General features: G+C 36.0%; 1 protein-coding gene across 1 annotated transcript; it reads right to left on the bottom strand.

The window, feature by feature from the left end:
* Nucleotides 1-19,383: 19,383 nt before the first annotated feature.
* LOC131166782 (subtilisin-like protease SBT1.8) lies at nt 19,384-51,993 on the bottom strand. Its single transcript, XM_058125353.1, has 2 exons — nt 50,380-51,993; nt 19,384-20,042 (listed from the first exon to the last, which is right to left on the bottom strand). The coding sequence occupies exons 1-2, from the start codon at nt 51,977-51,979 to the stop codon at nt 19,384-19,386; spliced, it is 2,259 nt and encodes a 752-aa protein (XP_057981336.1). The 5' UTR covers nt 51,980-51,993.
* Between the last annotated feature and the right edge of the window lie 18,954 nt (nt 51,994-70,947).

Genomic DNA, 70,947 nt, shown 5'->3' with positions numbered 1-70,947 from the left:
TTTAAAAAACTAAACCCCTATCCCCTCCTTATAAAGTTGCTTGGGTTAAAGGCAAACAACAATGCCTATAAGCTATAGATGCTTCGTCCCCATCAAGATTGATGACTATTGAAAATGAATTTGGTTGTTGTGAATGTGTTGTGATGTACTTGCCATGGATGTTGCCCATATACTTTAGGAATACACTTAGCTTTAGTGACCTGATGTTCATATAATGGTGTTGAAAATCTATACCTTTAGGTGTAAAGGAAGGAAATAAGATTGTCTTGAATCCCCCTTGAAGCTTTACAAACTGATAAAGAGGACAGAAAGACAAGAAGAAGAAGAAGGAAGGAAAAGACAAAACTAGTGAAGAATCATTGAATATTCCATAAGTATAAAATCCCAAATTGAGCAGAAGAGTCAAGATTACACAGGTAGTAAAATGTGGTGATACTAGGGAGATTAAGCACCACTTTCATGAGCAATGCCACACCACTAAGGAGTATCCCCTATACTTCCCAAGTTTGAGAATGTCATCTCTGAAACTACCTAGTGAGTTATTCCCATGGAGGACAGTCACATGACATTGAATCTTCTTACTAGGCATGTAACTAATTTACCACATCATAAAGTGGAATTCGATAGAACATGAGGCGTTGATGAACAAGTGAATGAAAAATAAGGGAACATGGACTTGATTTATGAGGCATAAGTTAGTGTCAGCCTTGTTCTCTTTACTATAAGAAAGTGACAACTTGGAGCATGTGCATCAATAATTTGAGCAAATCAACAAGTGACCTTCAAGTATAGATTTCCCAACCTAAACTAGATGATTTATGCTTTTGATCCCAGATGGAGAATCCAAGAATCTTTCAAAGATAGTACCTTAAAGGAGATACCTCATAGTGGATCCGCGAGAGATAGTTGGAGGCTAGAACATCACAGCTTGGGATCTAGCCTTCCTATGGTGAATTTGATTCATAGTTAGTGATTAGGATCACAGCCTTAGCCAATGTCAGGTTGTATAGGTAAGTCCTAGGAGGCCATAGATCTTATTCACTACCACCTAAGTCTAGAGTGAGTTGATCCGAGTAATGCTTTTCCAAAGCATATAACAATTTACACTCTAAAATACGAATGAAGATTAAGTTGAATCATCAATATTATAAATCTAGTGTTGATATACAATTGACAGGTTGTAGAATGTTCAGGCGATGATATGGTTATGGTCCGTTATTGTCACCAAGTGATTTTTGTAGGAAAGGTAAGAAATTTGCATGCTAATAAAAAGAGGGGTCTTTCAGTTTTAAAGAAAACTTAGTTCTAATGCTTACACGCTTGATATACTGGTGGATTTTGGCTTAAGAAATGTGTTAATGTGAAGATATAACCCCATTTCTTGAAGATCGCATTTTGTGGAGCCTTCAAATTCGAACCTTGCCAGGTGATGATACTCTATTTCCCTATTCCTCTCCAACCGTGAAAGCTCAAAATTCTTTGCCCTCACCTTTACCCGTACACAAGGAACCCACTTTGCGAGAAAAGCTAGTTTTAAGACGCACCTCCTTCGTCTCAACCCAAAATGTACTTCAGTACAGCACTTCTCATCTTCGAGAAAATTCTTTTCGCCCAGGAGAGATGATAGGTCAAGGTGGATATACCCATTTCTTTATGTAGGAATGGTGACACGTGGACGACCTCCAGATGTGCCATTCGGTTCTTAATTGTTTGTAGATACACATGGATTATCTTTGAAGACTTTCGGTGTGAGGAAAGCCCCAGTTGATATGCTGAAGCAAATCAAGTCCAAAACCCCATGTGGACCCCACATGGCTCAATTGGCCCCACACTAATTGACATTATTTAGCATATGTTGTATTTAATTTGTAATCTGCTGCCTCTTAAGCTTAGATTGCATGTGAGAGAGTTTAATGTGTGAGTTAGTAAGTGTGTTCGCATTTAATTGTTAGTAAGTTGGTGCAGTAGTAAATAGCTATGCTCCTATCCTGGTGGGAATTATAGTTAAGTTTTAAAGTTTGTTCTCCACCCCCCCCCCCACCCACCAAGGTAGCTTATAATCTTCATTGTAAAACTTGAAAATTACACACTAAGTGTTTGAATTATTGACTATTGAAGTTTTCTTGTTAAGCTTGAAAAGCTTTGTCCCAATCATTCTGATGGTTGTAGTGTGAGGCTATGCGTTCTCTCCAGCGATCAAGTGGTGAGAGACCACTATTATATCCAGTGACTCCATCATTCATCGTCCCCATACACCACATGACCACCTTCTATCCAACACCCCACCAACCACACCTCCAACCCCATGCAAGCCATCATCATCCACTGCATTGCTACATTTGTCTCGGCTGATTCAAAGTTTGCACCGAAGGACCTTCGGTTGTGGCTAGCTTTATGGACAACTCAAGTCATTCCAAACAATTCTCTTGGTAATTTCAGTACTTGTGTTTGAACCCTACTATATATTGTGCAAACCTTTTGCTGATACCTAAAATCCCTTATTGTTAGCCATTTGGAATCCTTCGAATTCAATATTGATAAGCCATTTGGAATACTTTTCGAATTCAATATTGATACTTGCTAGCTTAAATTTATTGTGATAGAATATTAGTTTGCTACCATAAAACTATAATTTTGAATTATGAAAAGCATCTTTTCATATTAATTGATTCATTTGTGAAAGACCAATTGGGACTTATTTTTAGAAAACAACCATCATGCACCTCTAAATTCAAAAACATGTGAAATATAGCATGGTATGGTGTTTACTGTTCTGATATTAAATTCTTAATTTGAAGTGTTTTGAGTGTATGTGCTAGTTGAGGTTGAAACGTGGATTAGGGGATCAATCGTTCCTACATCATCAATGACCACAAGCTTCGAGGTAGTCAAAAGCAAATTGGATTGCAATTACTCGGATTACTGAGATACACAAACAACTTGGGATCTCGTACTTGGATTTCTAAGGTAGCCAAAATAACTGATTGTGCAACTCGGATTAGCGGATGTCAAACAACTTGAATGTGACCACTCAAATGAACGAGAGGCCAAGAAATTGATTGGGGGGGGGGGTTGGTGGGACCACTCGAAAATGAACGAGATCGTCAAGAAAATTTGGAGAGGACCACTCAAAATGATTGAGGAAAAGTCAAGACATTTGGAAGACGAGAGACCTCTCAAAATGAATGAGATAGTAAGAACAACATGGAAGTGATTTTTTAAATTTTTGGAGGTGTAAGCCCTAATATCAAAATTTTTTTTTTTTGCAAAAGCCACTTGGATCTGACAACCGATTGCCCTAGTTTTTTGAAAAATATTTTGCAAGAAACTACTTGGTATGAGGACCGATGCACCACTATTGAAAATATTTTTTGAATAACAACTTGAATATGAGGATGATGCCCCAAATTTGAAAAAAAATTTTGCAATGCCAACTTGGGATCTAAGGGTCGATTGCCTTAGTGTTTAAAAAACATTTTTGCAAAATAACCATTTGGATCTGAGAAGCAATGTCCATGTCACAAAGTAGAAACTCCGACCATTTGAATTCATTATAAAATTAAGGATTTTATTGAGCAGAATGAAAGTGATAGCAAAGCCTATGCTAAGGAACCATATATGCCCATGAATACTGGGGGTGCATGATATGATGATATGCATGCCTGTGTTCCTAACATTGCGATGCCATGCCATTCAATGTTGACAACCTTTTTCTGTCTTGGAGATCTGACATCTATTTGATGGAGAGAACAAAAACTCTGTAAACTCTAGTCTTGTGTATCTCAACAACCTAAATTTTTGCTTTCGATGTCCGGGATGGGAAAATGCTAATATTAGTAGAAACATAAAACTATATTTCTTGATGTGATGCCTCGGGCCTTTTGCTATCTCACAACTGGTGCATCCTTGTCCATTAGCCTATTTCGCTTGAGAATTTGGAATGAGTCACCCTTGACTATCTCTAAACCATGGTATTTTTTACGAACTATGATCTTAGTGTTTAACCCCGTTGAATTTAAATGGATATAAATATGCAATCAGATTAATACAACTTCATATAAGTAATGGAAAGTGAACATGCACAAATCTATCAATTTTTTCTGGTTTCTATTGCCGTTTAATAAGAAGTGACTTACCAGTATTTCTGACATCCATGAGCTTCCATGTAAACTTAGAAAGAAAACATCCAATGGAAAAACACTAATAAGTCCCTTCATCTTGATGACTCGAACTGATTTTTGTTGAGCATAACTTCTTTCTGCTCATATATTGTGCCCATTTTGGTATTATTTCTACTATAAATCTATGATGTCAACCTCCAATGATGTTTTCTTGATCGAGTATTACAACCACCTTTCAGCCCTTTATCCTGTGAATTATAGTAAGTGTTTATGGATATTTAGTAATTTGGTTCTATCTCAGGGTGGACTCAAAAAGACACAAGATGAACGAGGCTAAGGATATTAGATTTCCAGAAGATAAGGGAAACTTAAACCTCAAAAAAAACTAGCCAGAATGAAATTTTATGCCCAAATGTGCAAAATATTGATTTCAACTTTGTTTTTTTTTGCTTTAACATAGATTGACTTACCTACCGTATTACGACGGTCAAACATTAGTTCAACTCAATATAATGAGTGTCTAATAAGTCATTTGGAGCAACAATATGTGTCAGTTTAGTAGGACTTTCATTTGATCATAAGTAGGATATAGGTTAAAGAGAAAAGGATGTAATTAAGGTCCAAGATCATCAAGTTTGTTCAAGGTAATATTTGGTAAGGATACCAATAAAACATGCCCATTATATATTCATTTCTCTTGTGTGCGTCCCTTTTTCTACATCTTACGATTTCTTGCCGGGAGGGGGACTAGTTCATTAATCCTTTTGGATTTCTCAGAGCTTCGTATTAATTTTCTTCATTGGCCCCAGTGTGGGGGATGATCCTTAGATAGTGTAAGAAAGAAAATTTTTCTCAGCTCTAAAGGGTTGGTCAAGGGGATTTTTCTTGATTTTTTTTGGCTAGCATAAAAAATGGCCCCTGCCCCCTTACCATCCTTTTGGTCAATAATGGTGCCTCAAATGAATTATTCAAACACTAAAGGATCCAAAAACTTTCGTGTGGGTGTGATGTGCGTGCAGAGAGAGATCAAAGAGAGAACTGAGAGAGAGAAGAGAGCGATGAGGGAGGCGAGCAGGAGGGAGAGGTAGGAGAGGGAAGAGAGAGACGGAGGGAGAGCGGGGGACGAGAGAGAGAGAGATGAGCGGAGGAGAGGAGAGAGAGATCAGAGAGAAACTAGAGAACATAAAGAAGGAAAAAAAAAAGAGAGAGAAGATAGAGAGGAGAAGTGAGAGAGAGAGGGAGAGAGTTCGTGAGAGGAGGAGAGGAGAGAAAGGTAATGAGAGAAATAGGGAAGAATAAGGGGAAAATAAAAAGGATTTTTAATTTTACACCTAGGGTTTAGTGGGACACGTGTCACCACTTGAGTGGTGACACGTGGCACAACCCTATTTGAGCATTTTTGGGGGTGACGTGATGCAATCCTGGCAATCTGATTTGTGTTTTCTCTAGATGACTAGATTGTTACCATGTCAGCAACCCTGGCCAAACTTTCAGAATTAATCATAGGCCGACATGTGGCAAGTGACATCATCACTTTACGACAATATATTTAAAGAAAAGGAAAAAAAATGAGAAGTCACCACGTGTCCCACTATGGGTGGACACATACGTGGCCCACCAAGTCCAACCAAGCCAAATCGGACCCTGTTTCTTAGCAATTGTTATATTATTTATACTATTATTATTTTTAATTTTAATTTATTTTAATGGATTTTACATTTTTAAAATGGGGAGAAAAATAGAGAAAAAATTAGAAAAAAAATCAAGAAAAAGTTCGAGAAAATCAGAAAAAATAAGAAAATATTTTGAGTTGTTTTGAGTAAGAAATTTTAAAATGGGGAAAAGTCTTTTAAAATATTGAATATTTAGAGAACTTTTTGAAAAATATCACAAAAAATGTATATAAATTTCAAAAAAATATGGGGGGTATATTTAAAACTCTTTTGTCAAAAATTGACAAATTTGTTTTTTCTCATTTTTACTTAGTGCATCCCCTATGATTTAACAAGCAAAAAGAGGTATTTAGACGTCACCTATATTCGATCTTGAGGGGGTTATCTAACAAGACCCTTCATTGGCGCGTCTTATTAGACATTCTTAAATCGCCATCTTACTTCGCATTCCCTTTTAAACGTTTACTTATTTCATTTGTTTATTTTTAAAGGAGATAGTTAATTAAAGACCCATTGAATCAAGTTAGGGAAAATCATAGTTAAGTATGTACCATTTGGAGAAACGGGGGCGTAGGGGCGGGTGCTGATACCTTTTTTTTTTTTCCCCCTCAAGAAACTAAATTCTCAATCTCAACTCTAGTAAAAATAGACCAAGACTATTGGTTCTTTGGCCTAGGATTATTCTAGTGGCCAATAAAAATGAGTAGTAATTAAGTGTTCTAACTGCACCTAGGTAAATAATAGGTTAGTGGCGATTCCATTTCAATTTCTAACATTTATAACCTCTCGCCCATCCTAGGGCACTACCCGCCCGTCGAGGGCATGTCGCGATAAAGTTCCCAGATTTTCTAAAGCTTGATTGGACTTCAAATTTAAGCTACATTCTTTGGGAGTAATTCGAATATAGTTGACTTTCAAAGATCCTAAACTTAGTGAGAATTTTTTTCACTATGGAAATGGAATCTCAATCAAAATTTCTCTCGGCCAAAACAATATCTTTAGCTATAGATGACCTTAAGGCCACACAAAAATTCAAATTTGAGTTCAATATTTATTGTGTAATATCTTGTTAAATTGAATTGCTTTTGCTTTCTATAGTAGCCGAGATGGTCCTTCCTTTCTCTTTGTATATATAAAAAATCTCCCTCGAGACAGTCTACCCATAAAGATACATGAAAGAGAAACATCTCAATGCATCTAAAAGACATAAGAAAAAAGAATTTGTTGACTTTGGTGTATTCCCAAGAGAGGGGAGGGGGTGAATTGGAATTTTAAACTTATTTCTAGATAAACCAGATGTTAGCAGTATTTCACAACCTAGAGTCTATGTAATCCCAATCAATTATCTAGATAATTAAACGCAAACATTCAAGCACTGAAATTTAAAGTGCGAAAATTAAAAGTAGGCACAAGAAATGTTATCGGGGTTCAGCCAATACTGCCTACGTCCCCGCCTTGTCTCACAAGCACAAGGATTCCACTAAGGGCTCACTTCATGAGTGGAGCGGCACCGATTACAACCAAGCCAATTAATGGGGCTGACCTCAACCTTTACACACTCTCCTTGCGGGGCAGAGAAGACCCTAGGTCAAATTCACAGTGCTGATCCCAACCTAATCCTTATAGGCTAGATCAAACCCCCTTAGGCCATGCCTGAAATACAATTAGATAAATATTTTCATACAATGAAAAGAACTTCTAACACAAGCAGATTTGAACAACAATTCAGCACAGTATAATCAATGCACACCAATAATGTAAGAACTATAAGCCCAATGTTGTATATGTGCAATCAACACTCAAAGTAATGGCTATCTCAATTCAAGCACAAAAGTGTCAACAAGCTAATCTTTGAAACTATGTAAAGATGAAAATCTCAATCACAATTTAGGGTTTTAAAGATTTGTACCAAGAATAATCAGAATATCTCAAAAATAATTTCTCAATATCAAAGCACAAAGAAATATTCAAATATGAGCTTGTAAAAAGATTTTTGCACACACAAAAATACAAGCCCAATGAGTCTTGCAATAATAATGCAAAGACTCACTTAACTATAAGATTTTTCCCACATAAAGATTTATCAAATAAAATTGGGGAAAATGTAATGCCCCCCCCCCCTTTCGGAAGTTGTCACTTTCCTTTAGGGGCCTTGCGCCCGTGGCAACAACGGGTACCTATCAGAGCACTCACTAAGATTGAGGCGTTACGTATCGCCGTCCCTCAATTCAGCAAGCCTCCGGGCAGAGAGTCTTGCTTCGCCACAATCATTCATAAGCGAGAGTTCCTAAAGATCAGGGGTAACTCCCCCTTTGCTCTGATACCATCTGTAACGCCCTAAACCCTTAATCCTGGGTCCAGCGTATTATACCTGATAAAATTCTTGATAATCCATAATCCATAATATATGCAGCGGAAAACATAACTATAATCTCCATATAACATAATACCAGAGTTTACTAATTCTAACTACCAACCATAATAAATTAATTATCCACCAGTATTCAAATATATGCATGTCTCCAAACCATTATTCACTAATACCAGTAGGTTTCACAACCATCTATATCTTATAAAACTTAAAACATAAATCATAAAACATAAAATATACATATCGAAATTAACATAAAAATATACCATTTTTCTCATATCTTCCAAAAAATGTTATAAAATCTCAAGCTCTCAAAGCTCGATCCTGAGAAATCCTGAAAAAGATGAATTCATATTCAGGTGAGATACATCTCAGTAAGGGAAGAAACAATATATTAAACTCAGCGTGTGGCCATTATGAGATTATACATATCATTTTATAATATTTGTAAATCATTAACATAATTTCCCGAAACCATTTTCTAATCCTAATCAAACACATACAAATGTTTAACCCACAAGATTACCCAAGGATAGGGGTGATTACCCGCCCATACAAGTAGCACCCCTCTGCTCTAATATATTTAGCAACCCGAAGGTCACGATTTAAGCATACCAGGGCACTCACCTTACTCAGTAAGCCCTCAAATGATAAATTAATCTCGTACTCACACATTCAACAATAGTTTACCGAAAAAGGCCCTAAGGATAGGGAATTATACCCGCCCATACAAGTAGTTTCCCTCTGCCCCTAGTGCGCTATGCAGCTACTGCCACATCTGAAGCTACTAGTGCACTCGCCTTACTCAGCAAGCCCTCAGGCAAAGAGTATGCCTTGCCCAATCGTAACATGTTCTACGTACATAAATACTTCTAATATCATAATATATTGTTCTTTTTATCATTATTCAATCATACACATTTGTTCATATTCATGGCTTAACATTGCATTGCATTTCACTTTAAGTGACTCTTTCCCATTTGTATCATTCACATTTCACATTTCATTTCATTGCATTGTCATTCCTTGTCATTTCATTTCATTCCTTTGTACAAGAGCCGCTTTTTAGCCGTCATCAGTTAGTCCACATAAAAATGCGCTAGAATCTAATATAGCTCCTTTTAGCTATCATCAGTTAGTCACATAGAAATGAGCTAGATCTGCTAACTCGGCTTTCAGTTGTCATACCTTTATATGGTTGCATTTAACATACACAGGCAACATTGTTCATATCATATTTTATTCTCATTGCTTTACTTACTTAGCCTGCATCTCATACATTTAACATATAATTTGCACAGATTCTCATGCCACACAATTTAGTAGTAAAATTCATACATATTTCTCATAAAATAAGTCAACCCACATTTAACATTTATGTGCTCAAAATACATTTCATTTCTTATTTAATTCATCAGAAAATTCTTTTCACTTTCATTCGTTCACTTTCACATATACATCACTATGTCGACAATCCTAGGCTCAGAAAACATAAATTTCATGGCTGGCATTTTAAACCCACATAAAAAAAATATATATACATAAATAACACATAGTCATTTTTTATTCATGAAAAACTTGATTTAATATATAAATTTCTCCCTCACCTGAATTCTTGAACTACGCCAACAGGGATCCTGAAAAATACCTGCAGCGCTCACCCGAACCCTGAATCAAAAATTCCCAATTCCAATAAATTATTCCTAAATAAAATATTATTTAACTATTTCCTAGGGCCATAATTCCTAAATAAATAAATATACCCTTAAATTTAGTCAAATTGCCAAATTTCCCAAATCCCACTCTCGCTTTGAAGTAGGGCCTAGAAAATCCCAATTGAAAAATTAACCACGTCAAAATGATGATATCAATGACTAGGACCCGGTGGTGGTGCCTGATTGTCGAATTAACAGCAGATTTAAAGCAAAATTGAGAAAATGAGAAAAAATTATCTTTCCCTAGGAGCAATACCTAAGCCATTCCCACGACAAATCCGTTCTAGTAGAAATGTCGGTGGTGGGGAGTTAGGAACCCAACGACACCTTCCGTTTCCCAATCGGTTGAGTATTCGTCGAGAAATGAGGGGAGAGAGAGAGGCGGAGATGAAGAGGCGACGGGTGAAACTGAGAAAGAAGGAGAAAGTTCAGAGAGAGATTGAGAGAGAGAGACGTCTAAGTTTCATCTTCTTCTTCTTCTTTTTTAAACTTACTTACTTACATAACTTAACACACACACACACACACACACACACACACACACAGAGTATGATATATTATCTCTTATACTTTAACTTTTATATATATATATATATATATATCTTTATTCCCTTTTTTTTACTATTTATTTATTTATTTAATTTAATAACATTTATTTAATTAATTAATTAATAATTAATTGGTTTATTTAATACATTAATTTTATAGTGTTTAACCACTTAATTAATTAATAATTTTAATTAATTTTTTTTTATTTTTTATTTTTGGGTTATTACATAAAAGCCTAGCTAAACCCTCAATCTAAAAATCAAATATGCAATTGACAAATGAGGGCTTTTAGCACACTAAAACAATGAATAAACACTCACATGGCTTGATTTCTCAAAATAATGGTAGTAAATGAGTGTGTAGGGTTTGTTTGAAGAAATAGGGATATGAAATTTCAGAGGATTTTTTGGTTCATCAATATGCTAATTGCTTGCTAATGTGAGCAAATGAACGCCTATATACAGAGAAGGTTAAAATTATAACCATTGGGGATACACTAGGTATTACTAAATTTGTTTTAGAAAAGTTAGGAAAAATGACCATGTTTAACCCCTCTTAATGACGATAAAAAATTGTGCAACTCGAGAGTTTCAGACGCCTGACATGTGGTTCGGTTGCCCGAACAGACACATTACAAAAAGTACATTTTTGAAGTTTGGGTGCCCATGAAAAAGGACGTTTTGCTGAACCTGGGCGATTAGGTCGCCCGGTATCAAGTTAGGTTTACCAAACTTAAGCATTCGGTAGCCCGAGGCAATTTCGACCGTAAAAGTTCAGGCTGCCAAGTTGGTGGAAAAAGTAAAAATGGACATTCAGTTGACCGAGGATGGTGGTGCCCTTTTTGGTTCGGTTGCTTGAAGTCAGGTCAACTATTAGACCTTTCAATGGTTTGGTCGACCAAGGTGTTTTGAACACCAAGGTTCGGTCGCCTGAAACCCTATTCTTTTAGCCTTTTAAGTTCTATTTTAATTCAATTGATTCCCCTGATATTATATGTGATTTTGAGGACAATCTTACATGTAAGTGCAAGAACCTAGGGTCTTTTCTAAGGTTTTAGGCATTTTAACTTAGCCTAAAAATCCTGGCGTCGGTCGACCAAAGTCTTGTCTAAGGTCTCTCATTTTCCAAGTGATGTGTAAGGACCTAGGATCGTTCTAAGGCCTTTGAGCTTGTAGTTCCTACATGTATGATATGCAGATTATTACAAACCTTTGCAATTATAATTACAGATCTAAAAGAATGAAATATAAATTACAACAATTTAAATACTTTGTCTTCATCATTTTCTTCGAGTCGCCATACACACCATATGATCTTGCCCATTTAAGTAAGACTGATCCTACACACAAACTCAGGGAAAACATTAAATACCTCATATTTGTCATTATCACAAACGAGATAGGACTCAAAAAATCAACAATCTCCCCATTTTTGATGACGACAAATTCAAATGCAAAAATGGGTCTAATAAAGCTCCGTCTAAGAATATGCATACCAATTTTTGCAAGTGTATTTCTCGCCCTTTTGATATCGGCAAAAAGGGTTAAGGTAAGTAAAACATTTTAAGCATTTTTAAAAAATATTAGCTTAAGAGAACATCCCCTACTTAAAAGAGTGGTGGGCATATAAAAAATATAACTATTTTTGAAAAGAGTGGCAAATGAGCACACAAACAATATACCTGGTCATTCAAACTTAAGATGACATAACAAACATGATTAGAACAGAATTATCCACAAACCATAACAATCTAAATCATATCATAAGACCCATAAAAGATTTGATTTTAAAACATACAACATATGATAACAGGTAGAAGATTTGAGCATAAAACAGTCTAACTAGTTCGTATGCATTTTCATGTGAAGTTGCCGAACCAATTATGCAATTTAAAAACATATAAATATATATATATATATATATATATATGTATGTATTTATGTATGTATGTATGTATGTATGTGTATACTAATAATAATAAGGCAAGAGATAAAGAGTTTAGTTTTGAAAATAGTTCTTGCCATAAAGCATAAAAAAATATTCCCCCTTTGTTGTTTTTCAAAAAGTACTAGGGGTTGCTTGCTGAAAAAGAAATTTTAATTTAAAGCACATGCAAGCAGAATTTTTCTAGTGAATATTTAAGCACATACTAAAATATAAGCAAAAAACCACAACCATAATAATCCTAAAAATTTAATAAGCATATACAAGATCATATGGCAAATTAAAGACTGTGGCAAATCAACATGTTTCATATTATGATTTTAAATAAAACATTTCATTCAATCACATGCTACACTTGATTCAACAACAGATCTAAGCTAAAAAGTTTGTGAACATAATATGATAGACATTTAATTTTAAATGCTCCCTATATCATTTGGAATCCTAACTTAGATGTAATAAACTGCTTATACTAGATAGAGAAATATTTCATTATGCCTAGTAGTGCCATCATTTTGAAACTTTTAAACCAACCATATTGATTATTAATCAACTATATTTATCCTTATTGGTATAATTGTCCTTATAGGCAACAAGTGCATCAGAAATAGATATTAAGGCATTCTATAATGCTCATTACCAAGAACAATCCATATCACAATCATAAAACCATGAAAGTTGGATATTATGCTCAAGGTTTCCAGAAGAGCATCAATATTTCAAAAAGCGAAGTGATGCATTTGATCCTTTTAAGTTCTTTCTATAGGGATGGAGCTGAGCTCCCCTAAATGTTCGATGATTATACAAGGATGAAATTTAATATTCAATTAGTTTTTACTCATCATTTCAGAAATGTTTTATCATTTATCTTAACATAATCATCTTTGTACAAGGTCTTACTCTGAGAAAAATCTACCAAAATTTCGGCAGCATGTCGTCTGTAAATTGGACGTTTTCCCATAAAACCTGTACCTGATAGGTTCAAATAAGCAATTTATAATTTAGTTCAAGACACATGAGAACCTATATCCACTACCAGCATGCAATACACATCACTACATCCTCCATGCAGGAGGCTTTCAATACAAGCATGCTATCCAGCAGTAATCAATAGTTCAAGAAAAATAAACTATCCATCAAAGGAATTTTAGCCATTTATAGAAAAATGGATAGTGCTGCAATACTATACACATATAGGCATAAAGACATAAATGATATAAGAATATGATAACATTTTAATTTATATAGATATGAAGGATAAATGCTCCCCCTGAGTTATGTACTTATTCATTCTATGCCTTTTTCATCTCTAAATATCTTAGCCAAGGATCTTAAAATTTTTAATGGTTTAAACTTGGCAATGGATGCATTAGGCTTATCAGACCAAAAAGTCACAATGAGTATTCATTTAGGTAATAAGCCTCTGTCTGCCTCTTTTCTTATGAATTTAATACATGTGAGAGGCACAAGATGGAATGACTTTCAATTTAACCTGCATGTGCATAGGTCTACTTGAATTTTATGCACTCATCTAGATTGAGACCTGCTGCAACCAACTTAGCCATTCAACTTATCATAAGGGATATGAAGTTCTAATGGATTTGATTTAATGTTTGAGAGCTTATGAATCAAAGAAGAATAAATAATCTTAAAGATTAAATTTTTATTATGTTTAGGAGAGTATTTTTGAAAAGAAGGACATTATTTAAGATAGGCAAGCTAAAGATTATGTCCTGATCATTTTGGAAAAGAGCATTATAAAGTATATGAATTTTGACTATAGCCCTTTGGATAGTGGTATGTATCCTTTAGATATAATTATAATTATGAAGCAAGGATACAGCTGATGAGTAGAAGGGATGTCTTATGATGAGCACTTAATATATATTAGTCATTTATGATCAATAATGCTTCAAGCCTAGAGTGAAGGCTAAACATTTTATTAGGCATTTTAGGCTTTTAAGATGAGTATAGGACAAGATGTTTAACTAGAAGGATTCATTTCCTAAAACTCAAACTTGTGCAATGGACAACAATGACTTAACTTACGATGTTTTATTTAAGCATGAGTTAAGCATTTGAAATCAATTACTTGGCAAAGACGTCATGTCCAATTGGAAGGGGATGCAGATACTAGGTTTATATATTTTAACCCTGAACCACTCCCTAAGCCTACAGTCATCACAACCCCTAAGCCTAGGAACCAAGGGAAGATTAAAATATTTATATAACTTCTATTGGAATCTAATCTTCCTTAGATCCTACAAGGTTTGCTTTCATAACTACCCACGCTTTCTCCTTATCTAAGCCTCTAGCACTTCTACATGGACAACTAGATTAAAAGAGCCATTTCATTTTTCGACATAAGCAAATTTTATATGCTCATGAAAGATTATGCTTATTTATTCGACTTTTACTCATTGAGACATTTTTATGACCGTGGGGCTTAAAATGTGAACCCTTTTTCGAAGATTTAATTCTTTTAATTCCCAAGGGTTTAATATGATTATTCTTATTTTCATTTCCTTCTAAGCAGTTAATATTCAATATTTTCTCAATCTTTTTCTTCTCTATAATAGCATGATGTTCGTTCAATTTTTCCAACTGCATTGTCAGCTTCTTATTTTTGTTCTTAAAAAGACTTTCCTGCTTAGACACCCGAACTAGAAACTTATGCATTTAAAAAAAACTCTTTTCTAGTTCTTCGGAGGAAGGCATGCTCTTAACAGTAAATTTATTACATGATTCATTAAAAGATATATCACAATTATTATATGAATCGTTGCATGCTTGTTCAACAGGACTATCACAAAGAGTATCAGATGATTCATCATAAGATATATAGCAATATTTTTCACCAGAATCATTGCATACATCATTAACAGTATTATCAACATATGATTCAGCATAAGACACACTACAACATTCAGCACAAGAATCATCAATAGAGGATGAGATAGAATCATATACCTCTACGTCTGTTAAAGCAATTACCCTATCATTTACCACATCCGGAACATCAGAACTTGATACTTCAGCGGTGGTGGTCTCTTCCTTCTTCTTGGTCTCTCCATATTTCTTTTCGAGCTGTTCCCAGATTTCCTTAGCGCTAGCACAAGCCATGATCTCAAGAAACAAATTAGAACTTAAAGCATGATATAACGGATCCATGGCATATGAATTCGCATGCATTAAGTTAGTATCATTTTCATTCAAAGGAATATGAATTCCCTTAACAATCACATGCCAGGCCCTCCAGTCCATAGATTTTATAAATATGCTAATTCTCATTTTCCAATGGGTGTAGTTCACACACAAAACAATGGAGGGCAAGAAGGTGACTGTCCCTCGCTGAATGGGGATACACCAATTTGAGCCATTACGATCTTTTACAAAAATGTTTAAGTCAATGCCACAAGGCTTTAATACCAAATGTTGACTTTGGTGTATTCTCAAGAGGGGGGGGGGTGAATTGGAATTTTAAACTTATTCCTAGGTTAAACCATATGCTAACAGTATTTCACAACCTAGGGTCTTTCTATGCAATCCTAATCAATTATTTAAAAAATTAAACGAAAACATTTAAGTGCTGAAACTTAAAGTGCAGAAATTAAAAGTAGGCATAAGAAATGTTATTGGGGTTCCACCAATACTGCTTACATCCTAGATTTGGCTCACAAGCACAAGGATTTCATTAAGGGCTCAGTTCACGGGTGGAGTAGCATCAATTACAACTAGGTCAATTAACGGGGCTGACCTCAACCTTTACACACTCTCCTTGTGCGGCGAAGAAGGCCCTAGGTCAAATTCACAGGGCTGACCCCAACCTGATCCTTACGAGCTAGATCAAACCCCCTCAAGCCACACTTGGAATACAATCAGATAAACATTTTCGTACAATGAAAAGTGTTTCTAACACAAGCAGATTTGTACAAGAACTCAGCACATAGTAATCAATGCACACCAATAATATAAGAACTATAAGCTCAATGGTGTATATATGTAATCAACACTCAAAGTAATGGCTATCTTAATTCAAACACAAAAGTGTCAACAAGCTAATCTTTGAAACTATGTAAAGATGAAAATCTCAATCACAATTTAGGGTTTCAAAGATTTGTACCAAGAATAATCAGAATATCTCAAAAATAATTTCTCAATATCAAAGCACAAAGAAATATTTAAAAATGAGCTTGTAAAAATATTTTTGCACACACAAAAATAAAAGTCTAATGAGTCTTGTAATAATAATGCAAAGACTCACTTAGCTATAAGATTTTTCCACACAAAGATTTATCAAATAAAATCGAGGAAAAACTTGGCTAAACCCTCAATCCGAAAATCAAATATGCAATAGACAAATGAGGGTTTTTAGCACACTAGAACAATGAATAAACATTCACAAGGCTTGATTTCTCAAAATAATGGTAGTATATGAGTGTATAGGGTTTGTATGAAGAAATAGGGCTTTGAAAATTTGAGAGGATTTTTTACGAAATCAATATGCTAATTCCTTGCCAATCTGAGCAAATGAACCCCTATATATAGAGAAGGTTAAAATTATAATCGTTGAGGATGCACGGGGTATTATTAAATTTATTTTAAAAATGTTTAGGAAAAATAACCCTGTTTAACCCCTCTTAATCACGGTAAAAAATTATGCAACCCAAGAGTTTTAGGCGCCTTACCTGTGGTTCGGTCGCCCAAACAGACATGTTTAAAAAATTACATTTTTGAAGTTTGGGTGCTTGTGAAAGAGGACGGTTTGCTGAACCTAGGTGATTTTCCAAAAGACCGCGATTCAGTCACCCGGTATCAAGTTTGGTTTACCGAACTTGAGCATTTAGTAGCCCGAGGCAATTTCGAATGTGAAAGTTCAGGCTACCAAGTTGGTGGAAAAAGTAAAAATGGATGTTCGGTTGACCGAGAATAGTGGTGCCCTTCTTGGTTTGATCGCCAGAAGTTAGGTCAACTATTTGACCTTTCAACAATTCGGTCGACTGAGGTTCGGTCGCCCGAAACCCTATTCTTTTAGCCCTTTAAGTCTTATTTTAATTCAATTGATTCTCCTGATATTATATGTGATTTTGGGAACAATAAAATGTGTAAGTGGAAGGAACTAGGGTATTTTCTAAGGTTTTAGGCATTTTAACTTAGCCTAAAACACTTGGCGTCGGTCGACCAGCTTGTCTAAGGCCTCTAGATTTCCAAGTGATCTGTAGGGACCTAGGGTCCTTCTAAGGCCTTTGAGCTTGTAGTTCCTACATGCATGATATGCAAATTATTATAGACCTTTGGAATTATAATTACAGACTTGAAAGAATGAAATATAAATTACAACAATTTAAACACTTTGTCTTCATTATTTTCTTCGAGTCACCATACACACCATATGATCTTGCCCATTTAAGTAAGAATGATGTTGCACACAAACTCAGGGTAAACGTTTAATACCTTGTATTTGTCATTATCGAAAACGAGATAGGATACAAAAAGTCAATAGAATTCGAGAGTTTATTGGCTGTGCTGATAATAGGATTCTTGCTTGGACATTGCAAGCTTCTAATTGGCATTGGTTGAAAATAACTAGTGCTTCACTGTGTTAATTTTCCATTCCTCTCAATAAACTAAAAAAAATATATTGACTTTCGCTAAATCGACTAAATGCTGTTAAGATCTCATTTTTGGATTGATTAAGCAAAGCAATTGAAATATATGTTTAGGTTATTATATTATCATTATTTTATATATTTCTTGAGAAAATTGGATCTATTGATCAAGATACCATTTAGATGAAGTGATGTTTGTCTTGGTTAAGCCATTTGTGGCTTGTTGGCCCAATTGGGCTTTCACATGCTAGTTATTTGGACAAGGTAGCCTAAGTGCAACATGCACGGGTGATTGTAATATCAATTAATAGAGTAGAAATCTTAATTTTTACTTGGGGAATGAATGTACCTCAAGTTGACTAAACCATTATAATTTTTTTTTGTTTGTGGTTGCTTACTTAGGTGAATTTTCATTTGATTCCATGCACTTATTTTTCTTGGTAATTGTATTTAATTAATAGTTGACAAAAATATTTAATCACTTAATTAATCCTCGCTCTTGGATTCGAATAATTGAACTAACAAGTTCACAATTAGTGGAGAGAAATTAAGTGAAAGTAGTAAGCAACCTTAAATGTAAACATAAGCCAAGTAGTGAACCATAAAGTAAGGCAATTCATTTATTACACATCTATAAGCAACATATGTTAATTGATGGAAGCAACTAGGTTAAGCATCCTTACAAAAGTTAGTGGGTTTTACAAGATTGATGAATAGTCACCTTCCCCTAAAGAAAATTCTAGGCTAATCTCATTTTGGCATGATGAAACATCAATATGACAAAAGCAATACTCCCCATTTTCCCCAAGGCATTACTCTAGCTACCTGCTAAATAAACCCTATACTAGTATTTACATGATGATAACCCATCTAATGTATATAAGACAAATGGTTATAGGTAAGTGTAATACCCTAAGCAAGCTTAATATGATAACAATTAAGTGACTAATCATGCTTACGATAAAATATAGACTGGGGAGACTTCGAAGCATTAAAATAAAAGACCCATTTGGCAAATCTTTCCATCATTAGTTAGTGGAGCATAAGACATTTTGCCCTCCTTTTCTCGATGATGTTGTTCAAATGAATTTTTAAATTATATTGAAATTTATTAAATAAATTGTATAAATAAGTATAAATAAAATTCTGAAATAATATTGTGGGAACCTTATGAACTAATAGTTGTTAAAGCTCTCTAATAATTCTAATTAATTAAACTACTACAAAATATCACAATATTAGTATACTAGCAAATGTAAATAACAAAGTCTTGCAATTAAACTACTAACTCATCATTAAAAGACGTTATTATATTAGTACATTAGTAAAGCGGATACAAATTTTGTGGGAATAGTCAATATTAAATACTAACTTAATTCCACCATCACAACATCTAACGAACTATGCCCACGAATAAGCAACTTGGCTTGTGGCTTTGTACTCTTCATTGCTCCATGTAATCGACCCAAATGCAAATCTCTCCTCCCTATTTCCATCCTTCATTGACTCAAATGTTACTGTGTACATACTCTCGTCCCCTTCATTTTTAAAAGTAATTACGCTAGGGGTCACAGTTACTCTCACAGTGGGTGGTCCATACACAGAAACATTGTATACAGAATTTGCAGGCCCAACATTTGTTACGACTCGAGAGTACTGAATGGTCCTATTTTTATTAAACATAACCGAGAATGATGGGTAATTTAGTTGACCTGGATCAATGTATTTCTCCGAACAATTAACAAAGGGATTCATGACGATGTCTTTTACAACACTAATGTTGTAGTTTAAGGAGCATAGGAATGTAATGTAATCATTTGTAGAAATATTATATATAAGGCCTGGTGAGATGGCCTTCATTATGTTAACATGCCCGGCACCATAGTCAAATGGAGTAGCAGTTAAATTGTTTGCGAGATCAAGGAGAGGAGAATTGGTGTTATCGAGTGTATATGCAGTTGTCATTAAAGCCGACTTTATAGCACTTGGGCTCCACTCTGGATGGGCTGCTTTGACCACGGCCGCTAATCCACTAATGTGTGGACAAGACATAGAGGTACCTATATATACATGTTAGAACATGGAAGTGACAAAGAAATTTATAATTGCTAATCTTATGGGATTTAAGAATTTAGGTGCGTCCAAAACTACCATATCATAAAAGGAGTCTTTGAAACTCATGGTCTTTTTTAAACTAATATTTTTCAACAACAATGGAGTTTGGAGTTTAAGATGATCAAATTACTAAACTTGATTTTCCGACTGCGGAATTTTGGAAAGTTCTTTTCAAATTGCATATTCTAGATGCAAATTATTTAATTAAAATAATAATATTTTGAGAAAAACTCTTTGTTGGTGGGTCCAGAGAATAAATTGTTCGGATTGTAAGGCTCAAAGAAGGAAAAAAGAAAAGCACATTATGTGTCCTAGAATGTGCTTAAGAGGCTACATGTTAAAATCAATGGGAAGAAATTCTCTAGAGATCTAGTAATACCCCCTACAATCCCATGAAAATGGTTAGTTGTTGACCATTCGTAAAATCCATCCATGTAGGAATCAAAATAAGAACCGCATATTTTTCGAATCCACACAAATTAAACATTAAGATTTGAATTCTAAGCTCTCAAATATGGGGTTAGGATAAATAATGTGCCCCCTAAATCAAAAATATATTTATTCCTATATGTTCCTAGTAAAATTATTTAAAAAATAAAATCAAATTCTTTAGTTAAATTTACATTTTGTTTTTTCATAAGTAAATTTAATTGCAAACTAATGCCAAAGATTGAATTTTTCGATTCACTGTCCCATGTTTTTCTTCCAAACTTATTGTTTGTTTCTTCATAAATTTTTTGATGTTGTATGAAAAGCGGCGGAAAAAAAAATTTTGTTTTTAGACAACGGCACAATATAAATAGGGAAATGCTAAAACTCATGAGCCAATGATAGCAGTAGGAGAAGAGGGTAAGACGATGTGAACCCCACTTGAAATCGTCCTTCTCTGCCTGCTAAGCACACCTTTGATGATCTGGCAACGTGAACAATAGCATTGCAGGTATAAACAAGTAGTCGTAAAACTATCTTAAAACGTAAGAAATATGATGTTGAACTCTATTCTTCTCTCATCATTGTATAAACCAACCAAAATTGTTGTGGTCTCTTTTAATCTAATTTTTATTTCAATGTCAATGGAAATTGAGTTTTGAGAAAATCAAGTTAAACTCAAATTTCCAATTGCGCAATTCTAAGAAATTCTTTTTTAACTCCATCATCTTGATGAGAATTATTAATACAAATAGTATTATTTAAAAAAAAAAAAAACTCATTTTTGGTGGTGAACTATTCACATCACATGACTCATAGAAGGAAACAAAAAAGTACATTATGGATCCTAAAATATTATCCCAAAACGTGATTATTAGGCCTCACATTTAAGTCTAAGGATACACATTCTCCAAGGATCTAGAGATACCCCCATAATCCCATCAAAATTATGAGTAATTATTGGACACCTACTATTGACACCGGGGTATGAGGACCTACCTGGGTTGCCAACTATTGGTGACTGTTTTGAAAACCAACAAGTATAGACTATCCGAACCAATAGTTAATCTAACTTGACTTAATATTTTTTATAAAAAAAATGGAGTTTCCACTATATTTTATTCTTGAAAAGGAAAATAAGGAACTCTTCAAAGAGTTTAGCTTCGGGAGTACAATTGTGCATAGGAAAGGTAACACATTAAATTCCTATTTTAGAGAATTCAAAGGGTTAGCACCCTAAAGCACTCATTCCCTTGAATGGTTGTTGTGCTTACCTCTTGTGTGTGTGCATCCCTTTTGAAGTGATTTTTCAAAAGAAAGAAAACTCTTAAAAGACTTCCATATAATTTATAATCAAAACACTAAACAAATAATACAAAAAAACACACATGTAACATACATAAGAATGTTGCAAATGATAAAACAATTCAAAGGGGGTTTGAGTTTTTGTTTGGTATAGCTGAATTTACAAAATAGATTACCTACGTATTCTCAAAAGAGGAATCAAGTCATCTATAGTTCGAAAACCATTTTCAAAAACAATTTTGAAAAGATATCATTCATTTAAAATCATTATTGAAAAATACCTAAAACCCTTGATTTATCTTGTAACCTTCATTGAAAAACGTTATGTTATTGATTTAGAAATAAGTTTTTATGATGGATTCTCTATAAAAATAGAGATTAAAACTAGTTCATACATTTTGAGAAATCATTTCTTAACCCTCAAGTTGCTTCCTAGGTGATTGCCTTGAAATGATTTTCCTTTTTGTAAAAACTTGTAAATGTTATGGACTTTTGGAAGGGAAATCACAAACCCTACTTGAAACTAGTAAAGACATACAAAACACCCAAAAGTCGCATCATGGGTGTGTGACTCCAAAGTTTTGTAAAATGAAAACTTGAAAACTTTGAATTGATTTGAGAGAAACATGAGTGATCATGCTTCATCTCTTGAAAAAGTTGATTTTTTTGCATGAAAATCTAAATACCCCTTGCAATATCATTATTAGACACACTGGTCTACACTTATGAAAGTGTAGAAAGTTAAATGGAGGCAAAATCCTGGATTAAAATGGGAAATAGGTGTCAACTTTGCACCTCTTGGGATTTGGTGGTCAACCACCTATTGAAATTTTAGAGGGCTAATTGACAACGTGTTTCCCTAACGACTACTTTTTCAAATTAGCACGGGCTAGTTGACCACTTGCACTAAAATTCCCTATTTACATGCCATTTTTGGCACTTTTCCCATGCATGCCCATGTGCACATTGAAGAAGAAGAAAAGCACTACAAAATTACATATAGAACACTATAGAATTCTAAGAGAAATGGAAGAGAATGCATGTGAATCCTAGTACATGCATCAAGACATGCCATTCATGGCAACTTTTAAAAATTGACATAAGAAGAAAAGAAGAGTAACAAACTCTCAATGCTAATCCTTTTCACTAGACAGATGAAGACTTCTTCTTGAAGAAAACCTTCCCCAAGTGCTTTTGAATGATTTGATAAGATGTGGTCTCCCTCTTTCTTTTTTCAATCAAAACTCTCCTTCTAGTACATACATCAAGAAATGCCACTCATGGCAACTTTTAAAAAATGACATAAGAAGAAAAGAAGAGTAACAAACTCTCAATGCTAATCCTTTTCACTAGACAGATGAAGACTTCTCCTTGAAGAAAACCTTCCCCAAGTGCTTTTGAATGATTTGATAGGATGTAGTCTCCCTCTTTCTTCTTTCAATCAAAACTCTTCTTCTTGAACACTCTCTTCTCATAGAATGTCCTCTCTTTACCCTATTATTTTATTCCTAAATTCTACCCAAGGGTTATTTTTATAGACCTTTCAGAATTAGATGGAAATCCATGTTTAACTTTGAATTTCAAAATTCAAATTTGAGAAGAGCTACCACCTCTTGACTGCCAATATTGGAGGTTGACAAGTAGCATCAAGGGGATACATGGTTGGCCCAATATCTTTAGTCAATTGTGTGAAGACATGTCAAAATAATAAAATTTCGGGGTAGACTGGTTGACCGCCTAAGGGTTTTACCAATGACTAGTTTTAGAGAGGGCTAGTTAGCTGCCTAAAAGGGCTGGTCAACCGTCTCTAACTTATTTTCTCCTCTTATATTCATTTTTCTTACCACTTTTCCCATATCAAAAAGACATTATTTCTAAGAGGTTAAAAATGTCTATTAATAGCTTCCCCTCTTTTATTAACAGTTTAGGTATAAAATGTCAGGAAAAGATAGAGATGTCATTTTTTACTCTTTCTCCATGTAGAAATTTTATTGTCTTGAGCTAACCTTAGTGATTCTTATCATTATTTAAGCTAGCCTTTGATCATATACACTAGTTTCTTTTTCTAAGACCTTGATTATTTACATTCTTCCCTTAAAACTTGCATCATTTTATGGTGCATATTGCTAAACAAAAGACAATTTTTTTTCTTGAAAGAGAATGAAAGAGCCTTTAGGTTGAAAAGCCTTTTAGAATAGGCAAGGGTTGGTTAGGGTAGCATGAGACCTTTATTGATTGCTCAGATAACACTTTAGCTCTTCCTTCACAATAAGGAAAAAAAATTACCTTTGAAAGCACATTTAAGAAATCTCCAAAACTTCCAAAAACTACCCTAATGTTGATTTCTGAATCTTAGTTGAGTACGAATTGATTAAATTTCCTTAGATAAGCCCTTTCTTAAGTATTATTTATTCCAAAACTTTCTTTTCATGCAAGTTACTCATTTGAAAACCCAAACTTGTAACTATTTGGACTGAACCAACCATTTCATTCGATAAGTTGTCTACATACCTCATTTTTTAAGATCAAGTTCATCTGTAGTTCAGATGTAATTGGAAATATTTTTTTTTTTTCTTTCAAGTCACAAAATACTTAAATATTTGAGGCAAATATAAATAAAATTTGCACTTTATTGATCAAAATGAAAGGTATTCCATCTTGGATACTAGTGTAGACATCAAGGATTGAACTTCTTGATTACATCCAAATTACAAGGTTGATATATAACTCCATTATCCATATCATCTAAAATGAAAACACCTTCGAAGAAAACCTTCTTCACTACAAATGGTCCTTTGTGGTTTGGAGTAAACTTTCTTCTAAGGTCATTTCCATTTTCTAGGATCTTTTTCAATACCAAGCTTCCTTCTTTGAAGCTTCAAGATTGAACTTCTTATTGTAGGCCTTTCATATCCTCTCCTAGTATAGTTTTCTATGGCTTATAGATTTCAAATTTTTTTCATCAATGAAGTTCAATTGATCAAGTATGTTCTGAACCCATTATGCTTCATTCAATTCAAATTCCATAATTACTTCGAGGGAGGGTATTTCTAGCTCTATTGGGATGGCCACGTCCATTCCATGTACCAATGAATATGGAGTTGCCCCTATTGAAGTTCTAACAACTGTGCGATAGACATATAATGCAAATGATAACATTTTATGCCAACCTTGGTGGACAATTGTCATCTTTTCCAAAATCTTCTTTACATTCTTGTTTGTAGCTTCAACAACTCTATTCATCTTGGGACGATAAGTAGATAAGTTGTAAAGCTAGATTTTAAACTAATTATACACCTCCTTCACCATCTTGTTGTTTAAATTCTTAGCATTATTTAAGATAATCTATCCTAGTATATCTTCATTTTATTTCTTTCTTGGTGAATTTGACTACGACCTTCTTATTATGCTTGTATAAGATGCAACCTCAACCTATTCTATGAAGTAATCAATGGTCATATATTGGTTGCTACTATTGTGGACGTACGCAAATTGCATTGCTAGGTTCATATAGTTCATCGTCGAATGCTTGCATTAGTTGTTTGTTTGATTCATGAGTGTGTAAAAGTGTGCTTCTGTTGTGCATTTGCGAACATCAACAGTGGTGCCAGGTTCTAGTTGCTTGTCACAACAATTGGTACCTGAACATGGTGCTTGTTGGTGCACAACAAATCACAACAAGTGGTATAAGAGTACCAGTTCTGCACAACAAGTGGTATCAAAGCCATTAGTTCTCAATGGCTGGGATTTCTTTTATGAGGTTCAATGTTAGTAAGTTCGATGGAATGGGGAACTTCGAGTTGTGGTAGAGGTTGGTAAAGGACTTGCTGGTGTAGCAAGAAATGGTGAAGGGTCTATACAGACAGAAGTCGGAAAGCATGGACGACGCAAGTTGGAAGGAGCAGGAATCAAAAGTTGTATCCACTATCAAGTTATGTTTGGTTGATGACGTGTTGTATCACATCATGGATGAGGACTCATCAGTGGCAATTTTGCTAAACTGCAACACAAGTACATGTCCAAGTCACTTACGAACAAGCTGCATCTTAAGCAAAAGTTATATTTGCTTAAGATGGTGGAGGGTTTGGACTTGGCTCAGCAGATCAATACATTTAATCATATTATTAGTGATCTAGGGCGAGTTTATGTGAAGTTTGACGAGGAGGAAAAAACGGTGATGCTGCTAAACTCCCTATCTATGTTGCCTATATACTAGAATCTGGCTACGACGACTTAAGGGAAAAAAACCCTAGATTTGAAGAACATAATGAGTGCATTGCTAGAGTTTCATGAAAGGAAGAAGGCTAGCTATGAGAGCTCACATGGTGAAGGGCTCGTGGCGAAAGGTAATCAGGATCATGGGAGAGGCTAGCCCTAGAGTGGATCGAGTGGTAATTAACTCAATCCAGGAGGAGGAAGGATGTTCACTATTTTAAGTGTGACAAACTAGAGCGCATAAAATCGTAATGTCCAGAGTGGGAGAAGGGGAATGCAAAAGCTCAATAGGGTTCATCAAAATCTACGAATGTAGTGAAAGAAGGGGACTTAGGGAGTAGTGATTATGAGATGCTTTCTGTTTCATCAGGTTCAAAATGCCTCATAGGTTCTTGGATCCTAAACTCAAGATGTTGTTGTCACATGACGTTCAACAGAACCTGGTTGTCCACTTACAGATTATTGAGTCCTAATTTCGTTCTAATGGAAAATGATGCGGTCTGTAAAGTTGTCGAAATGAGGGATATTAGGATTAAGATGTATGATGGTGTGGTAAAGATGCTGTGTGGGGTAAGACATGTACTCGATCTATAGAAGAACGTCATATCATTGGGTGCTTTGGATTGTAATGGGTATAAATACAAGCCTGAAGGTGGGACAACAATGGCGTGTGATGGTATATTGATGGCGATGAAAGGATAGAAGATAGAAGAGAATCTTTATGAACTGCAGGGTAATACAATTGTAGATGTAGTTGCATCTAAAAGTTCTGAGTCAGTCATTTTTTGTAATGCAACCACACACAAAATGGAGAGTATTCTTAACTACATTATTGTGGATGGTTGGGGATCAGTGAAGGCTGCATCATGGGTTGGACATAGGTATTTCGTGAGGTTATCACGAAAGGTCTAGGGGCATCTCATGCGGCATAAGTTGGAGATGGTTACTAGGTGTAACTTGTGGCTGAGGTGGAGTACCAAACAAGGAGAGAGTTCCTCATGTCAGATATTGGTTTTGAGTACGATGGTGTTCAAGGAGTTTTGTGAGTAGGGCATGATATATACAGGGCTTGCAAGGGACTTCTTGGTGAAGTTAGCGAGTATGGTGTGTTTCTCGGTTAATCAATTGCCAAAGGTATCACTAGATAGGAGAGTTACAATAGAGGCTTAGACTGGTTATACGGTAGACTTTGGAAGTCTAGCCATGCACATTTCTAATGAGGTGGGATCTAAGCTTGGTGTTATGTTCGGATAGTGCATCTTTTTGGTATATAAGGAATATGGGTTCAAACCAGGTGATCCAATGGAAAATATGGTGGCGATTGGTGGAGACATGGTTTTAGGTGTTAAAATCATGGCACATCGTACTTAGGTAGATGAAGAGAAACAAGTGCCAGAAAGCTGCAGTAGCAGCAATGAGCATATTGTGCAGGTGGAGTTGGAGACTCAGGGTAGAATTGCAGAGAGTTCTAACTCATGAGATTTGCGATATCATAGGATAAATTTGAGCAAAAAAGAGATTGTGATGCAGGTAGAGTTTCAAACTCAGAGCAGAAACGACATTGGTTATAATGCTGGGAGTTCAAGTACGAGAAACTAGCAAGATCACAATGGGGTCAAAGGCATTATCAGGCCACCGTCCAAGTGTGATCTTATTTTCTTATACAACCACTACTATCAGAAAGGATCCTACAACCTTTAAAGAGGCAGTGCATGTCAAGGAGAAGGGTATGTGGACAAGTTCCATGGTGGAGAAGATGGAGGTATTGTATAAGAATTAGAAGTGGGGGCTGGTGGAGCTCCTGGAGGGGTAAAGGGAGATAGGCTGCAAGTGGGCATGTATTCTATGGTTTTATGTAAGTGACATGTCGATTGCTGGAAAGGTTTTGACTAAGGTAAATTAGTTAGGAACTCTGTTGATAAAGGAAGTTGACATGAAGGAGTTGGGTGCTGCCAAAAGTATTCTTGGGTTGGAGATTCGTAAGGTTAAAGTTACAAGGAGATTGTGCTTATCATAGGGTGACTTTGTAGTTATAAGCTGTGGGGATATTGGTGTTATCTCAAGGCAACTTTATGGACAAAACTACATGGAGATTGTGGTTATCTCAGGCGGTTTTGGGGATCAAGTGTTGGCGAGGTTTATCATGGTTAGTATTAAACCGGTCATTGGTACACCATTGGCGAATCTAAGTAAACAGTCTACCGCTGAGTACTCGAGGGCAAACGGTGATGTTCGGGTCGTGTCAAAGCTGTTCTATGCCAGTGTAGTTGGGTACTTCGGTGGGCAACGGAGGGTTTCGTCAGTTATGAGGTTCACATATGGAGACCACACAGGGGGCTTGGATGATAGGAGGCTTACAATGGGGTACGTTGTAGGAAGGCCTAATTGTTGGAAATTCAGGGTACAATCTCAGGGTGCTCTGGTTACAAATGGATTAGAGTTCTTGGCATAGGTTGAGGCTGGAAAGGTGGCTTTGTAGTTCAGAGGATCATTCAAGGAGTTGGGTATTCAGGTAGGTGGAGTTCATGTTACCACGGTCAAGTTCAAGTGTGGCTTGGACTTGGTTTACATCTCCAGGCATTATAAGTGAGGCAGGTTCCAATCTATTAGCTTGGGTGGAGCAATGGTGGATTATGCTTTCGAATTTATCCTAGGTGGTGAATATTTGCTAAGGTGGAGATTGTAGGAGAGGTGGTTCATATTTTGAGTGGAACACATGTACCGAGAGAAAACACCATAACGCGAGGAATGAAAAGAGAGAAGCAAGGTGCAGCCATAGAGGGAAAACCAACAATAGTTTGGGGCATAACCATCGACGGTTTCAAGCAGTAGCTGCAGGGTATTTTTTTCTGCTCCAAACCATCGATAGTTTGGTCAAACTATAGATGGTTTCAGTCAGCAAAAGTTATGAATTCTTCAATAAAGATCAGTGGATTGGGATAATCAGAGGGATTTCCTCCAAGGGATTGCTACAAAAAGTATTTAGATCAACTATAGGTCTTCTTTACACATTAGATAGTTATATAATGATTATTATGTAACCCTAAAAGAGATTAAGCTTCAAGCAAGCTTCAAAGCTTATAAGCTTCATCATTGATAGTGAAAATTGGTTGCTACTCCCATGGACGTAGGCAAATTGCCAAACCACATTAAATCTTGTGCTTTGATTGTTGCTTTCATTGATTCTCATCATTGAGTGATTGATAGGTTCGTATAGTTCATCGCTGAGTGCTTGCATTAGTTGTTTGTTTGATTCGTGTGCATGTGAGAGTATGCTTCCATTACGCATCCGCGAATATCAACAAGTGGTTTCGAGTTCTAGTTGCTTGTCACAGTAATTGGTATCTGAACCAGGTGCTTGTTGATGGGCATCGAATCACAACATGATGTGTTCAACTTATCTATATATACTTGACCTCTATAACACCTTCTAATGAAGTCTATGCAATTTATTTCCATCATTTTCCAATAATAACCATCTCTTAGGATTATTTTTGCCAATATGTTCCCATATGAGTGTGTTAAACATAACCCTCCATGCATTTCTTCCATAATATGAGCTCCTTCTTTTGCATCCATGCATCTCGAAAATGTCATATCAAACCCTCTCTTATATAAAGTGTCTCCACTGAGGTAGTATCCCATTGATAACATTTGAATTGTTTGGTGGTAATTTTAAGACGCATGTGTTGTATATTGTTGATTTGTAAATATTGTTTAATATCATAGTACCATGGCTTCCTATCTATCTTTTAAATAACCATGCAATGTGTAGGATCACTTTGTACATCTATACTCAATGATAGAATTATTTCTTCATCTCTAATCTTTATTATATAAGCCAAATTTGCCAAAGTATCAGCAAATTTGTTTTCTGATCTTGGTAGGCGTTCAGAGGGCATGAATTTGAAATGTTTTACAAGCTTCTCCATATATTGCTAATAAGGGATCCATTTTTAGTCTTTAATTTTTCCATTCCCCTGCATCTTGACATATTATAAGAGCGGAATCTTTGTATATCTCCAAATCTTAGATTCCTAACTTGTGCAGCATTGAGTCCTATAATGCAAGCTTCCTATTCAGCAACAGTATTGGTAGAGGGAATACATAGATTCATTATAACATGAAATTGTTCCCCTTTAGGTGATACCAACAATGCTCCTTCTCCATATCCCTGTGTATTTGTCGCTCTATCAAAGTACATCTTCTATTATCTTCATCCTCTTCCTCTACTAAGAATTTTTATCTAGAAAGTTCAAACTTAATGTTCCATCTTATTACATTGCATGATTAGCCAAGTGATTAGCTATGACTTGCCCATTGATTGCTTTAGCAAACTTGTAGGCGACATCATACTCTGATAATAGCATGCTCCACTAAGTTTTCCTTCCTGATAGTGCCGATTTTTTGAAGATGTACTTCAATGGATTCATAAGAGAAATAAAGTGATTCATTTGATATAAAATGTATTGTATTAACCTATGTTTAGCCCAGGAAAAAGCATAACATATTTTCTCCACCGTTGAATATTTTGACTTACATTGATTGAATTTCTTGCTAAGATAGTATATAGATCTTTCTTTCATCTCTATTTCATCATTTAGACATAACATGCAAGCCATAAATTCCTCTAGTACTTTCAGATAGAGAATCAATGACTTTCTAGGTATTAGTGGCATCAACATTGGCAAATTCTTCAAGTATTCTTTGATTTTGTCAAAGACTTGTTTGCATTTCTCATTTCAAATGCAAAGATTGTCTTTCTTCAAAAGTATAATAATTAATTCACATGTAATAGTTAGTTCGGCTATGAATTGAGCTATATAGTTCAATCTTCAATTCCCAAGAATCCTTTTACCTATTTTTTAGTATAAGGAGGTTCTAACTTCTTTGTGGTAGAGATTTTAGCTAGGTCAACCTAGATTCCTTTTTAACTTACTATGAATCCCAATAACTTGCAGAAATTGTTCCAAAAGTGCATTAAGATAAATTTTATCTAAACTTGTATTTCCTCAGTCATTTAGACAATCTCTTCAACATTTGTGGATGTTCTTAATCTATTTTGGATTTTGTAATCACATGCACACTTCAACTTCCTTATGCACTATGTCATGGAATATTGTGACCATGACTTTTTGATATGTAGTACTAGTATTCTTTAATCCAAACGGCATCACTTTATAGCAAAGTATGTCCGATTGAGTGATGAATGTGGTTTGCTTTACCATCTTCTACCATCTTGATTTGGTTATATCTAGAGAAACCATCCATAAATAAGAATGACTTGTGTCCAACCATGTTATCTACCACCATGTCAATGTGACGTAATGGAAAATCATCCTTTGAGCTATTTTTTCATCTTTTTTGGGATCTAGAACGATATTTGCTACCCATTCCAAATAATTGCATACCTCTAGGAAACCTACATCAAACTGCTTCTTGACTTCTCCTTTTATTTCCCTTGCCATTATGGACGAATTCTTCTAAGTTTCTACTTCACTGGCTTACAATTCGACCATACTAGTATTTGATGAGTCACCATATCAGTATCCAATCTTGGAGTGTCTTTATAATACCATGCACATATATCCTTATACTCATAAAGCCCATCACTTTTTTTCTGATTTGAGGGCTCATTATAGTTCCAAAGTTACTTCTTGTAGAGTCATTTTTATTCCTAAGTTTTCTACTTCTATTCCATTTAAATGTGGCTTGATTTATTTCTTCTCCTACTCGAACATTCTTAAAAGTTCTTCAGAAGGTTCTAACTCCTTACCTCATTCACTAAGGTTTGATAATTCCTCATCTCCTCCAAACATAGGAGATGCTATCTCCACTAGATTAGAAGGAATAGCCCTTTTAATTCCAATATTTGACACACTTCCTGACTTAATAGTTTTAACACTTCCCTTTTATTTGATGGTGATCAAGTGATATTTTGATACAAATTTTAATTTTTGATGAAGAGATAATGCATGACACTACCCTAGCTATATAAGTTTACGGTCTTCCTAGCAACATATTGAATTAGGGTGTGATCTCTAAAGATATGGTACCTCAAATGTGCATGGTCTGATTTCAATATTGGGATCAACTTTTCTCTCTATCTCCCTCATAGTCTAATAAAAGGTTTAAACTATCATATTGCTATTTTTTTTCTTTATTAACATGTCAATTCCCAACTTTGTTAGTGTAGAATATAGGCAAACATTTAGTGCCGACCTATTGTCAACCAGTACATTTGGTATAATTTTTTACCATGCTTTACAACTATATGGAGAGGACTCACATAGTCTCTTCCTTCTTCCGGTATCTCATCATCTATGTAGGTAATCCTATTAGTTGTAATGTTGGCATTTACCAATTCCTTGAATTGTTTCAACGGTACATTTTGTGTCACATACGCATCTCTTAACACCTTTATTAGAGAATTTTTGTGACTTTCAAAATATGTGAGCAAGCTAATAATAGATATGTTTGTTGGTGTCTCTTTCAAATGTTCAACAATGTCATAGTCACTGATTTTGAGTTATTGGAAAAAAATTAGCACTTTGTCATCACGGACTTCTTATGTTTTCTCCTTCTCTAGCTTTTTCCATTTTTATTTTTTTTCAACAGTCTCATCATTTTGTTTCCTTCTCCATTCCACTTCTTCTCGAGTATAAAATTTTCCTTTCCTTTCCTTGTCATGCCTTTAGCTTTAGATAAGTTAGATACATTAGCTTTCTCCTTTAAGCTTGTTGTTATCTCAAGCTTATATTTCCATGGCATGACTGGGTTTGAACCAAATGGGAATGGTGAGGGTGGTTTAATGGTGTAAGAACCCAAACCGTGATAGGTGGGTTTAATTAATTAAGAGAGGGGAAAATTGGGAATTGAGTAGGTTTCATCGACAAAGCCAGAGTTCGTCGACGAAGTCCATGCGCTACTCGTCGATGAAATTCAGAGGCTCCTCGATGAGGAGAAACCAAGGGGTTTTGGAAAATCGGTAATATTAGATTCTTTGACGAGGTCTTGTCTCGTCAACGAGCCATCTATAAGACCTCGTCAACAAGGACGGCTGAGTCAAGTGTACTATAAATGTCAGTTTCATTACTTCTCAGCTAAGAAATCTCATTTTCTCTCTCTATCTCTCTAGAAACTCAACCCAATCTCTTTCTTTCTAGATTTCTTTGTCATACGTCGCGAGAATCGTTAATCTAAAGTTACCACAAGGATCGTGGAAGGATTCTTTACAAGTTCTGCGAATCGAATTTTTGCTTCGAACATTTTCATGTTTTGGCATAAAATATAGGTAAGGCTCGGTTTTCATTTCTATTCCAGTAGTTTTGTAGAGAATGGAGTCGTGAGTATATTCTATACTGCACGTTATAGGTTTTGGAACTCAGTTTGCCATTTAAGGACCTCGGAGTTCAGGATTTGCCATTTGGGGAGAAGGTAAGGGGATTTAGTTTATGTCAGTTATTTTTGAAATCAGACTCAATGGAACTATTGTCCACGGTCCTGTGTGCATTTTGGTTACTCATTTGGGGGGATCTAACAGGTAAAACTATAGGTTTTTCATAATTACAATTTTGGGAAAAGGGGTAATTGGGTTGCATCCCTGGTTTTGTTGGAAAAATCGTATGTATATGATCATTTATACTGTGTAATGGGGATGGTTGTGCCTTGACTTTATTTAAACTGTATATGTTTGGAAAACCATGATTTTAGATTACCAAATGGGTGTGGTATGTTTGGTTATATGAGCATGCATGGTTGTGTTTTTGTGGAATGCAATTGGAACTGGGTTCTAAGGTCTTCCAGGTTTTGAGAGTTTTCGGCTCTATATCCGTGGGTGTATGAAATCTCTAGGCCATGTTTGGCAAGAGTGTCTGACTCTATATTTGAGGGCGTGAGCCTTATGAGCAAATCACCGAAGGGTGTATACCACTAGTTTGTGCCGGTACGATGCCATGGGAGTCTGGGACTAGACATGTACTGGGGACGCCGTGTACTATGGGTCGACTACGAGCTGGCGCTGAGTATCAGGACCGACTTTGGGTCGAACAGTGTGACGACGCCAGGTTGCTTGATTATGTGTGTGTGTGTGTGTGTGTGTGTGTGTGTGTGTGTGTGCGTGCTATATGCACTATTGTGAAACTAGTACTGGAACTGCATTTAACTATGTATGTATTGTGTATCATGATAACACTCGAATGCCACACACCGATATAACCTGTATTCTTCCTTACGGAGAGTGTCTCACCCCTACTGTATGTACATATTTTCATGTCCTTCGGGTAACCGGAGCTAGCTTCTTGGTGTAGGAGCGTAGTAGTCGGTGTATTGCGGATAGAGCTTGGGTAAGTGCTAGGACTTTTGTTCTCGGGTTGTCATTTTGGGGTTTGGTTGATAACCGGGTTTAAGTTTTGTGCTATGAAGCTTGGACTCCTGTTGTATAGAGTTTGGTATGGTACTGTTCGTATATGTATAGAATGACCTTTTTCCACTGCGTATATTCTATTTTTTATGGATGTGTATTGGGTGCCAGAGAACCCCACGGGGTTAGACCCTCATTCATTGTACTGTATCAATGGTATTTTGTATGATATAGGGACTAATTAGGTTACTAATTCATCCCTGGGTCCAATCATCAGGTTCGGGGCATGACAGCTTGGTATCAGAGCTAACCAGGTTGTTAGGTCTTGTACACTTGGTTAGGCTTAGCTGTGAGTACATACCAGAGTATAGGATGTTGGATGTGGGCAGAGTTGGTTGAGGATTGTTTTGTTTCTAGACCGGGACTTGTCAACAGTATTTCTTGTTTTTTCTGGAATGATGATTTCAGTAAAAGCAGGGCAAACCGTTGATGACTTTCGTGTCGGTGTGATAGGACAGACCTGGACCAAGCAGGGAGTAGTTAACATGATTATTTGTAGATAATTGTGTTAATTGTGCGTGTTGTAGGAGTATTAATAAGATTCCTATTGTGCTTTCAGAATGGATCCCAAGGTTAACGACTTGGGAAGTGGCTCCAAGGAGACTACGAGTGATGAGTCTTCGTCTATGCCTCGAGGTTTGATGAAGCAGGTTTTGTAGGAGATTGAGCAAAGTGTAAGGAGACGTGAATGCTCTCCTACATCTGTGGGGTGCACCATAATGAGGTTCACACGCATGCATCCTCTCACGTTCTCTGGGGGACATGACCCAACGATAGCGAAGGACTGGGTGGAGAATACTGAAATGATCTTGGAGGTCTTGCACTACATAGATAGGCAACAAGTCCTTTACACTACCTTCCAGCTATCTGGGGAGGTGAGTCGATGATGGATTATGGTGAATCTTCTGGAGAAGCATAGAGTCGGTCCGGTGGAGATAACGTGGGGCCATTTCAATGAGGTGATCTTTGACAGATACTTCCCGGCTTCCACACATAACGCTAAGGCGGATGAGTTTTCTGCTCTGACTCAAGGAAATATTACAGTGCAGGGGTATGTGGCTTGGTATATAGAGCTGTACCGGTTTGCGCCGTGCTTGATCTCTAGCGAGTATGAGAAAACTCAGTGGTTCGAGAAGGGCCTAAGGAAGGACATCCGCATATTAGTGGGTATGCTTCAAATCTGCGAGTTCTCGATTTTGGTGGATAAAGCCACTATGATTGAGACAGGCATCCGAAAGGATGAGGTGGATGAGGAGCTGAAGAAGAGGCCAGCACCTTCTGGTTCTCTATTTAGATCTTGTCAGGGATCGTGGAGGAGGAGGAATAGGGGCCCGAGTTACCGTCAGAATACTGAGCGTCAGAGTTCTCATGCGAGCTAGTTAGGTGATCGTTGTACCAAGTGTCGCAGATGGTATAATGGTGAATGCTAGTCGTTTGGGGGTAACTACTACAATTGTGGCCAATCAATTCACATGGTATAATGGTGAATGCTACAATTGTCACACGCCAAAGAGGGGTACGCATTCTTCAACTCATAATCGGGGAAGTAATCAGGTATCCTAGAGGACATATTAGGCGAACACAACTCCGACACAAGTGTATTCTCTTACTCCAGCGGATGTCGAGCATGCGGGGAATGTGGTGACAAGTACTTTGATGTTGCTTTTAAATAGAGTTGTAGTTTTATTTGATTCGGGTGTGACCCACTCTTTTATCTCTATTAATTTTGTGAAACTGTGTGGGGTGGAGACCCAAGTCATGGATGAAGAGTTGTGAGTAGCTACACCATCTGGGAGTGTATCATTCTATAGGAGGATGTTGGAAGACTGCGTAGTGGAAATTCAGGAAAGAATACTACCGGCGAATCTTGTGGTCTACGACATGTTGGAATTTGATGTCATACTGGGGATGGATTGGTTGTTCTCCAGTTATGTTGTGATTGACTTTCGTAGGAAAATGGTGGTGTTTATACCTCCTGGGGAGTAAGAGTACGAGTTTGTAGGATCATGTGTGCGTTCGACGCCGCAGATTCTATCGACACTACAGATTCTATCGACACTACAGGTGAGAAGGCTACTCTTGGATGGATGTCATGGGTACCTAGCTTGTGTTAAGGAACCTCCGCGGGATGAGTTGAGACTCAAGGATATTCAGGTAGTCAGCAAGTCCCCAGACGTGTTTCTAGAAGATCTACTCGGTTTACCTCTAGATTGTGAGGTGGAGTTTGCTATAAAGTTACTTCCTGATAAGGCACTGATCTCTAAAACTCCGTACTGGATGGCTCTAGAAGAACTTTGGTAGTTGAAGGAACAGTTGTAGTAATTTCTGGACAGGGGTTTCATTCGACCTAGTGTTTCGCCCTAGGGAGCTCCAGTACTGTTTGTGAAGAAGAATTGATTACCGTGAGATTAATAAGGTAACTATGAAGAATCGCTACCCATTGCCTCGTATAGATTATCTCTTTGACTAGTTGCAGAGTATGCAGGTCTTTTGAAAGATTGACCTACGGTTAGGGTATCATCAGGTGAGGGTTTGATTTGAAGATATTGCAGAGACTGCTTTCTGTACTAGATATGGCCACTACGAGTTCCTAGTCATTCCATTTGGATTGATGAATGCTCCAGCAATATTTATGGATCTTATGAACAAGGTTTTCCATGAGTACCTAGACCGGTTCGTAGTGGTGTTCATTGATGACATTTTAGTTTACTCAAGGAGTTCGGAAGCACATGAAAATCATTTGAGGTTAGTATTACAGATTGTGTGGAAGAAGAAGTTGTATGCTAAATTGAAGAAGTATGAATTTTGGTTAAGTCAGATTGCATTCTTAGGCCATGTGGTGACTGGTGACAGTATATCAGTTGATCTTAGCAAGATCAAAGCGGTGATCGACTGGGTAAGGCCGTATGTGCAGGGGGTTCGGAGTTTTCTAGGACTGGCAGGTTATTATTGTTGGTTCGTGGAAGGTTTCTCTAAATTGTCTAGACCTCTAACTCGATTGACTAGGAAGGGAGTGAAATTTGAGTGGACTAGTGATTGCAAGCAGTGTTTTCAGGAGTTGAAGCACCGACTGATTACTACTTCGGTTTTGACCATTCCTTTGGGGGATAACGATTTTGTGATCTATAGTAATGCATCTCTAAAAGGTCTGGGATGTGTGCTTATGTAAGAGGGTAAAGTAGTAGCGTATGCTTCTCAGCAAATGAAAGAATTCGAGAAGAATTATCCTACGCATGATCTGGAATTAGCTATTGTGGTATATGCACTGAAGATCTGGCGACACTATTTATATAGTGTGCAATGCGAGATTTTTACTAACCACAAAAGCCTCAGGTATTTCTTCACGCAAAAGGAAAGGCTAATGTGGTGGATGATGCATTGATTCGGAAGTCAGAACATACAGTTGTATCTGCAATTGTAGTTCAGCATCACATCAGACAGGATCTGGAGAACTTGGGTATAGAGTTGGTGTTTAGTGATTACCAGGCTTTCATTGCTAGTTTGGTGACACAGCCGACTTTGTTTGAGTGTATTAAAGTCGCGCAAGCTAGTGATGCTGAGTTAGCTGAGATTGTAGGAAAAGTGCAACAAGGCTTGGCTACGGATTTTAACCTCTCTAAGGGAGGTGTGCCTAGGTTTGGGACCAGGATATGTGTTCCGAACGACGAGATCAAAAAGACGATTCTGGAAAAAGCGCATCGTTCTTTGTTTGCGGTACATCCGGGTAGTACGAAGATGCATCAGGATTTGCGCGAGACCTTCTAGTAGAGTGGTATGAAAAGAAAAATTGCTTAGTTTGTGGAGCAGTGTCTGACGTGTTAGTAGGTGAAAGCTGAACATCAAAGGCTAGTAGGGCTGTTTCAGCCTTTAGCTATTTCGGAATGAAAATGGGAGCATATTTCCTTGGATTTTGTGATCAGATTGCCGACAACACTTCACGGGCAGAATGCTATCTAGGTGATCGTGGACAGGTTGACGAAATCTGCTCACTTTTTACCAATGAAGGTTAGCTATCATGATAACACTCGAATGCCACACACCAATATAACCTATATTCTTCCTTACTAAGAGGTGTCTCACCCTTGTTGTATGTACATATTTTCAAGTCCTTCGGGTAACTAGAGCTAGCTTATTGGTGTAGAAGCGTAGTGGTCGGTGTACCGCAGATAGCGCTTGGGTAAGTGTTAGGACTTTTGTTCTTAGGTTGTCATTTTGGGGTATGATTGATAACCGGGTTTATGTTTTGTGCTATGGAGCTTGAACTCCTATTGTATAGACCTTAGTATGGTACTGTACGTATATGTATAGAATGACCATTTTCCACTGCGTATATTCTGTTTTATATGGATATGTATAGGGTGCCTGGGAATCCCACGGGGTTGGACCCTCATTCATTGTACTGTATCAATGGTATTTTGTATGATACAGGGACATGTTAGGTTACTAATTCACCCCTGGGTTCAGTTATCGGGTTCGGGGCATGACAAATGGTGATGGAGTCCACATTGTTTGTGGGTGGCGCTTGGTATTAAATGTATGTTGAAGCTATAAGTGATGATGATGGATGGTATAGAATTTTAGACTTCAGGTATTACCAAGGCATTAATGGAAGAATTATGGTATGGAAATAGGTTTGTTTTGATGCTCCCTATTGGTACTTTTCGATGTTGGCATCAATCAAATTCTATACTTTATTTTTAAGTGCCAGACAAGCATTTGTAACACGTCTATGTGTATTTATGTGGTATTCACATCATACATTTAGAATATAAAATATGTAACTTTGCCCTAGTTTCATTGGCATAAGAGCAATCCCCCCCCCCCCCTCCCATGAATCTAGTTGATGATAAAGGTCAACCAAAGGTATGTCTAAAATGGTGAAAAAAATTCTCTTTTTGGTCGAGAATCAACATTAATTTTGATTGAGTTAAAATTGGGTGAATTCGGAGTATTGATGGATTGATTGGAAACCTTCTAGGTGGTGTAAGTGCACTTGGCTTGGGTGGTTTGATTATGTGTCATTCCTTGATATACTGCATTGACATCTCCTCCTCCTTTCTTTTCTTTCTTCATGAAGATTTTTTTTGTTGTCAATTGTTCAACCATCTTTAATGTAGTAGTCAATTAGTTTACCTGACTTCCATCAACTTTCAATTCTTTCACCAATTACAACCACATGGCATAAGCTTTGGGGAATTAGCTCATCATAATATATGCTTTTAATGTTCCAATGGAGGCACTCACCATCTTTATATTGGATAGTGGTGGGTTCACTTGTTTTGCATCCTCTCTCGACCTTTGTGCATAATCCTTGAAAGTTTCAATGTTCTTCTTTTTCATGTTTTGTAAAGTCACTCGATCAAATGCCACATTGACATTGAACTAATATTTCTTTAAAAACAAATTTTCCAAGTCCCTCCACTTTTGAACCTTGGTTTTGTCTAAGGAGGAATACCACCTTAGAGCACATCCAGTCAGACTATCATAGAAGACATGCATGATCAATTTCTTATTATTTTTATATGGTTCAATATTTATTGTTTAAATTTGCATATGTATCTTTGGATAACTCATGCCATTGTATTTGTTGAAGTTAGGGATTTTGAATTTTTTGGTTAGTACCACATCAATAAAGAGACATAAGTCTTCAAAATCTCAAATTCCTCCATCCAAGATTCCTTGGATTAATCTCAATTTCTTTTTTATATAGGTCATACAGTCCTTATCTCCTTCTAATTTGTTCTCCTCTCCCTTGTCCCTAGTTGGCTTTGCTAGCTCGGTATCAATTCCTTGCCTAGTTATGTTAATGAAAATTTGTTCTTGTGGAATTAGTTAAGTTGGTTAGGTTTCATCAACAAGGGGTATTTTTCCCTTGATGTGTTGGACTAGGTCTACTATGGATTTTTTCAAAGCCTTAAATCTTTTTTTCATTGGAGAATCTTTACGTTGATTTGCTTTTGGCATTTCCATGCTTTTGGATTGAGCTCCTTTAATGATAGGGTCACAAGTTGCTTGATAATTTTTATTTCTTTGTAGAATTTTGATAAACTTTTTGAGTATATGGCATAGCTTAGGTAAATTCAAATAAAATAGAAAAATATAGCTAGAGGAACACAATACATGGAATTGAAATGAATTTTGAAGTACAACATGCCAAGTGATTCCCTATTTGGTGAGAGAAAATTGCCAACTTTTCATACCACTAGAAATGTCAGAGTACAATCATTTATTTAAGGGGACGACCTTAGCCTTTTTACTAATCATACATATCCATCAAAATGTTTGAAATATGATAACACTTGTGTTAGTACATCATAAATATCTAAGAAATTTGTTGGAGCCATCCCATCCAATGTGCCCTTCACTAAAAGGTATAGCTCTTGGGCTAACTTGCCAACCTACTAAAGTATAGGGTTTAAGGCATGGAGCATTTCTTGCATAGTGTGGTAAACCAAAATAACCATCTAAGCTTGTCCTATAACTCCTTCTTACAGTCCTAATACCGATATAGTTGCTTCTTCTTATTTGTGATAATCCACTCCAACTCCTACATGTGAACCTGTTGAGACACTATCTTCTCACTTTGCCTACAGACAATTGCTTTTGCATTCCATGACTTTTCCCAAAGCCTTGGTTCTAGTATAAAAGTCAGTAGATTTTCCTTTCTAAATCTTCCACCTTGGATGCCTTCTTCATACACTCAGTTATCTCAACTTTCCACTCGGTATTCTGCCTCTTTAGTTCTTGTTCATTTTGGTTAGCTCCTCTAACTTGGATTGAATCTCCTTCTTGGCTGCTTTGTACTTCATTTTATTTATAGTGGTTTCTTCCCAATCATTTTCCGAACCTATAGTTATTGCTTCTAACTCGAAGAACTGACCTTACAAGGCTTCTACTTCTTCTACTCCCCTTTTAAGTATGTTGGACATCTTCTTCCTTGATTCTTTGAGTTGATGCACTTTACCTTTCCACTTTTTGTGATAGAACTGATGTCTTACACAAAAAATCCTCATAATAGTCCTCAAGCTCGTTACGGTTAGGCATAGGCTTATCAAGTCCTAAGGCACATGGGATTTTATAGCCTTTGTCTCTAAACTTATTCCATGTGGGGTAGCCCAACGAAGTGTGAATAATGAAACCCTCCTTCTGCAAGATCTTAGGACTTATCCAATCCCTCTTTGTTTGCTCAATGAAGAGTATGGTAGTGCTCTCCCATTATTGACAATGAATATAGTGCAGTCCAATAATTTAGGGTATGTGCTGGAAGTGTCCAAGTTATCATAGAGCCTAGGCTGGTGCAGAGCTAATGTATCCCATTAATATAAATAATGGTACCCAAGCGAATTCTTCACATTAAAGAAGCATATACCGGATAGGCATCCACTTTGCTAGCCACCTCAAAGTCTTCCCTTCTAAGCATTTAAAGACTACAACTAGCTCCACTCTCTGATGACTAGTTGCACAGTCAAGTAGCGAGTTCCTTTCCTTTATGAATGCTCTTCAAAAGAAGTGATGTGCTACATATCCTAGGAACCAAGTGTGTAATAATTAAGTACAACATAATAAGGGTTCCTTGTCTTACTTGTAGCAGAAGTTAAGTGACATAAGTGTTACAGAAATTGTTGTGATTTATGTCTCACATACTAAGGGAAAGCATGAAGGAATCAGAGTGCAGTGGTGCAACAAAGGCATGATTTCAATCCTTTCTAAAACCGTCGACGCTTTTAGACTAAAACCATCGACGGTTTGGCTCAGAACAGCCTACCTAGATTTTGAATTTTGAATAATTTTGACATTATTTTGGTTGGGTCTCAAGGGGAAACTTCTAAGGAGGCTTATATATACACAGAATACGTTGTATATGGTGTGCTTTTGTGCCTTTTATATGCCAAGGGTGCCAAGTGTGGTTGAAGAGATAATTGAGAGGATTCTTGTATTACTCTTGTAATTTCTATAAGAAGATAGTGAATCCATGTTGTTTGCTTCCATGGATATAGGCATTATCGAACCACGTAATTTCAAATGTCATTTTGATTGTTACTGCTTTCATTTACTTGTTGTGGTTATGGAATTAATTATGTATATTCACCATTAGATTGCTCTATTGTTTCGTTTAATCCTTTTACACTAATATTGTTATTCCGTTGTGCATTGTTTTGAGGGGTTTTTACATATCAATTGGTATCAGAGCACTGTTGTAATGGCCTTTAGACTTTGTCTACAAAATTTGACGTTGTCAAATTTGATGGAACCGAAAATTTTGGTTTGTGGTAGAGAAGAGTGAAGGATCTTTTAGTGTAACAAGGGATGGTGAAAGCATTGTACATAGTTCAATTAGAATGTATGGATGAAGCAACTTGGAATAAGTTGGAAGCAAAGGGGGTATCAACCATCCGACTGTGTTTGGCTGATGATGTGTTGTATCACATCATGGATGAGGATTCTCCTGCAGCAGTTTGGCGAAAATTGGAACCCGTATATGTCTAAGGGTTCGTCAAAATCTGCAAGTGTAGTGGAGGAAGATTCAGAATCCAGTGGTAGAGATATGCTATTTGTTTCATTAGGTTCTTAGTGCCTTATGAATGATTCTTGGATCTTAGATACTAGATGCTCTTATCACATGACAACAAATAAAAAATAGTTCAACACCTACAAGTCAGTTAATACTGGTTGTATTTTGATAGGAAATGATATTTCATGCAAAATACTTGGTATTGGAAATGTCAAAATCAAAATGTATGATGGTGTTATGAGAACCGTATATGATGTAAGACATATACCAGGTCTAAGGAAGAATGTAATTTCATTAGGCACTTTAGACTGTAATGGATACAGTTACAAATCTGAAAGTAGGGAAATGAAAGTGTGTGAAGGCGACTCGATAGTGATGAAAGGAGAAAAGATAGAAGGAAATATCTATAAACTGCAGGGTGTTACAGTTGTAGGTGGAGCTGCAGCTGTAGAATTTGAGTCAGATATTCTATGGCATATGTGGTTAAGGCATATGGATGACTACATGTATTCAGATGTTTAGGGACAGGTGGTGATAGCATCATGGGGTAGACATGTTTTTCTTGGGTGTATCACGAAAAGTCTTGGTTTATCTCATATAGCACAAGCCTGATGTTGATGTGTTTACTAGGTTAAACTTGTGGTTGAGTTGGAGTACCCGAACGGGAGAGAGATCCTCAAGTCAAACATTGGGATTGAGTATATTGGTTTCGTTCAAGAAGTATTTTGAGCAAGGTTGGTTATATACAGGGCTTGTAGGGCACTTCTTGATGAAGTTAGTAAGTATGGCGCATTTCTCGTGTGACCGATCGCCAAAGGTATCACTAGATGGGAGAGTTGCAAGTGATTTATGGGCAGGTTTTGCAATAGACTACTTGGTTATATATGAGTGGATGTCCACTGGTGCACAAATCTAGTGATGAAGAATCTAGGCTCAGTGTTATATCCAAACAGTACATCTTTCTAGGGTATAGGAAAGGCGAGTGTAAGCTAGGTGATCCTGTGGCAAACAAAGGGGTGATCAAGGACATGACTTTTGGTGATAAAGTCATGGGATAGTGTACTCAAGTAAAAGAAGAGAAACAAATGCTAGAAAACTGTGGCAGGATTGAACATGTAATTTAGGTGGAGTTAGAAACTTAGGGCAGAAATGTGGGGAACTCTATCTCGGGTTAACATAGTCACAGTAAAAATGGATATGCGATGCTGGTGGAGCTACGTACTCAAGGCAAAGGTGACATTGTTCATATTGCAGAGAGTTTTAGCTCGGTAGACTAGCAGAATCACGATGGACCCATGTGCACTATTAGACTACCACTTAGGTATAAATTTTGCATTTTAGAGTTTTATACATTCATTACTACCAGTAGCAAGGATTCTACTATTTTTCAAGTTGCAATGCATGGTAAAGGGAAAAATAGGTAGATGAATGCTTTGGTGGAGGAAATGGAGGTATTGCATATGTACCAGGTTTGTGAGTTGGTGAGGCTTCTAGTGTGGAAGAGGGTGATAGGATGCAAATGAGTGATGTATTTGTTGTATGAGAATGACATGTTATTGGCTGAGAATGCTCTGACTGAGGCTTATCAATTGGTAACTATGTTGAAAGTTTATGACATGAATGTGTTGGGTATGGTCAAGATGAATCTTGATTTGCTTATTCGCATGGACAGGCCTGCACGAAGATTGGTATTATCTCAAGGTGGCTTTGTGGACGAAATCGCTGGGAGACTTTGTTTGCCATCTCAAGGGGGTTTTGTAGAGAATCAATATGGAATGTCTACCCCTCGGTACCCAAGGATGGGTTGTGATGTCCGGGATATGTCAAAGGCCCCTTATGATTTTGTCATGAGGTGTTTCAATAGGCAAAAGAGTGGATTGTCGGTTGTGAGACTTGTTGAAGACTATATAGGGGGTTTTGGTGATAGAAGGCTTGCAGCAGCATTTGTGTTTCCTATTATGGGAAGGCCTTGTTGGAAGCCTAGGGTGAAGTATTTGGGTGTTGCATCTACAACTATATCAGGGTTGATGGTAGAAGATGAAACTGTCATCAGCAAGTTCAAGTGGTGTTACTTGGACTTGGTGTTTGTCTCCAAGTGCTAGAAAGGAGATGATCCCAACCGAACGTTCCAAAGTTCAAGGTGGAGCAATGGGTTCACGTTTTTTGGTTTCTTATAAGGGGTGTATGTTCGCCAAGGTGGAGTTTGTTGTGAATTATGTCTCACATACTAAGGGACATCATGAAGGAATCAGAGTGTAGTAGTGTAGTAGGGGTATAATTTCAATCCTGTTTGAAACCGTCAACAGTTTGGCTTGGAACATCCTACGTAGATTTTGAGTTTCGAATAATTTGGACATTATTTTGGTTGGGCCTTAGGGGGAAACTTTCGAGGAGGCTTATATATACTTATAATACATTGTATATAGGGTGCCTTTATGCCTTTTGTGTTCCAAGGGTGCCAAGTGTGGTTGAAGAGAGAATTGAGAGGATTTTTGTATTACTCTTGTAGTTTCCACTATAAGATAGTGAATCCTTGTCGATTGCTTCCATGGATATAGGATTTGTCGAACCACGTAATTCCTGTTGTCATTGTGATTTTTCTTGCTTTCATTTACTTGTTGTGGTTGTGGAATTAATTTTGTATATTCACCATGAAGATCTTCTGAATGTCTTTCCAATGACACCCTTTAGTTTCACCCTTCTTTTGAGTCTTCCCTTCTAGTTATTTTGCTTTATCTCCCATAGCTAAAATCAATGCATAAACTACGTTGGTTTTCATATTAGATAAGTCCTTTTCATGTGCACTCTTAGGGACTTAGAGCAACTCCTCATGCTCTTCTATAAGGGGAACCATATAGGTCGGCCTAAATATGAAGCATCGATAAATAGGATCCCAATCTTGTATCATGAAATCAAAAACTTCCAATCCACTTATACCTTTAGAACATCTACAATACAACCATAGGATGCACTGAAACTTCTCCATGGATAAGCAAATCCAACATCTTAGGTTTCCAGCCACATCTTACCCCATTACACAAGTTCATTTTGTTTAGCATAGTACTTAGAAAATCTCATGGAATGGCATCATTTTCAAGTTCACACTCTTTTTTCAAATGTTGATAGGTCTCATCAACATGTTGTGCACCTATGAATTTTATTTCAATGGTAAGAGATGAATCATGCAAAGTATGGCATGTTATCATGTTCCTAGGGATCATGTTTATGGCTCCATGAGTCATAACATTTATGTTCAACTTCAAACATCGGGTAAAATCTATATCCTAGAGTAATGATAAAATAAATTTTAGGTGCATGGTAAGACTCTATGTAACACAACTATAAAGGCTTATAAATTGTCTTCAAGGTGAAAAAACCGAGTGAAGGAATTCTTACAAGACCTATATGGGAGACAAGGCTCATAAAGGCCGTTACTACTTATTCCTTCTCCTATTTCCTACAAGGTAAGGAGTCCGGGTATAAGACTCATGCGGTGTAGTGAAATGTGTGAATTAGAGTACTCATGAAATACGAGTGCATAGATATGAAAAAGATATGATACATGGCATACAACATCAACCAAAATAGCACATAGTGAATAAATATCACATGGCATGGAACGATAAACATAAACAATCATACATACATAAAAACCACACACAAACACAAACATGGTGGCCTAACTCTTATATCCCTAGCGGAGTCACCAAATCTATCAACATTAGGTTTTGGGGACCCATTTGAGTTGCTAGAAATTGGTGATGATTTTGAAAACTAACAACTATAGACTATGCAAACCAATGGTTAATCTAACTTTCCTTTTTACTTTTTAAAGACATAAGTCACCATTTTATTTTATTTGAAGAATTAAAATGAAGGAAACCCTTTTGAAGATAATAGGTTCAGGAATACAATTTTGCATAGGGAAGGTAACATTTTAACCTCCTATTTTTGAGAATTTAAAGGGTTAGCACCCTAAAACACTCATTCCCTTGAATGGTTGTTGTGCTTACCTCTTGTGTGTGTATACATTCCACATGAAATGATTTTTTTGAAAGAAAGCAAACTATTAAAAGACTTACATATGATGCCTAATAAAAACACTAAACAAATAACACAAAAGAATACATACAACATACATAAGAATGCAAATGATGAAACAATGCAAAATGGGTTTGAATTTTTGTTTGGCATATATGGTTGAAACTACAAAGAAGATTGCCTACATATCCTCAAAAGAGGAATCAAACCATTGTAGTTTGAAAATCATTTTCAAAAACAAGTTTGAAAGAAAGCAATCATTCAAAATCAATATTGAAAAATGCTTGAAAACCTTGATTAATCATGAAACCTTCATTGAAAAGCATGTGTTCTTGATTTAGAACCTATGGATTCTCCATAAAAATAGAAATTGAAAAAAAGTTTGTACATTTTGAAAAATCACCTTTTCACCTTTATGTTGCGCTTAAAGCAATTTTCATTTTTGTAAAAATCTTGTAAATATTATGAATTTTTGGAAGAGAAACTACAAACCCTACTTGAAACCTGGTAAAGACTTGAAGAACAACCAGAAGTCGTATGATGGGTGTGTGACTCCAAGGTTTGGTAAAAATAAAACTTGAAACCTTCAAATTGCTTTAAGAGAAGCATGAGTGATCATGCTTTATCTCAGGAAAAAGGTGATTTTTTTGTATGAAAATCACAAGATCCCTTACAATGACATCATTAGACAACTAGTCTACACTTAGAAAAATGTAGAAAGTCAAGTGGAGGAAAAATCTCGGAGACAAGGGAAAAATGTGTCAATTTTGCATCTCTTATGATTCGGTGGTCGTCATCCTACTAAAATTTCATATTTGCATCTCTTATGATTCGGTGGTTGTCATCCTACTAAAATTTCAGAGGGCCAATTGACTGCGTGTAGCTCCTACAACTACTTTTTCTTATCAACATAGGTTGGTCGACCATCTGTACAGGCTAGTCAACTGCCTACATTGAAATTCCCCATTTTTGTGCCATTTTTGGCACATTCCATATGCATACCAATATACACATTGCAAAAGGATAAAAACACCATAAAATTACATACAAAATACCATAGAAATCTAAGATAAATAAAGGAGAATGCATGTGAGTCCTACAACATGCTTCTATGGATTATGGCATACCATGCATGGCAAATGTAAGAAAATGACATGAGAAGAAGAGAAGGATACCAACCTCTGAATGCTAATATTTTTCTGTATGCAAATGAAGGCTTATCCTTAAGGAAAACATTCCCAAAATTCTCTTGAATGCTTTGATGGGGTGTAGTCTCCCTTCTTCTTCTTCTGCAGAAAATTCACCTTCTTGCACTCTTTCTTCTCATAGAATGTCCACTCCTTACCCTCTTATTTTCTTCCCAAACTCTGACCTAAACGTCCTTTTATAGACCTTTTGGGATTAAAGGAAAATCCATTTTCAAGTTTGAATTTCAAAATTCAATTTTTGAAAATAACAATCAATAATTGCCACCTCTTCAATGTCAATGTTAGAGGTTGACATGTAGCATTAAAGGAACACATAATTGGCCCAAGATTTCTAGCCAACTGGGTAAGGACATGTGAAAAAAAAAAAATTAAGAATAAGTTGGTTCACTGCCTTGAGGGTTCGGTTGACTGCCTAAGTGTTTTGCCTATAACTAGATTTAGAGAGGGTTGGTCAACTGCACTAAACATCAGTCAACCGCCTCTAGTTTTTTTTTTCTCATTTACTTCCCACTTTTTACATAACCAAAAGACCTTATTTTGAAGAGACAAAAAATAACTACCAACACCTATAAGAAATTTGTCAAAGTAGGATGTCCTAGCACACACCTCTTGATACAACTTATTTTTTCACAAAAATAAAATAAAATTGTAACGTCCTCCCTTTTGTATTATTTGACAACTAATTTATTAACTAAGATTCATATTAATAGTAAAAAACTAATTACATCATAAGTTTAGAGAACTTAATTAAATTGTAATTTTCTCTAAAATTTTGATTGTAAATTTTAATGTTTAAAGCTTCAATTTCAAATTTGATGATGCTTTGAAAATGATATTTGAATTAACTTGAATGTGAAGCTTTAGAAATCAAATATTTTAATTAAATATTCTAAAGGATGGATGCCATTAAATGAAACTTAAAATTTATGATGTAATTTATCCATAGATAATGTAATACCAAACTCATCATATGTCAACTCATTAGCTAAGTAACCAAGCTCATTACTCTCATGTAATGAGTTGTCCTTTACATCTCATTCGATTTATTTAGTCCACCAATTTACCTAGTCTAGTTAGAGTGCATCACTGGCCAAAGGCTACAATGCTGTTCTAAAAATTCCGTATCTTTTTTCTAACTTGTTGCAATCAAACACAAGTTGTGTTCTCTAGGCCCAACTTCCTTTGGTCCAACTTCATGGAAGTTATTAATTTAGGTAGGTCAAAATCTAACCTACCCAAATAAAAAATTGAGTCTTTCAAACTCTTGATCTTATCATGAATTTCTTAAAAGATTTTCGTAATTTAAGTTGGGCCATCTTGAGTTCTGTAGAGAATTATTAATTAAAATAGTATTATTTTGAAAAGAAAAACTCATTTTTGGTGGATTAGAGAATGAACACATCAAACTGCAGAACTCAAAATGAAAAGATAAAGTAAATTATGCTTCTCAAAATGTGCTTACTAGACATCGCATTTAAATCTAAAGGAACATGTTTTTGTTGGATTCTATGTAATTTATTTTTATATTTTATTTTTATCTGTTTCTCTAACTTAATTGAACTTATTTTCTGCGTGTCTAACATTGACTCATTACCAAAATATGACTTATTGCTAGTTGTGAGGATAAAATATGTTCTAGCCAAAATTTTGACTTAAAACTCAAAATTTATTAGAATATCGACTAAATTTTTGACTTCATAATCCAAAGTTTTCTTCTTGGAAAGTTATTGGGCATATTTGGCGACAAACTTTTATTTTATTTTTTTAGATTTTAGAAATAAAATTGTATTGAATTTAATTAATATATAATATAAAATTATATTTAAATTTATTCAAATTCATCCTAATTCAAATTGAAGGTTCGAAATTCATAATCCAAATGAGAGGAAGAATTATATACTTTTTTTGCCTATGAATAATATATCAAAGAGTATTGTTAATCATCACAAGAAAAACATCACGGAACTAAATCACAAGCAACATGACATCCAATTATTTGTTGGAATTTTGTTGACTTTTTTACATTCAATAAATTTTATAAACAAATCATATAATGTCATATTACTCGTGATCTGGTCTTGCAATCCTTTTCTTGCGACAAGTCAAAGTTTTTTCTATATCAAATTAAGTAGTGAGGGAAGCTAGCTTACCAGAAATGATGTTGAAATCAGTCCTCCTCTTATCGCTGTCCAAACCAGTAGGCCCAGCTTCTTGGGTCCAAGCTGCCAAAATATTTACTCCAGGCGCAATCAAATCCGGTTTCAATATCTGTGGATTCACAATATTGGGTCCTCTGGAGCTGAACGCGGCCACAGCCGGCGCCGGTCGCACGTCCAACACAGTCCCTTCAAAGCTCAGCAAACACGTAGCATTCTCATCGGACTCGGCATACCTTCTGATCAAATCACTGGCCTTCTGCCCCGTTGCCATGGCTGGCAACAAGTGAGGATCTGCCACCAACTCTTCCCCAAATTCGGCTGTGTTCGCTAATATCATCCCCACCCCACCTGCGTCGCGCACAACCTCTCCTTTATTCGCGCGTCCGCTGATTCCCCGATCGCACACCACCACCTTCCCCTCCACCACGTTACCTTCAAGCGAACCAGGAAAGCAAAGTCCGCTCGATGTTTTATTTTTCCCATTTGCATAAACCAGCGATGCTGCTGTTTTGCCCATCCCTTGACCGCTGTAAAGGGATGCACCTGCGACTCGTTTCCCGTTTCCCAGCGTGGCATGAGCCGGGAAATCCCGGTCCAAAGTTCCAGCTCCAACAGTCAAGATCCACGGTGCCACGTTGACTACCGAAGCTTCGGCAGGCCCGCTGTTTCCAGCGGAGCAAGAGACGAGAATTCCCTTCTCCATTGCCCTGAATGCCCCCACAGCAATGACGTCTTCATAATACGGGTCAGGCGAACCTCCCAATGACATTGAAAGCACGTGTACACCGTCCTTTGTGGCACGTTCTATGCCCGCAAGTATGTCCGCGGAGAAGCATCCTTGTTCCCAACAGACCTTGTACACCGCGACTCGCGTCTTTAGGCCCATTCCGCATGCTGTCCCGGTAGCATATCCATCGAGGCTAGCGTTACTAACGCATGACCCAGCCGCCGTGCTTGAGGTGTGAGTGCCATGGCCATCTTGATCTCGAGGTGTCAGGCTAATATTTGTTTGTCCCGTGGCCTCCACGTATGACTTGAAGAAGGCGCGAGCGCCAATGAGCTTCCTGTTGCAGCACGAGCTATTAAAATCGGAGCCAGTCTCACACTTGCCACCCCACGTATTTGGAATCGGTGACATGCCCGAGTCATCAAAACTCTTAGACTCTGGCCACACTCCCGTATCGAGGACCCCAATAATGACGTTTTGGGAGGCTTGGATCAATGTTTTACCAATCGGGGTCTGTTTAAGGTGATTGAGGCCAAGAAAGTCGGGTGTACGGGTGGTGTGGAGAGTGTAAATTTGATCCTTATAGACGCCCAAAACTGAGTTGGATCGGCGAAGGGCCTCGACCTGCTCTGGGTTAAGAGAGGCAGCAAACCCGTGGTAGACTGTGTCATAGATGTAAAGGAGACTAAAGTTTGTAGAGGAGGAGGAGGGGAGGGACTCAAGGCTAGCAACATACCAGTCTTTGTGGGTTGCATAGGATGAGGGTTTCATATAATAATTCATGTGCACTACATATGTTTGCTTTCCCACTACTAATACACATTGTAGGAGTGCGGAGAAGCAGAGCCATGCCACCAAACCCATACTTGTTAAATTAGTTGGAGAGAAGTAGATTCAAACTGATCTCTGTTGGTAATTGTTGGATACGATTTGAAGAAAGGTCCAACTTAAAACTTGTTTGGTTATCAGCAAGTGACTTAAATAGAAGAGTTCCACTTAAAAATTTAAGGTTGGGTTTGGAAAAAAAAAAAAGGACCTTGTTTCTACCTTCATCTTTCTTCTAATGAAAAGATCACATAAAATATATTTTCAATGAGAAAAAAAGAAAAAAAAAAAAAGTTTACATCACCTAGTTGGGGCTCACATGGATGGCAATGCTGACCGCATGCTTTGCGAAGCAATGCACCATAACATGTGCAACTAATCAAATAAAAGATCCAAGGAAGTTACACTTTTAGAATTTAGAGATTTGTGAAGATCCACAAATGACATGATAGACAACTACCAAAGTTATTTCCCACTTATATTGGCCCTATGTTAGTGCTAAAAATTTTATATATATATCCTAAACAATGAAATATTTTGAATCTTAGACTCACTCAAACAAACATGCATGTCTTCCTTAAACTTGGTCAATTGTCCTTCATTTTCAAAGAATTCATAAAAATATATTTTAAATTTTCAAAACCAAAACACTATATATGTACAAGATGAGTACGTGTGTATATATTATTATACTTGTTCTATTGTTTTATTTTGTTTTATGCATATAAAAAATTTCCAACTTCTAGAGCTCAAAAGCACATTGACAAATAGTTTAATATGTTGCATTCTACTATAACATCACTTGATTTGTCAAGAGAAAATTCTTTATTATCAAACCAAGAAACTAGTCTTAATTTATGGCTAAATTATCTACAATCGCATTGTAGATAATTGAAAAATAAATTGTTTAATGAGAAAAAAGAAAAAGAAAGAGTTTACAACAGCTAGTTGGGGTTTACATGGATACGCATGACGCCATAGATAGGGACCTTGAATTCTTACTACATTTTTTTGCGAGGCAACGCACCATGACATGTGCCGGTATCAAAGTTAGTTAAGACTTTTAAAATTTAGAGATTTGTGTAGATCCACAAATTAAGCATGATACACAACCACTGAAGTTTGGACTCACTCAAACAAACACGCATGTCTTCCTTTAACTTTGTCAATTGTCCTCCATTTTTAATGAATTCATAAAAATATATTTTAATTTTTCAAAACTGGAACATTCTATGTATGGAATGACTACATGTGCACATATTATTATATGTTTTCTATTATTTTATTTTGTTTTATGTATAAAAAAAATTCCTAATTTCTAGAGCTCAAAAGCACATTGACAAATAGTTTGATATATTGCATTCAATTATAACATTAATTGATTTGTCAAGAGAAAATTCTTTATTATTGGACTAGGCAGCTAGGCTTAATTTATGGCAAAATTATCTACAATGGCATTGTAGGAAGATTGACGTAGAAGTTGTTTATCTTTTTTTTTTGGCACATGTTTTTTTATTATAACATTACTTTATTTGTCAAAAAAAAAAAAACTCTTTATTGTTAGACTAGGCAACTAGGCTTAATTTATGATTAAACTATCTATGATGACATTGTAGGAAAACTGAGGTGTATGCTATTTTTTATTTTATTTTTTCTAATTTGCTCATGTAGCTGGTAGAAAAATAATGAAGAATGATGTATTTATATTTAGACATGACACCTAATTTTCCTATTTTACTAATCTTGCTTCATGTATGAATTTGATAGAACTATTTAAACTTGGAATGATATATTTTTTATTCATATAAAAAAAATCCATCGATACAGATGCATATATATCAACATATAGAGACCCTATAATCAAGTTAATCATATCTAGACTATGCTATAATTCTCTCTCAGGGTCATTTTAGGGGTTGAAACTTGAAATATCGCTTTTATATTTGAAAATCTTGAGAGGATTTGGAGGATGTATGGGATGGGAATAATCCATGCACAATGCAGTCTCCTATTAGACCAAAAACTAATAATGACATGTTTTGCCAAAAAATAATTTTATCAAAAGTATACAATGGTAAAGCCATAGATTACAAATTAATCCATCGAGGCATAATTCTAGGGACATAAATAATCAGCTTCAATTCCCATACATGATGGGACCAACATATACAAAATATGAAGAATGATATTTTTTTTAATATTATACAAAAAGAAAAATAATATACAAAAGAGCTCAACGGGTGATTTATATAAAAGAGTTCCTCTTAAAAAATTAACGTTGGATCTGGAAAACAAAAAAAATGACATTATTTCTACATTCGTTTTTCTTCTAAAAAAAAAATATCATATTAAATATATTTTCAATGGGGAAAAAGTGAAAAAGAAAAAGTTTACACTAGCTAGTTGGGACTTACGCGCACGGCAATACACCATACGTAGGATCATTCAATTCTTACTACATGCTTTGTGGGGTAGTGCCCCATGACATGCGCCGGTGGCAAAGTTAGTCAAATAAAATATCCAACTAAGCTAGACTTTTGAAATTTAGAGATTTGTGTAGATTTACAAATAAAGCACCATAAAGGACCACCAAAGTTAATTTTTACTTATATTGGCCCCATTTTTAAAGCAATGCACATCTATAAGATGAAATATTTTGTTTATTGGATCGCTCAAACGAAAATGCAGGTCTTCCTTAAACTTTGTCAATTGTCCTTCATTCTCAATGAATTAATAAAAATATATTTTAATTTTTAAAAACAAGAACACTATTATTTTATTTTGTTTTATGTATAAAAAAAGTTCCTAATTTCTAGAGCTCAAAAGCACATTGACAAATAGTTTGATATATTGCATTCAATTATAACATTACTTGATTTGTCAGGAGAAAATTCTTTATTATTGGACTAGGCAATTAGGCTTAATTTATGGCGAAATTATCTACAATGGCACTATTGGAAGATTGATGTATAAGTTTTTTCTTTTTTTTAGTTCGCACATGTTTTTTTTAGTATTTGGGGTCATTTTGGTTTCTGAAACTTGAAATGCCCATGTTATATGTTTTAAATTGTATTATGACATTACTTTATTTATCAAAAAAATAATTCTTTATTGTTAGACTAGACAACTAGGCTTGATTTATGACTAATCAATCTATGATGACATTGTAGGATAATTGAGGTAGATGCTATTTTTTATTTTTCTAATTTGCTTATGTAGCTAGTAGAAAAACAATGAAAAATGATGTATTTATAGCCCCCAGGGAGTGGTTCAGTTGGTTGAGCGAATTCTAGGAGTGCCTCTCATGAGGTCAGCGGGTTTCTGCCTCCTGGGTTCGATTCAGTTCCCGGGCTCCTAAAAATTTACCCTCTCTGTGGGTTGTGGGGCCAGCTACACAGGGCGTGGGATTAGTCACAGACCGTAAAATGGACGTGGACACCCAGCACGTACCTAAAAAAAAAAGAATGATGTATTTATATTTAGGCATGACACCTAATTTTTCTATTTTTCTAATCTTGTTTCATGTATAATTTTGGTACAACTATTTAAACTTGAAATGACATACCTTTTATTCATATAAAAAAAATCCTTCGATACAAATGCATATATAAATCAACATATAGAGACCCTATAATAAAGCTAATCATATTTAGACTAAAGTTAATTTACAACTGCACCCTCTTTGGAATAGGAAAGAATCGCCAAGACTAATTGCACATTTGTAGCTAGTTTACAACTGCACCCACATTTGTATCATACATCAAATTGTTGTAATGGCTAGTCCATATTCATAGCTGGAGACAACAGAACACGAACTATATTGATATAAGCTACAAAGGCAAAAGTTTTTGAATAATCAATTACATATGCCTGGGTGTGTCCCTTTGCCATGAGCTTTGCTTTAAATCGCTCAATTGTGCCATCTGCTTTGTGTTTCACAATAAAAATCCATCAACACCCAATAGGTTTCTTTCCTGGTGGACAATCAAAAAGCTCCAAAGTTTCATTTTTTAGCAAGGACTCTACCTCTTCATTCATAGCTCCTTTCTACCTTGGGTCAATTAAGGATTCCTGCACACTGTTAAGAGTAGATACAGTCTATAATTGATTTATAAATGACTGATTTGATTCTAACATACCATGGCTAGACATATAAGAACTCATAGGGTATTTAACTTTACTAGAAAGTTTGGGTTTAAATTAGGGTTTAGGAATATGACTCACTTCTAAAAATGAGTCGTCGTATGACTATCCCAAGTGTAGGAGTTACATCATGTAATAATTAACCCAAAAAGGTCAGATCGTCTCTTCAGAGAATGCAGATTAGTTTTAAACTAGCACAAAACAGGAAAAGAAAATAAGAAAACAATTTTAGTGAACATGGTTGAGATTTGGTTTCTTTGGGGTTTTGAAATATTTATGACAAAATTAAAACAAGCGAAATCCAAACTATGAACCTAATACGCATAAACTAACCAAACAATTCACTAATTAAACACTTCACGTAATAAATCAAAAGAAAAAGCCTCACTAATCAGTATCAAACAAAGGCAAACTAAACTTAACGGTTTCAAACAAATTCAACACCTTAATAACTTAAATAAGAAAGATCCAATAATATCTAAAAATAAGCCAAATTTAACAATGGCCCAACTAAGTCAAAGTAAACTAAACTAAACAACAAATAAGTTCATCAAATTCTTAAATAAACATAACTAAACTTAAGCCACTAAAGAGTTCCCACAAGACATAATGACATTAAAGTGAAATAATAAACAACAAAGTCCCTACAATATATTTAAAAATGACATTAAAGTGAAATAAAGCAATTAAATGACAATAAGGGGAACTTTAAATAAAAATAACTTGAACTTAACAATAAAAATAACCCACAAAAATAAAGTAACTCAACTCAAAAATAACTTAAGTAAAAATAATTCCCATTAATAGCTTCAATGAAAATGATTAACTCAACAAGGTTTAACTAAAATAAATCCCAAATGAATTGTTAAAAAAAAAAAAAAAAACTTCAATGCTGGATTAAATAAAAATAAACTTCAAACTCAGTATTTAAAAGACATTAAAATAAACTAAATAGTAAGGTAACAAGAGAGAGAGAGAGAGAGAGAGAGAGAGAGAGAGAGAGAGAGAGAGAGAGAGAGAGAGAGAGAGAGAGCAATGGAGATGGCTGAGGTGAGCTACTCGGGTCTCCCTAGGACAAGACCAGCTGCGGCATTGCCCAAAGAGAAACCCCACACACAACCCCTTTTGCTGCCTCTTAAACCCTAGCCTCTCTATTCTTTAAACCCTACACTACCTTTACATTCCTAGCTTTTTATTTTTACATTAATGCCCTCATTCTTTTTCTTTCCCTCCTCCGCATTTTGCTTTGTTTTGAACCGGCCTGCCCTTGTTTTTCTATCCAACCCAACGCCTACTGCCCTTGTTTTTCTATCCAACCCAACGCCTACTGCCCTCTATTTGCAACCCCCAAGCGCACACACACACATTGGGAACCTTTTGCATGGTCGAGTCACATCAAAGACCCGGCCCTCCTCTTTCCTTTTTTTTTTTTTTTATCTTTTCCATTTCTGGTTCCAGCACAAGGCATTGTTCTTTGCTTCAAATTGATTCTCAACTCACACACACACACACACACGGCCCAACAAGGCCACTCACGCATGCACGGGCTCAGCAAGCCCACTCCATCACATGCACGCCCTTCATGTCAAGCCCATACACTTACCTCTCCTCCACGTGGTCACATCAGTATTCATGGGCCGGCCTTGTATTTTAAAGCCCTTCCTTTGCAGTGTATTTGCTTGCCTCACACCCACCATTCAGCCTTCAAGCATGCACACTTCGACGCGGACACATGTTCATTCACACAGTCACGTACATTTAATTTCAAATTTAATTTTCAAAGTCTTTCCATGAAGCTCGCATCTTTATTAAGGCCCACGCACGCCCAAGGTTCTTCACTCGATGCTCGATTTCTTTCATTTTTATCTTGACTTTAGTTTCCAAAAATTATCCTGTGATAATGAAACACGAATATACGTAAATTCATGGTAAAATATGATAATTATCTAAAAATTATCAAACGAGCTCACTGATTAAAATATTGAATGTAATCGGGCATTTAATCAAAATTATAATATTTAATGCATGAATTAAATGCCCAATTACTCATCTTTGACGCGTAATCACACCCACCAACTAACGTTTTGCTAGTCCCTAACAAATAACATGAATGCATTCAAACCAAGGGAATAGCTACTAAAATTCCAATACTTATGAAAATTACACGCCATGAAATATGCTTAACGAGTTTAAGAACATGGGACATAGATTAACCCAAGTTACGTCTTAACTGAAAAATTTATACACCATTTAGTAAAACAACCAAGATAATGGAGTGTAACAAAACTCACGTGTACAAGAGAGGGTTAGAATTCCAAGATTGACCACCAGTGAACATTAACGGTTTCAAACACAACAGTTAGTCTAAGACAACCGCACGGTCTTACTCTAATTCAAAACCATTATATTAGCGACTTTCATACTATTACACTTTAGAAGGCACCCACTTTCTTGATTAGTTAGGACCTCGGTACTAGGTCACGCTACTGCACTTTAAAAGGTACCCACTTTTTGTTTAGTTAGGACCCCAATAATAGGTAGCCCTTTCCAATACACAATTCCCCCTCTTTTTATTCCTTTTTTTTTTTTTTTGTTCTCCCTTTTTCTTCTTTTCGCAATTGATTACTGACTTGTTTCTTGTTTTCATTTTCTTTAACCCCTTTTTTTTTAAACCATTAGGATATGGTTCATTAGAGTCTCAAACAATTGAAGAGTATATTAACCAAAAATGGTTTAAGGTAGTCGTTCTAAGTTTTCTGACCTATGTAGTGTGTGTAGCATAACTTCCAACATCCTTCTCTTGGTTACAACTAAATGAAATGATCAAAGCTCTCTTTTGATTCAAACTTTGATTGCACTACATCTTACATGTTCCATATCCTCGCAAAGAGAAAGAAAAAAAAAATTGGCATGTAGCGTTCACAAATAAGGAATTTAGCATGCTCTAAGCTCAATACCAGTATTTCCCAAGAGTGGGCCAAACTAACATGCAAACATCAAATGCAAATATTACATTAAAACTCATTAGATGGCAACACACAATTGCACACTATATCACATACAAATGCCCTCCCCCAAACTAAAATGTAGCATTGTACTCAATGATTGAAAGGAGAAGCAAATGAATGATAATAAGGGAAGTAGAAGAGTACCTAAGTAGAGCAGTAAGGGAAAAGAAAAACTAAAACTAAAGGAAAATATACCTGCTAATAAACTAAAATAAGACAAAATAAAAAAAATAAAAAACAAAGGAAAGAAAAACATCACAGTACGTCTAGTGGAGGCTTGGGAGGAATTTCTTCTAGTGGGTGCAGGTTTATAAATTGAACCGGCGAGTCTCCAAATTTGAGTCGTCACAATGAATCAGTCTTGTTACATGCATAAAAATTAGCCTCAATTAAATCAATGCTTTCTAAGGTACCAGACAATACACGTGCAGACTGTTTTCCTTGTTTTAACAAGAAAGGATATTTATTCAGTATATTTTCTAGGAAATTCAAATCTTTAAGAACCAGTCTCTAAGGAAAAAGTGTCGAAACTGTTACCTTCGGTTCTTCAAAAAAATCAACATTAGAATTTTTACCTAGTTTCTTGAAATTTAAGCTCTCACCATTCTACTCACCCTCTTTATTAAGTGTACCCAGCACCTTACCACTATAGGTATTTGCTTCAGCATTGCATTCCTTGACATTTACTCTAGTAGGAAGAGACAATTCCACAGCTGCCAATATCTGAGAATAAGGTACCACATGTTGGTACTCCTTATTAGTCTCAGCCTCCACATTAAATGACTTCTTAAATTCTAGGCTCGCTTCCTCTTATTTTTCTTTGGCCTCATCTGTCTCAGTTGTAACTTCAGATGTCAAGACATTTGTTTGTCTATTGATGAGTATCTTAGGTTGGGAAACTTCTTTTCCACTTCTCGAAGTAATAATGGCCTCTATTGTCTCAAGAGAATCCTTTGAGACAGTATGTACTTGTTGCTGTTATTCCTAGTATTCTTGAGGATTAGGCTGAGTTTGTGCTGAAAATTCCCATTTGCCTAAGATATTCAATTGTGTGCTCATCTCATTAATAGTGCCCTGAAATTCATTTATGGTCTGAGTATATTGTTGAAGTGTATCCTCAAGAGACTTCTCCGATGGATCAAGTGCTACAGTAGATTGAAATCCTGAAGGTGCATAGCTCTAATAGATCTATTGTGGCAGATACTAATGTGAAGGAGTGTCTCAATAATATGTTGACTCACATTTACCTCCACCATTGATTGCGCTGAGAAGTTGTATTGCTATTGGTGCTTGATCGTATCGTGTATTCCATTGTTGGGCACTTTCAGTTAAGTAATCAAAGAATAATAGCGCCTGATCCGGTTCCTTGCTGAAGAATTCTCCATTGCACATAGTCTAGACAAATTATTTGCAATCAAGAGTAAGAACTGTATAGAAACAATTGAATAACCTCCATGAGTCAAACTCGTGATGTGGACAAATATTTATCAGATCCTTGAACCTCTCCCAGCAAGCCCGAAAAGTCTCGTTACCCTTCTGCATAAACTGAATGAACTGTTCCTGCAAAAATTGAATTCTCCATGAGAGACAAAACTTATACAGAAATTCACATTCTATATCAGCCCAATTAGAGATAGAATGAGGCATCAAAGAATTAAACCACATCATCTTCGCTCTATCCTTCAAAGAAGAAGTAAATAAATGAAGTCTAGTAAATTCATCAATTCTAGCTCTAGGAAAAAAAAAATATTGCAAGTCAACTCAAGCTCCGTCAGTTGCTGATAAGGACACTCGGATTTTGTTCCGTAGAACTGAGGTATCAATGACGTCCTCTCACGCTAAATCATGAAATTAAGTGCGTCATTAGGTAAAGCAGTGTAAGATGGTGGAGTGGTGCATGTAGGCTGCAAAAAATCCATAAGATTGTGTTGTGCAGGTGCATCCATATTTTCTTCAAAACTCATTTTTTTCTTTTTTTTTCTTTTTTTATTTTTACTTTTCATGATAAAAATTAAAATAATGGGAAAAACACTAGTTTGAAACTAAAACTAACATTCCCCTACAACGACGCCAAAAACTTGACTCACTTCTAAAAATGAGTAGCACTATGACTATCTCAAGTATAAAAGTTACGTCATGTAATAATTAGCCCAAAAAGGCCAAATCGTCTCCTCAGGGAATGCATATTAGTTTTAAACTAGTACGAAATAGGAAAAGAAAATAAGAAAACAATTTTACTGAACATGGTTTAGATTTGGTTTCTTTGGGGTTTTGAAATATTTATGACGAATTTAAAACAAGTGAAATTTAAACTATGAACCTAATACGCATAAACTAACCAAACAACTCACTAATTAAACACTTCACACGATAAATCAAAAGTAGGAACCTCACTAATCAGTATCAAACAAAGGCAAACTAAACTTAACAGTTTCAAACAAATTCAACACCTTAATAACTTAAATAAAAAAGATCCAATAATATCTAAAAATAAGTTGAATTTAACAATGGCCCAACTAAGTGAAAGTAAACTAAACTAAACAACAAATAAGCTCAACAAAATCTTAAATAAACATAACTAAACTTAAGCCGCTAAAGAGTTCCCACAAGACATAATGACATTAAAATGAAATAATAAACAACAAAGTCCTTACAATAAATTTAAAAATGACATTAAAGTGAAATAAAGCAATTAAATGACAATAAAGGGGAACTTTAAATAAAAATAATTTGAACTTAACAATAAAAATAACCCACACAAATAAAGTAACTCAACTCAAAAACAACTCAAGTAAAAATAATTCCCATTAATAGCTTCAATGAAAATGATTAACTCAACAAGGTTTAACTAAAATAAATCCCAAATGAATGCTAGAAAAAAAAACGAACTTCAATGCTGGATTAAATAAAAATAAACTTCAAACTCATTATTTAAATGACATTAAAATAAACTAAATAGTAAAGTAACAAGAGAGAGAGCAATGAAGAGAGAGGGAGAGAGAGAGAGAGAGAGAGAGAGATAGAGAGAGAGAGAGAGAGAGAGAGAGAGAGAGAGAGAGAGAGAGCAATGGAGATGGCTGAGGTGAGCTGCTCGAGTCTCCCTAGGAGAAGACCAGCCGCGGCATTGCCCAAAGAGAAACCGCACACGCAACCCCTTTTGTTGCCTCCTAAACCCTTGCCTCTCTATTCTTTAAACCCTACACTACCTTTACATTCCTAGCTTTTTATTTTTACATTAATGCCCTTATTCTTTTTCTTTCCCTCCTCCACTTTTTGCTTTGTTTTGAACTGGCCTGCCCTTGCTTTTCTGTATAACCGAGTGCATACTTCCCTCTATTTGCAACCCCCCAACGCGCACACACACATTAAAATCATTTTGCATGGCTAGGTCACATCAAAGACTCGGCCCTCCTTTCTTCTTTTTTTCTCTTTTCCGTTTCTGGTTCCAGCACAAGGCCTTGTTCTTTGCTTCAAGTTGATTCTCAACTCACACACACTTGGCCCAGAAAAGCCACTCATGCACGCACGAGCTCAGCAAGCCCACTCCATCACATGCACACCCTTCATGTCAAGCCCATACACTCACTAGTAGCTCTAATGAAGGAAGTGACTCAGAATCAGAAGATGACATCACCTTGCTAACAAAGAAGTTCGGAAAGTTCCAGAAGAAGAATAAAAAGTTTAATAGAAAATTACGAAACTAAAAATCAGAAAGAGGATAGTCAAGTAAGAGGAAATAGAATGAAGATCCACCAACTTGCTACAATTGCAGAGAGGTTGGACACATCAAGCCTGAATGTCCTAAACTAATGAAAACCTCTAAGAAAAACAAGGAGACTCTAAAAGTCGGTTGGGACATGCACAACTCAAGCAGTTCAAATACGAAGTCTAGTGATGATCTGGTAGCAAATATGTGTCTAATGGCACATGATGACCTTGAGGTACAATCATCTTTCTCAGTATCCTCTTATTATTCCAATGATTCTGAAAACAAAAATAGCATGTGTTGGCCTTACAAGGCTTAATATTCCTTAATATCCTGTTTTGATGCTAACAAACAAGTAGAACTTAACATGCTTTGTTTAAGTGATGTATTTTCAGGAATCAATGATGAATACAAGGTTAAAGGATTCATGAAAGCTTATATTTCAAAGAAGAATGATCAATATGTATATTTCAGAAAAGAATAATCAATATGAAGCTTAAAGCATGGATTCAAAAATGGATTTAAGGATAAAGCTTGAAGATCATAAGAGCATGAGGATTAAAGAGAACTTGATTAAAGCTCAAATAAAGATGAAACAAGCATAGAGACCTCAAGGAATTCAAGATTTGAAAATTGGAAACAGACTATAGGAAATTTCATGTAAGTACTTCAACGAATTTCAATATGGATGCATGAAACTCTTAGGTTAATTTATTGGACCTAGATACCTTTTAACATACTTGGAAAATATTTTTATAAGGTCAAAAATTGTTTCAAAAAGTTTAAAATCATTTTTGGAATGAAAAACACCAAAAAAGAGGATTTCCCAATTGCTGTCATTTTTTCTACATCCGCATTGATGTTCATTTTTCTCTATCAAATAATCTTTATTTTAAAATGTGTTCAACATGAAAGTTTTAGTATTTTCTCTTAGCTTTAGTTTGACACCACGATCATCAAATATGGACTTACACATAAAATGTTATGACCAAAATACATAAGGGTGCTCGAAGTTGACAACCGACTGTCCATGTTTGTATAAAAGCCTATCTTTGCACTATCAGACGACTGTTTGTGTTCTGTCAGGTGACTGCCACTTTGCCGTCCCTTCAAAATAACTAGATAGTCAATTGCCAAAGACTTGACAGTCAACTGTCACGCGACTGTTTTGAAATTTTTATAACAGATAAATTTTTTAAATGAGGTTGCTTGGGGCTCAAACTTTGTGAAAACTTGGGGAATACTCCAAGTCACTTGGGGATCAAGTTACATACCTTTTCAAGTCTATAAATAAGCCTCAAAGTTCATTGAGTCAATGAACCAAGAATTAAATTTAGCATCTCTCTCAATTGCCCTCAAATTCTCAAGGCTCTCTCTTGCTCTCAACTTGCACGAAGCTTACTGAGTTCTTGTTGATCCTATTCACCAATCTTGTGCTACAAATTTTAAATCTTTCAATCATTGAAAGAATTAATTGGTGATATACTCCCTTGAGCTTCAAGTTAGTTTCCATATTGTTATTTACTTTGAAGATAATTATAGTGCTGAACTGTTGTACTAATCAGCTCTTTGTGTGAGCAATTCTTTGTACACAAATATTTGATTTGTATCTTGTAGATTGACGATTCCAAGGATTGTTTGGATCGTTGGCGAAGCAAGGGGATATTGCTTAGAGAGGTGGGCTCTAGCCTAATTGAAGGAGTGACCGAACGAGGGTATATCATCTGGAGAGGCGGGCTCTAGCCTACTGAAGGAGTGTGTAAATGGTATTGTTCATCCCGAAAAAGGAACTGAATTTAGTAATCCTTTGGTGGTTTTCCAAAGGCGAGGACGTAGGCCAGGTATAAGTTGAACCTTATAAACATCTAGGTCTCACTCTCTCTTTCCCTTACTCTTTATTTTCAGCACATATAAATTGCGTGGATGATTTAAATTCCTTAATCATATATACTACGTATATTTGGAAATTAAATAAACTTAAGGTTTAAATTTGATTTGGGATTTCGGAAACCAAAAGAGAGTACGTTGGTTGATCAAACTTTTTCGGAAACCTCAAAAGGAAGTATGTTAGTTGGCTAACACCCAAAGAAAAATTAACCAAGAGATTTTCTAAGTTGTTTGGGATTTGACTTGTGGATTGCATTGAAGAAACCATTTCATATATACATGGCTTGATTCAAATTTCTATACTCAGAGCTGAGAACAAAAGCGGAAAGTTGAATCTAATATATTGTGGTTGAATGGTTTAAAGTTTGATATTGATTGGAATGTATTTATATTTAAAAGAGTGCTGAATCTTGCAAGCTTTCATCAATCTAAATAGTGCTGCAGTTTACGTATACTTTGCAAATCAATTGGTTGTTTGATTCAACCTTGTTTTGGTCATTTGGGTTGAAGTTGTGGATTGAATTTTGTTTTTAAATATTTATTATTTATTTAATAAAACAAAACGAAAACAAGAATTCATTAAAAAGACTTAAAAGAGGTTAAGGATTCTTGAAGAGAATTAAAAGAAATTTTAAAACCCAATTCACCCCACCCCCTCCCCCCCTCTCTTGGGACTACACCTTGCTTTTTAGCATGCTTTCTTATAATGAATTGCAACAAGAATATTTGTACACTGTCAAAATGCTGGAGAAGAAAACTAAGAAAATTTCTAATTTGAAATGTAAAGTTAAAGAACTCTAAAAGTTTATTGAAAAACAAAATGAGTCTCATGCATCTGTGATAAAAGAAAAGGATTTAGAACTTAAGGAATTGGAAAATTTTTGAAAGACAATTCTAAAATTATTCATAAATTCACATAGGGCCAGAGTATTTTTGAAAGACTTCTTGGGGCACAAAGAAATTCCCTGGATAAAGAATGACTTGGTTTTAATGGAAAGGAACATTTGAAACAAAAACATCTTTACACGGGTTATTTTGTAAGAGAATCAAAAGCCTATGCTACATCAAAAGACTCTCATAAATATACTACATGCTTTAAATGTAAAAGGATGGGTCATATAAATTTTGATTTTCCTTTTAAGAACAAAGATGTCAAAATGAAAAAGGTATGGAGATTTAAAGGAGATTCAAGTACTAAACCCCATGGACCCAAGAAAAAATGGGTACCAAAAATAGTTACTTAAATGTCCATTGCAGGTATGCTTAAGAACATCCTCCTTGAAAGATAGATAGTATATGGACAGCAGATGTTCACATCATATGACTGGGGATAAAGTTAAATTTGCATCCATCACATCAAAGGATGGAGGATTTGTCACTTTTAGGCAAAGTTGGTAACGATCCATCACTTATTATAGATGATGTTTTACTGATTGATGGTTTAAAACATAACTTATTAAGTATAAGTCAACTGTGTGATAAAGGTTATGAAGTATCTTTTGAACATGACAAGTACATTGTTGAATATAAAACTAATAACAAAATTCTCTTCACTGTTGAGCGTCATGAAAATGTATATACCACCAGCTTTGATAACTTAACTTCTAAACGTGTGACATGTTTCTCTGCTATGAATAAAATTAGTTGGATTTGGCATAGGAGACTAGGACACACAAACATGGACTTAATATCTGCACTAGTTAAGGGATACTTAGTTAAGGAAGACTTAGTTAAGAGATTGCTAACTCACTTGAAAAATGAGCAGCTCGAAAGCTATCCCAAGTATAGGAGTTACGTCGTGTAATATTAAGCCCAAGGGCTAGATCGTCTCCTCAGGGAATGCGTTTAATCTCAGATTTTACGTCTTTCCAATCGAAATTAAAAATATACTGAACTCAGTTCAGATTCGGGATTTCAAGATTGTTCAATTTCACTTTTGAAAAATTAAATAACACGCAATTTAAACCCTAAAACTAACATTCACTAAATTAAAAAGTAAGAATGGAAACCCTATCCTACTTAAGGAAACATTAAGCACGTGTCAATTAAAGAAGGAAACTTTGAATATAAATTTAAAACACGCCAAGGAAACTTAACTAGATATGAATACACACAAAAAAAAACGAACCTTTAACAAGAAGAACCTCTATTGACCTTACGTGTCACGCCCGGTTTTGATTATGACAAATACTCATTGTATCTAATGGGTAATTGAGTTTTTGTGCAGAAAACAAGAATGACAAGATCAAGATGTGCACAAAGCAAGAAAGGCTTGAAGACAGTTTCATAAACTCTTAATTGAAATATTTTCCAGTGAAATTGTCTGTAATAGTAATTAGGGTTTTTCGGTTTGTAATAAGCTCACACACATCACATGAATGATTTACTTTGTAAGCTCAAACCGAACCATAGAAAGACCTTAGAGTGTACCTTCGGGCAACCGAAGGTCGACCGACACCGGACTTTTTCGATGTCTTCAAAATTGGACCCCAAGTGGCCTTAGGACACACACATATGCACATATGTTTATTAGGCACTTAAAATTGATTGAGTTGGGTCAATTCGGGACCGAAATGCACACTTGGTGCACTTTCGGTCGACCGAGCCAAACAGTTCAAATTGGCCCGGTCGACCGAAACCGGTCCGAGTCAACTATTTGACCCGGTCCCGGTCGACCGACCCCTTACAGGTCATTTGACCTCGGTCGACCGAACCACCTGGGAGTCAACTATTTGACCCCCCGGTCGATCGACCACTTTTGTACTCCAACAACTCGGTCGACCGAAGCGCCTCGGGAGAATTCCCAACAACTCGGTCGACCGAGCCGTGCAGTTCAAAAAGGCCTCGGTCGACCGAAACTCGGAGATTTCAAAAATCGCCATTACCCGGTCGACCGACCCCTTAGTTCAAAATGCCCTCGGTCGACCGAGCTACTTGAGTCCCGGTCGATCGAGCTACTTTTGGTCGACCGGACCTCTCGGGTTGCTCCCATTTTTACCGTGGTTAATACTTTTCTAAACAGGGTTAAAATGCACTAAACTTCATTAGACTTTTCTGATAATACCCTATAGGTTCCCAACGGTCATATTTTCTCCCTTGCCTATTATATGCCTTCATTTGCAAAGATTATGAGTGGATTAGCTACCTTGATTAGGGAAAAATTCTTTGAAAAACCAAAACCCTATAATACTCATTTTATTACTCAAACCACTCATACTTGCCTTCTAGCATTGCCTACATATTTTGTAAGTTGATTGAGTGTTTTGCTTAATAGGTTTGCTCTCCTTGTGTTACTCGTTTGATTTTCTTGAGAGCCAAACCTTAGGATTCTTAGGAGGCTTTTGCTAATAAAGCATTTCCTAAGAAGACCTTGTTAGATCTTCTAAACTTGCACCTTCATTGCAAGATCTTGAGAAGAGTGTATTTGCTTTTGTCTGCAAAAACTTTTCAAAACACTTTCAAATATCTATTGTACTTTTATGTTGCAAAATACTTTGAAGAGATATTTGCATGTGTGATTGTGATCTTTGTTGCAACATTCTTTCACTCATATATCATTTGCTGAATACAAAGATTACACGTCTTTTGCAAATCAAGCATATACATCGTTTAATACTTACATGCTTGAAATATCTAAATGATCGAAATATACAAGACTTGACATCTTTGTGTGAACCTATTTATTGAACATATCTTGTGATACAAATACTGTTAGTTAGACACTCTCACGTACACATTACACTGATAGAATATACTTTGAGAGTTGAACCATATTGACCACATTGAGCTTACAAATTATTTCATATTTGTGGTGTATATTATTGTGCGAATTTGGGTACATATCTGCTTTACTTAAAAGCACAATCACTGTACCAGTTCATTGTAATACACTTTGATTGTATTTCCAGGCACGGGCCTGAAGAGGGAGACTAGCCCTGGAATAGTCCCGGATTGGCTTAGACCCGGTTAGGAAAGCTAGGTGCGTCGTCCTGTTAAGGCGTGTAGGTTGAGGTCAGCCCCGCTAATTTGACCTGGTTAAGGTTGAGGTCAGCCCTGTGTTAATTTGACCTGGTTAAGGTTGAGGTCAGCCCTGTGTTAATTTGACCTGGTTAAGGTTGAGGTCAGCCCTGTGTTAATTTGACCTGGTTAAGGTTGAGGTCAACCTTGTGTTAATTTGACTTGGTTGTAAACGGTGCCGCTCCACCCTTAAGTGAGCTATTAGTGGAATCCTCTAGCTTGCGAGCTTGAGGCGGGGACGTAGGCACAGTTGGCCGAACCCCGATAACATATCGTGTGTTCATTTTTATTTCCGAACTTTATATTTACCGCACATGTATGTTATGGGTGAATGATGCGTATGACTTAATTTTCACATTATATTTATCTACGCATTTGGAAATTGAATAGGCATACCCTAGGTTGTGTATATATTGCTATTTATCCAGTTCAACCCAAGTGATAAATTTTAAAATTCCAATTCACCCCCCCCCCCCTCTTGGGAATACACCAATTCTTACAACCTCGACTTAAAACTAAATTATTAATGAATTAAACGAAAACAAGACACAAAAAAGACACACACTTTAATAAAAACCGACCCTAAACTAAATCAAGTTTCAAAAAATAAAAATTAAATCTTGAAAAGATGACTATTCTAATTTCGTTAAAAACAAAAACACTTCTTTTTTTTTCTTTTCGTATTTTATTTTATTTTTTTATTTTTTTTATTTTTTTAGAAACAAAATCAAAATTTAAAGTAAGCAAAGATAAATAAAACAGGACTAATTTAAATGCTTTAGTTCTAATACTAACTTTAATTAAGAACAATAAGAGTAAGCAAAAAAAATTACACTTCAATAAAAAAAAGAATTAAGTCCCTTAACACAAACTCAAATCCCAAAATTGAAATAAACTTAAACAAATAAAAAAAAAACATCATTCATTGCAACTAAAAAAATAATAGAAAAGAAGAGAAAAGAAAAGGAGAGAGAGAGAAAAACAGAGGGTGGTTGCTGGAGAATGGCCGGGTTGCAGCAGAGGAACCCAAGAGGGGCTGTGTTGGAGCTGTGCAGCTGCTGTGGAGGAATAGGGGCTGCTGTTTATGGTGGACATCTGCTGTGTTGGAGCTGTGCAGCTGTTGTGGAGGAACAGGGGCTGCTGTTTATGGTGGAGATCTGCTGTGTTGCTGGAGTGGCCGTGGAGGAGAAGCTCTGCTGGTGTTGCTGCTGGCGGGAGGCTGCCGAGAAGGCTCTTCAGGTCTGCTATGGTGGTGGCTCTCGGTGGTGAGGAGATTGAAGCAGTTGCGGTAGTGACAGGGCAACAGCTTGAAGAAGCAATAGTATATCAAGCAGCAAGCAACAACAGCTTGTACAGGCAGCAATAGCAAAGATAGAACCAAGAGAGCAAAATCGAGAGGGATATATAGAGAGTTAAGGAAAACGAGAGGGGCAGAGAGCTAAGGGAGAGACAGAGAAAGAAGGTGAGGGAGACGAGAAGGAGATAAGGGGAGAGGGAACCGAGAGGGAGAGTTGAAGGAGAGACAGCAAGGAGCAAAGAATTAAAAAAAATAAAGAAAAACAAACTAAAATAAGAAGAAGAAGGAGAAGGAGAAGAAGAAGAACAGAGGAGCTGTCCAGCCTAGATGGAAGCAGCACTGGGGGGTTTAAAAAGAAAAGAAAAAGAAGCCCTACCTAGATTTGCCAACCCGACCCGGCTATGCATGGCCGGGTCACATCAGCTATCCATTTTTTTTTAATTTTTTTTCATTTTATTTGTTCTCTGTTCGTCACAAATTCTGCTCTTTTGAAGCTCGTATCTCACAAAACTCAAAACACAAAAGTTGTATATGATCCTTTCTTCTTTCTTCAAAAATTTGAATCGTCTCAATCGGAGCTTGGACGGAAAAGTTATGCACGAAATACGAACAGGTGTCGGTTTTGATTCTTGGGAATTTTCCTGCGACAAAAAATTACCAAAACTTTATAAATAGTACAATAAAGTTTAAGAATGATGATTTTGGTATTTTATTAAAATATTGAACAATTTTGGACATTTAATTAAAAATATAAATGGTAAAGTTCGGGTTAAACGTCCAATTACGCAGTTTGCGGTGCGTAATCAATTGCCTAAGACAAAATTCGTGAAAGACAAAATTTGTGATGCATGTCAACTAGGAAAATAAGCAAGATCTAGTTTTAAGAAGAAGAAAGTAATCTCTACTACTAGGCCACTCCAAATGCTACACTTAGATTTATTTGGTCCAA

Source organism: Malania oleifera, chromosome 10 (assembly GCF_029873635.1).
Source record: "Malania oleifera isolate guangnan ecotype guangnan chromosome 10, ASM2987363v1, whole genome shotgun sequence".
Taxonomy (NCBI): Eukaryota; Viridiplantae; Streptophyta; class Magnoliopsida; order Santalales; family Ximeniaceae; genus Malania; species Malania oleifera.
This window is presented reverse-complemented; position numbering and strand designations above follow the sequence as displayed.

Coding starts and splice junctions, on each gene's coding strand:
- LOC131166782 (XM_058125353.1), bottom strand. CDS start 51,979: ATGGGTTTGGTGGCATGGCTCTGCTTCTCCGCACTCCTACAATGTGTA. Junction 20,043..50,379: donor TGATTTCAACATCATTTCTG/GTAAGCTAGCTT, acceptor ATGTATATATAG/GTACCTCTATGTCTTGTCCA.